This window comes from Electrona antarctica (assembly GCF_951216825.1).
Source record: "Electrona antarctica genome assembly, chromosome: 24".
In the NCBI taxonomy this organism is placed as follows: domain Eukaryota; kingdom Metazoa; phylum Chordata; class Actinopteri; order Myctophiformes; family Myctophidae; genus Electrona; species Electrona antarctica.
The window spans coordinates 19,548,279-19,617,781 of NC_136803.1; the positions used below are offsets into that span (position 1 = coordinate 19,548,279).

Below are 69,503 nucleotides of genomic sequence, written 5' to 3' on the forward strand. Positions count from 1 at the left end.
TCGCGTCACCAGACTCTCCAAGACGCAGTACCCCGTGGTCTAGGTTTACTGGCGCCCTCCACCCTATTTTCACACAGTGTCAAGTACCGTGCGGAATTCAAATGGATGCTACTTTGCATAACAACAGCTTTAACTGTTTATACCTAGAGCGCACATAGCCTATACGATAAGCAAGCATGCACACTTACAGCAGTATATGGCTCCAGTAGGCTGTACTGCTGCTGTGTGGTGTTCTGACCACAGGAAGAATGCCTCCTCCTCCATCAAAGAACAGATTCATTCGTCCAAAGCAAACTTTTTAGTTTCGCTATAGTGTGCAGTAAAGATGTCAGGAGCCAGGAGGGGAAAGAAGCGTACCACCTATATAGAGTAGACGTGCTGCGGCGCGACAGCTTGGCTGACAACACTAGAGAGCTCAAGAACCTGATAGTTGGATAGGAAATTGTGGAGGGCAGTGATCCAGGAATCCCGAGTTGGTGTTGTCTAGACCTCACTCTCGCAGCAACTAACTAACTAACTGTGTTTGTGTGTCTAAAACTCTCATAGGCCTACAGTATTGAACAATAGGCTTAGGCTATGCAGCTGTTCTGTGTGCATGCATGCCGCGATGCGCACATGCACACACATGCACGTGACGTTCCGTGGTACCGGAAAGAAAACCACCATGACATCACTGCTACTACTACTACTATTACTACAAAGAATGACTGGTGTCTGATGGCTTCCTGGATGACAAATACACTACTTAAATGTAATATACTACTGTAACTACTACTACTACTACTACTACTACTATACTAAGAATGACTGATGTCTGATGATATAGTGTAGAATACAGGCAGCAGGTCCCTGTAGGGGTGTAATTTGTACCTCTATAGTGTATAATACAGGCAGTAGGGTGTAATTAGGGTGTAATCTGTACCTCTATAGTGTAGAACAGGCAGTAGGTTCCTGTAGGGTGTAATTTGTACCTCTATAGTGTAGAACACAGGCAGTAGGGTGTAATTAGGGTGTAATTTGTACCTCTATAGTGTAGAACACAGGCAGTAGGGTGTAATTAGGGTGTAATTTGTACCTCTATAGTGTAGAACACAGGCAGTAGGGTGTAATTAGGGTGTAATTTGTACCTCTATAGTGTAGAACACAGGCAGTAGGGTGTAATTAGGGTGTAATTTGTACCTCTATAGTGTAGAACACAGGCAGTAGGTCGCTGTAGGTCACACGGACGCTCTGCGCTGCTCTGCGAGCCTGTTCTCTGCTCTCCGCCACCACTGCTCCAATGATCTGACCCACGCACACCACCTGGTGGACACACATCACATTACACATCAATACACCACCTGGCGTGCGTGTGTGCGTGCGGCGCCGTGCGCGTGTGGGTGCGTGCGTGCGTGCGTGCCTCCTCCTCAGCGAACAGCTCCTCGGTGTCGCTGAACCAGAGTCTCCGGTTGGATCCTGGAACGTCTGCGGCCGACAGGAAGTCCACCACGCCAGGCATCAGCAGAGCTTCCGATTGGTCAATGGCGCTGAAACATGCAATGTTCCAATTGGTCAATGAAACTGTTGCCAATTTAGCGGATTTGTCTCTATTTTTAGCTACTTTCCAGATCCCCCTAGCGACGTAATTAGTGAAAAGAAGCACTGACACTGAATCGAGAGTTGACCTGATATCAAATAAAACACCGACATGTTGAGTTTAACACTCACCTGATCTTGGCGTGGGCCCTGGTGCTGGTCACCATGACGACAAACAGTTCACCTTTGACCTGTGGCAGGTCGTCATAGTAACAGGCCTCACCCGTGGCCTGCTGGAGGGCAGCCTGATGCATGCTGGGACGGCCCACCGGGTCACTGGAGGACTGGGAGTCTGGGACCACCTGACAAATTTTCAGATGGGGGTCGGCGGCCAATTACATATTTTTTTGGAGGTCCTTGACATGAAAACGTTTGAGAACGACACAGAAACATGGGTAAACTGTCAGGATTTAAAAGGCATTTGTAGAATCGCCCTCATGCAGTTACTAACCTGGTAAGTGTGGTGACCGTGTGGAACTTCATTCTTAAAGGGTGTCAGAGCGCTGAGGAACTCTGGAGGAACTCTGTTCACTGACACATTCTGTTGGAACAGACCACCCCCCCCCACACAACCCACATCATAAACCATGTCTCTGCTGTCGGGAGGAAACCTCATAACTCCAAAAAGTTCATTTTTCAGGAAATGAAAAATATACATTTTTCAGGAAATAAAAAATATACATTTTTCAGGAAATGAAAAATATACATTTTTCAGGAAATGAAAAATATACATTTTTCAGGAAATTAAGAAAACCTTATATTTTTAAAACAAAGCAATACTGCCTCATCAAAGTTGGTGTTGTAACTTTATATATTGTCAATTACTTCCATGAGAGGGGGAGAGGTGGTGGAGTTAGTTGCTTTAGCAGACATTTTGAGGGTCCAATGGAGTTAAGAGGTTTTGTCCAAAGCACTTATTACTACTTTCCATTGGTTCAATATTTTTTAAACAACACACAGATGTAAAGGGTGTTCAATTGCACTGATTTATGCGATTATCTAAACGATTATATAAACTGTGTTATATCCAGGAGCCCAGGAGTTCAACACGTTTAATGCCTACACGAGTGGATCGGATTTGGAAGTTCAAAACAAAAAAAAATGGCACCAAAATAATATCTTTAACACCCGAAATCCAAATGTGATCCAGTCATACGTTGGAATTATAAAGTGTTGTACTCTTTGGGCCCAGCTAGGTGGTTTGAACTAAGTGCACTTAGCTAGTCCAGAATATAGCCTATTATATGACACAAGCTAGACCGTTTTAATCCCGGATATAGTCATTCAAACTATTTCTCAAAATGGTACTCAAAAGCATAAAGTAACAAACAGATGTGTGTGCGTGTGCGTGGGCTTCAAGATACAGACAGAATCACAAGGACAGTAAGCATTGCCTCCTCCATATATGGCGACTGCCAATGAATGCCACAGACGAAAAACAGTCTAAGGCGCGATTCATACTCCTATTTTAGAGCCGAATAAAAGTCGGTTCGGCTCTGTAGAGCCTACAATGTGACGTCATTTGAGGTTCGGGGGGGGCGGCTACCGTCCTAAAGTCGGCTCTTCGGTGCTACTGAAAATTTCTGACGAGCCGAAATCATTTCGGCACTATAGCGCCGAAACAGCGGTAAAATAGGAGTATGAATCGGCCCTTAGTCCACACTATTTATCCATAATGTATAAATGATAGATAAGGGGTCAGGACAATGAGGCCTTTTCGTGGAGGGGTCCGAATGAAATTTGGACTTGTTTTTCGTCTGTTTTTCGTCTGTGGTACTTTATTATCGCAGATACTGAACAGAGTTTTTCCAATGCATTACTACTAGCTCTTGGCTTGGGCATTCCTGCAATCCGCAGGCCTCTCACAACTGATTTATGGACATTACAGAGGCTTCCAAATATGAACACAAGCAGTTTAAATTTGTAACCAAGCTGTACAATAGCATCCTTAAGACGTTGGTACTTAAGTGCCTCGTTACGGAATGCCTCTTCCAGACTATGTGGTCGAATGTACATGCCACTTCTAAAATGGTCACACACACTATATAGCCTGGAAACCAGACAAATGGAAAATAAATTCCCTGCGCAGTGGTATTAGTCTGTGTGTAGCCATGCCATGCCAGGCCACACACACACACACACACACACACACACACACACACACACACACACACACACACACACACACACACACACACACACACACACACACACACACACACACACACACACACACACACACACACACACACACACACACACACACACACACCCTGTCTGTGAGCTGCAGCAGCACGTGGAGGTAGAGCTTGTAGAAGAAGCAGAGGACCAGGGTCTGACGGTACTCCGCTCTGCCTCCGTGCACCGCGGGAGAAACACGCACATCCAGCTGGAGGAGGCCACACCCCTCAGCCAGGAGCTCCTCCCCCCAGCGCCTGCAGAATGAGCCACGTGTGCATGTTAGGTACTGGATAGTCTCGCGCAGAGCCATAGAAGTATATAGACAGAGTTAACTTGCGACATTGAGGGGGCAGAAAACAGCTTGGTCACGTGGTTCATGTACTCGCGCGAGCCCATATAGACTCCAATGCATTCCGTAAACTTCCGGTGTCACTATTCGCCGTTAGAAGTCAATGTAGAAGTGCCGCCATTGGACTGGCCCCATGAAGTGAACAGAGTTTTGTTGCTCCCGGTCCGATTCCGGTCATTTAGAAACGACGTGATCACTCACGATTTCCGATCACGTGGTCGGATCGGGACAACCCTAAGTTCCTAGACCAGTGGTTCCCAAAGTGGGGTCCGGGGACCCAACAGCTAAATGATAGTTAGAAATAGAAACCAAAGTGTGGTCCGGGGACCCAGCTAAATGATAGTTAGAAATAGAAACCAAAGTGGGGTCCGGGGACCCAACAGCTAAATGATAGTTAGAAATAGAAACCAAAGTGGGGTCCTGGGACCCAGCTAAATGATAGTTAGAAATAGAAACCAAAGTGTGGTCCGGGGACCCAGCTAAATGATAGTTAGAAATAGAAACCAAAGTGGGGTCCGGAGACCCAGCTAAATGATAGTTAGAAATAGAAACCAAAGTGGGGTCCGGGGACCCAACAGCTAAATGATAGTTAGAAATAGAAACCAAAGTGTGGTCCGGGGACCCAGCTAAATGATAGTTAGAAATAGAAACCAAAGTGGGGTCCGGGGACCCAGCTAAATGATAGTTAGAAATAGAAACCAAAGTGGGGTCCGGGGAGTGGGGACCCAGCTAAATGATAGTTAGAAATAGAAACCAAAGTGGGGTCCGGGGACCCAGCTAAATGATAGTTAGAAATAGAAACCAAAGTGGGGTCCGGGGACCCAGCTAAATGATAGTTAGAAATAGAAACCAAAGTGGGGTCCGGGGACCCAGCTAAATGATAGTTAGAAATAGAAACCAAAGTGGGGTCCGGGGACCCAGCTAAATGATAGTTAGAAATAGAAACCAAAGTGGGGTCCTGGGACCCAGCTAAATGATAGTTAGAAATAGAAACCAAAGTGGGGTCCGGGGACCCAGCTAAATGATAGTTAGAAATAGAAACCAAAGTGGGGTCCGGGGACCCAGCTAAATGATAGTTAGAAATAGAAACCAAAGTGGGGTCCGGAGACCCAGCTAAATGATAGTTAGAAATAGAAACCAAAGTGGGGTCCGGGGACCCAGCTAAATGATAGTTAGAAATAGAAACCAAAGTGGGGTCCGGGGACCCAGCTAAATGATAGTTAGAAATAGAAACCAAAGTGGGGTCCGGGGACCCAGCTAAATGATAGTTAGAAATAGAAACCAAAGTGGGGTCCGGGGAGTGGGGACCCAGCTAAATGATAGTTAGAAATAGAAACCAAAGTGGGGTCCGGGGACCCAGCTAAATGATAGTTAGAAATAGAAACCAAAGTGGGGTCCGGGGACCCAGCTAAATGATAGTTAGAAATAGAAACCAAAGTGGGGTCCGGGGACCCAGCTAAATGATAGTTAGAAATAGAAACCAAAGTGGGGTCCGGGGACCCAGCTAAATGATAGTTAGAAATAGAAACCAAAGTGGGGTCCGGGGACCCAGCTAAATGATAGTTAGAAATAGAAACCAAAGTGGGGTCCGGGGACCCAGCTAAATGATAGTTAGAAATAGAAACCAAAGTGGGGTCCGGGGAGTGGGGACCCAGCTAAATGATAGTTAGAAATAGAAACCAAAGTGGGGTCCGGGGACCCAGCTAAATGATAGTTAGAAATAGAAACCAAAGTGGGGTCCGGGGACCCAGCTAAATGATAGTTAGAAATAGAAACCAAAGTGGGGTCCGGGGACCCAGACCCAGCTAAATGATAGTTAGAAATAGAAACCAAAGTGGGGTCCGGGGACCCAGCTAAATGATAGTTAGAAATAGAAACCAAAGTGGGGTCCGGGGACCCAGCTAAATGATAGTTAGAAATAGAAACCAAAGTGGGGTCCGGGGACCCAGCTAAATGATAGTTAGAAATAGAAACCAAAGTGGGGTCCGGGGACCCAGCTAAATGATAGTTAGAAATAGAAACCAAAGTGGGGTCCGGGGACCCAGCTAAATGATAGTTAGAAATAGAAACCAAAGTGGGGTCCGGGGACCCAGCTAAATGATAGTTAGAAATAGAAACCAAAGTGGGGTCCGGGGACCCAGCTAAATGATAGTTAGAAATAGAAACCAAAGTGGGGTCCGGGGAGTGGGGACCCAGCTAAATGATAGTTAGAAATAGAAACCAAAGTGGGGTCCGGGGACCCAGCTAAATGATAGTTAGAAATAGAAACCAAAGTGGGGTCCGGGGAGTGGGGACCCAGCTAAATGATAGTTAGAAATAGAAACCAAAGTGGGGTCCGGGGACCCAGCTAAATGATAGTTAGAAATCGAAACCAAAGTGGGGTCCGGGGACCCAGCTAAATGATAGTTAGAAATAGAAACCAAAGTGGGGTCCGGGGACCCAGCTAAATGATAGTTAGAAATAGAAACCAAAGTGGGGTCCGGGCACCCAGCTAAATGATAGTTAGAAATAGAAACCAAAGTGGGGTCCGGGGACCCAGCTAAATGATAGTTAGAAATAGAAACCAAAGTGGGGTCCGGGGACCCAGCTAAATGATAGTTAGAAACCAAATGGTCTGTAACTCTGAGAGTGTACAAATGTACAAACATGTGTACACTCTCAGTTAAATAAACTTTGATTTTACAATATAAATTGGGGTCTCAGAGATAGAAATGGGTCCTTGAAATAAAAATGGTTGAAAATCACTGCTAGAACCTGACATGACAACGTTTGGGAACCATGCACCGTCCTAGACGTACCGTCCTTGCAGAGTGTGACACGTGCTGGTCGCTCTGAGCAGCGTGGCTCCCGTTCCTCCGTAGTAGATGTTCAGATGTTCCACCTCGTCAGTGTCTTCTCTGATCCTCACCACCATGCCTGAGTTCACGTAGGAGAAGGACAGCTCTCTCCTCTGAGCCTGACGGAACGACCACACAAACTCCCACTGTACGGAAGCACCCACGCACGCACACGTGCACACACACACACACGCACGCGCACACAACACGCACACACACACACACACACACACACACACGCAGGGATGGAGCTTGAAACCTGATAAAACCCGATAACAAGCTTATTGAGTACCCGTTATCAATAAGATTTGGGCTTATCAAGCCTATTATCGAGCATAGCGGCCCATGACGTCATGTTTAAACATTCAAGAGGCGATCAAGAAATAACATAGAACAATAGACACGTCGGTCTAAAAGTGTATTGATACCTGCCGACTGGCGCTGCCCAGATAAACAAAATTACTAAAGTGACGGTACTAACATTAACCAGTGAACAGTTTCTTCAATATTATTTTCCAAAAGTAAAACGGTCAATTGCCTTTCCTTTGTTAGAAAAGTACTGTATTTGAAGGCCCCTAGTAAAAGATACTGGTTCTGTTCAGAATGTATTGTCGTCTCCCGTCTTACCACAAATTAATAGAAAATGCTCAATAGTGGGCTTGCTAAGAACCCGGCTCGATAACGATAAGCCTGATCGATAAGGTGCTCATTATAAATAAATATTAACGAGCTCCATCCCTACACAGTACACACTCACACGCGCATTTTTTATTTATTTTTTCAGAAGCGAGAGGCATTCCCAACAAACCTCAGACATGAGCTTTTTATTTACATCCCGGGCAAACGCCTGGGAGGCATACTATGGTCCGACGGAGCATTGGTTCGACATGCGTCCGCACCTCGGACTAGCGCCTGCTCCCGTGCTTGCGGTTATGGTTAGGTTAGGGTTTGAGGTGGGTTGTCGTTTTTCAGACCAATGACTAGTCGGACCAAACACATGCACCCCAAACGCCTAATTATTCTTTTGCATCTCAAACTGTGTGACAGTATGACCCAACATTATCACTGTCTGTCTATGTTTGCTCAATATACATACCAATCAATAGTGCTCACTTGTTAGGTAGGGTATGGACAAACAAAAACGACAAACTATAAACTTTAAGGTTTTTAATTAGCAAACAAGTCAGGCTTCGTACACACATATCAGACGAACATGCTCTGTGCTGTCCATGCTTTATGGCCGCCTCAATGCTTTTCCAATGGAAGTCACGTGGTTTGACCAAACAGTTGTGTGTGATGGGGGGAGGGGGGGCAATCAAACACAAGTGTTTGGTCAAACCACGTGACTTCCATTGGAAAAGCATTGGGGCGGCCATGAAACACAGGCAGAGCACAGCACAGTTGTTCTTTATGTGTGTACGAAGCCTCAGAATCAGCTCTCACCAAATAGCACAGCTGAAAACGAATTGGGCCTATTGGGCCAAATCAACTCCTGTCTGTAGACAGGGAGGATTATAGGGGGGGTATAATAGCTGAGGGGAACGGCACTTTCAGTGATTATGCCGTATGCTGCTGGTCGAGGAGAAGCTGTCAGTCTCTGAGGAGATTGTTGGTCTTGTATTGCCACATTCTGCACTTTTTTTTCACTTGGGGAAAGTAAACCTTGTTAAAACTCTGCCCAACTGCGTTGCCTTGCCATCTTTGATGTGTATGTAAATGGTCACATACAGTGACCTGAGACAGGGGTGTGACAACCTGAAAAGTCTGGGAACCAATGGCGTATATGTGTACAATATCTGATCTGAGGTCTGCCGTACTCACAGCGGTAGTGTATGGGATGTGAACGGACATCAGGACCTCGTCTGATCTCATAACCGTTTTACCAAAGTCGACGTAGAACTCCTCGTTCAGCGGGAGGGTCCTCAGTCCGTCTGCACAGAATGATGTGGAGCGTTTGAAAGCATTTTGACAAAATATAATAGACTACTCTATAGAATGGAATGAAATGCCAGATATACATAGATAAAACTACCACATAGGATTAAATTAAATGCTTTTGGCCTTAATTGATAGATAAAAGTGAAGAATGACAGGAAATAGGGAGAGAGAGAATGGGAGAAACATGCAGCAAAGGTCGTCATGAATAGGACTCAAACACGCGACACGCTGTCAGGCCAAAGCCTATATATGTGGCATGCACTTGGACCACTTGGCCAGCGGGCGCCCCCTACTCTACAGAATGAAGTCAAGTGAAATGCCAGACGTTGGAATTAACCAATATATAATACCGGTAATTTCGTGTCAGTTTAAGTGTCAAGTATCTGAGGTGGTTCTTGTACCTGTAGAAGCTACGTTCAGTGTACAGCGCAGCGCTGCTAGAATACTGCTCAGGTCGTACTTGGGATTGGCACTGATGATGTTCCCTCCAACCGTCTGTGGATGGAAAAATACAGTTTACGGGCACAGCATGTATAGCTTTGCCCTGTGGCTCATCCGTTTACATTCTTTTCTTTGCATAGCTGTTTACACGCACCTCGACAGTGGGTGCAGGGCCAATCAAGGAAATCATGGAAGCATTCTTTAGGTAAAGCATTCTTTAGGTAAAGCATTCATTAGGTAAAGGAATACTTTATTGAAAGGAAGACAACATTTCGATCTTAATGGATCTTCCTCAGGTCAGTATATACACTACAGTATGTACATACTGACCTGATGAAGTAACTCCATCCTTACTGGCCTACCGGCACCGGCACCTACACTTAACCCATTTAGGCCTGACCTCGAACTTTATAAAAAATCTTCTAAATCCTCCAGTTTTCTGAAATAAATATTTTCACGATTTTTCAAAAATAGCAGACCTACAAGCTCGTAGCGTGCCACTCGGTGGCGCGCTATGAGCTTGTATATCTGCTATTTTTCAATAGCTAAATTATAACATAATTTTTAAAACACCAAAAGGGGTTCCCGCCCAGCCTCTCCAATTGATCCAAAATGCTGCAGCTCGCTTGGTCTTCAACCGGACAAAATTCTCACATGTATATACATGTATCTACAGGAAATGGGCCTTCTACCCTTACAATAAACAGACATACAGCCATGTTGCGTATCTGCGTTGAGGCCAGGGTGTTCAGGGTTACAATAAACAGACATACAGCCATGTTACGTATCTGCGTTGAGGCCAGGGTGTTCAGGGTTACAATAAACAGACATACAGCCATGTTACGTATCTGCGTTGAGGCCAGGGTGTTCAGGGTTACAATAAACAGACATACAGCCATGTTACGTATCTGCGTTGAGGCCAGGGTGTTCAGGGTGTTCAGCAGGGCTGTGAATCCTCTGGTTTTCTCCTCTGGTTCCTCCGTCACGACTCTTTCCATCTCCTCCTTCAGCTGACTCAACGTGCACGCCGCTCCCACGCTCACACCTGCACACGCACGCACACACACACACACACACGAGGGATGGTCGCAGTGATGTTGCATAATACAAAGATAACGATAAAGGTTAAAGAAAACTTTATCGTCTTTTTTGGGTGTTTAATAGAGGAATTAATTTAAATCTTGAGTGGTTAATAGATGACGGGCTAATTCATTTAGAGTGTATCTTGGAAGGCAACCGAAGAGTGCACTGTATGGTGTGATACATTATTTCACCACTAGAGGGTACTCTTTACTCAAGTATCAGAGCTGGAGTCAGCCTTCGTAGGCTAGTCAGCAGTGAGGCTCTGCGTAAAAGGTAGGGGGTGACTCAAAATAAATTGCAATAGTAATCGTTCAAGGTTTTTTTATGATCCTTAGGGTCATCCGGATAACATATAAAAAATGTATTAATATATAAATTGTGCATCATGGTAAATTCAGGGCAGGGGTTGAACGTTGGGGTACCATTGAAAACCTATAGGCCTATAAGGCAAATATTTCACATTTGAATGATGCTTTACGTAGTGTAGGACCTGATGAGAACATGTCAAACTAGGGGTTATTCATGATTCTGAATCCATTCCAAGCATTAGTTTTGCTGCACGAAAAACACTCTTTGGGCTAAACTAATGCTTGGAATGGATTCAGAATCATGAAAAAATAACATAGTTTGACACGTAACATGCTACTTGAAGCATAATGAAATGTAGAAAATTCTGCCTTATATAGGTCGTCTCGTCAATGGTGGCCATATCATATGGATTTAGCCGCTGTGGCGACCCCGAAGGTCGCCGGCTCGGGCGCCCCTAGCTAAATCATTAGAGCATGCCCTCATTGCTCTGGGCTACATCTGTGCAAAATGTGGCGCTTTTAGACAAATTAGCGTGAAATATCCCTTTATGCTCCTCAACTAAGACAGACAGACAGGAAACCAACCAGTGTTGGTCCAGGTCAGAGTGCGTAGCTCAGAGATTCTTCCAGCATAAATGATCACGTCGTGATGCTCTCCTTTTAACATCTGTGGACCTACAGACAGACAGACAGACAGACAGACAGACAGACAGACAGACAGACAGACAGACAGACAGACAGACAGACAGACAGACAGACAGACAGACAGACAGACAGACAGACTTTAAATGTTCTGATGACTTGAAAGTGGAGAACCCTGATGCAAACAAGTCTTAGTGCTTTTCCTGTACTTTCTTTTGAACTGTATCCATTCTACAAAGTGAATACAGAATCAATCAATCAATCAATCAATCAATCAATCAATCAATCAATCAATCAATCACCTGTAGTAGTGTTCCCCACCACCAGGGGTGCGTGCGGGTGTTGAGCTTTCAGCCGCAGCAGGTGAGGCATTTCAACTGGAGAGATGAGCCTCACTCGGTCTCCGTGGAACTCCATGAACAGCTTCTCCATCATCTACATGCATACATTAACTTCATCGACTGTATATATACAACATATAAACTACATTATATATTGAATCTGTTCTCATGTTTTGTATGGTTACCTGGTACGGTAATCTGACCCTGGCGAACAAGAACAGGCTTAGCAACCATGTCAAAGTGGCCAGTAAGATTTCTGGGAGAACCCAAGCCCAAATCATAAACCTTTACAAGAGGCAGATGTTCAAGAGAGCCTCCTCCCTCTTGGAGGTCTCGGAATACCCACTTCGGTCTGAGTTTGAACTGTTACCCTCAGGTCGTCGGCTGAGGGTGCCCACTACAAAGACTAATCGGTTCAAACTATCCTTTGTCCCGGCTGCTATTCAGCGGCTGAACAGAAGATAGCACTTTATTCTTGCCTCTTTGCACACTAATGCACTTTGCTGACTTTGCTACTATTGAATGTCATTAATTCTCTGTCTCTAGTGCCCTGTTCTTAGTTTTTAGTCTTAGTGTTTTGAATTACACGGCTTGGTTGAATGCTTGATTCTGATTGACTTTGTTGACTTTGTTTTGTAGTTACTTTTTTATCATTTACATTACAATGAGGTGGTCGTTAGCAGTTTGAACATGCATTAATTAATATTATTCAGTTAATGAAGTGAATTAAATGGTGACAGTGACACAGTACACCCAGGTATACGCGACAACTTAAGCGACGACTTTTTGTCGCGTCTTGTCACGTATATTTGGGTGTACTGAGAGTGATAGACTGACCATGAGATGAGGGGGGAAGATGAGATGCTGAGATGGATCCATCTGACACACACACACACACACACACACACACACACACACACACACACACACACACACACACACACACACACACACACACACACACACACACACACACACACACACACACACACACACACACATGTTAATAATGAATGTCATAATTAACCGGTATATTTTAATTCATATCACATTAAGTATAGATGTGTGTCTTACATATAGTTAATACATGTTATACTGTAGATGTGTGTGAGTTATATAGTGAATAGAGGGTATGCACATGACATCATCATCATCATATCCGGGAAGTTATGCGGGAACGCCTACTGAGTGGCAAAACCCTACGTTCTGGCCAACATTTTTTGGGGCAGCGGTGGCCTAAGGGTTAGAGGAGCGCCCTTGTTGCCGAAAGGTTGCCGGTTCGATTTCCCGGACGGGCAGGAAAAATCTGGGTGGGGAAGTGATTGTCATCACTCACCCAACACCGCTGTAGTGCCCTTGAGCAAGGCACTGAACCCCTAACTGCTCCCCCTGGAGCTGCTTAGTGGCCAACAGTATAAGACTGTGGTTGTACTGGTCAGCTCCCAGGTTTTAATGCCTTCAGCAAATGCCTTCAGCACTTCTAAATAAGAAAGCTGCGGAGAACTGTTGCTTTGTGTTCACTCTTTAATGTTTTCTGTTAGTAATCTAATCCCCCCTGGCTCTGATGTTGTATTGTTGTATTAATAACTTTGTTGTTTGTGTTTGTTTGTTTGTCTTGTTTTGTATTGTAATGTATTGTCATGACTGTTATAAAGATGTGTTAAAAAAAAAGAAAAGCCTTCAGCACTGCACTTCCGCCTTCATTGGGATACACGTCGCTCCAATGAACTACAACGGCCAGTGAGGCATCTATTTTTGAGTGGTGTAAACCACTCCTACAACTGGCTTTTTTGTGCAGAAAAAATGAGCATGGTTGCTATGTTCACCCTGTTGTAATGACGTAATGAAATCACACCCGGGTGAACAGGGTGAACATAGCAACCATGCTCATTTTTTCTGCACAAACAAAGCCAGGTAATGAAATCACACCCGGGTGTGATTTCATTACGTCAGACATGATTTCATTACGTCAGACAGACCTTACACCACTCAGTTCACACGGGTGTGATTTTTTATAATATCTATGGTATAGAGTCAGTGACGACGACTACGTGGGGGCTGCGGGGCTCGAGCCCCCTTGATGATTTTAGGGTATTTCTAGTTTTTCTACATTCCTAACACCTCCCCCCGCCCCTGGGCATGCTCGGCCGGTCTGGGGGCGGGGGGTTGCCGGTCCTCCCTCAGATCACGCTGTGTTTATTACCAAACTGTAAATAAATTACCCAGCGAAAACGGGACCTTGGGGGTGGGGGGCATGCGGGGGGGGGGGGGGGGGGGGGGTGCGTGGCGTGCCCCCACGACGATTATAAGAACATTTCGTCCCTGTATAGAGTCTTACATCAGCTTGTAGACTGCATTGTGCCATTCCATTCTCCACACAGCACCCTCCAGTGGCAGCTCCATTCTGACAGCACTGAGAGGACTATTGTTAAAAAACAATTTATTATCAATTTATCATTTATATAACATCTCATTCAAACCGTTGGTCGCAGTTTACTATGGAAACCTGGAAAAACATGTCAGTCTGTCAGTCACGCCTCGTGACATGGCCCATATAGAATTAATTCCATAAGTTTATCTGACCTGATCAAACCCTGTACACTCAAGACACTGCCAGCCTTAGATCTCCATATATGTAGCTGACCTGTTCTGACATTCCATATGTTGATCTGACCTCATCAAACCCTAGCTGTACACTCAAGACACGCTGCATATACATTACAGAATTCATTCCATATGTTGATCTGACCCCCCATGCCAAAGCGCCAGCGCTCGCCCAGCAGTCTACCGCCAATGAGGCGGATGCGTGCACGCGACCTTGTCCTCATGCGTCTTACTGGTTATTATTGATTTATTATATTATCATTTATGTAACATCTCATTAAAACATATTGATGACAGTTTTACAGTTGAATATAAAAACATACAGCAGATGTGTGATGTAGCCTACTGTATGATGACCAACCATGGACTGATGCTATTCTATTCTATATATTAAACACCTACAAACAGTTTTCTTAACTCCTACCTGGAACATAATGTTAAACACCCAACTGGTCAATAACGTTACCTGGTCGATACAGAAGGCTCTGAATCCATCGATGATGGGTCTGTAGCCTGTACAACGACACAGGTTCCCTAGGAGAGGAGGTCACAAGGTCAATGCAGTTAAAAGAGTAGCCTTCAGTGTTTGCTCAATGTCCAGCCACAGTGATTAGAAACCCTCCATACCAGTGTTTCCCAACCCTTTTCATATCAACGTCCATTATTATTTATTCTGCATTTGAGCCACGGACAAACCACCATTTCATGAGACTTCGCCTCACAGACGCAAAACTGTTATCCAACTGTTATCGTTGGATAAGATTTTGTCCACAAGTCCATGATTAGGAGAGATCATGGCAGGCAAACTCAAATAATTATTCTGCATTCTCTAATTGTGTGGACTTCTTGTGAATTAAGTAATTCTGATGTTTAACAATTTAACTCTTGAGAGCAGAAAATGAAAGAATATGGTTTCATTTTACACTCTCAAGAGTTAAAGATCTATAATGGTCAATGGTTACCAACTCCATCATTTAGATGGTGACTGTAAAGTTGGCCGATGGTCAAAGTCCAGGAATGCAGCGTTTCTTATGTTTATTTCCATCCACAAACACCTAATAAATAGCAGTGCAGCATATACACAGTGGGCCTAGGCAGACAATGACAATAACACGAATAAGGCTGGCCAAAAATAACTTCAAAATCTGAAATGAACACTTGAAAAGCTAAACTAAATAAACACAACAAACTCATAAGTTGAGAAACTGTTTAAACAGGCTAAACCTTACACACGAAGGCCCTGGCAGCTCTCCCTTAGGGTTGTACAACTAGTCAGCACCAAGTCAAAACTGAGAGTCCTCACCTGAAGCCTTCCTTTTATAGCGGGTGAGCCACACCCAGAACACAGAGCAATTTACTGTCAATGAACTAATCTCCATATATCTGATATCCTATAAAACCAGCAATACCATTATACCAAAACCTTGTACACCACATATACATCATATTTTAGACTTTAGATACCATATAATACACATAATATACCAAATACACTTAATAATATTGCAAACAGGCAGCTACACCCAAACAGACACTTCCAAGCCGGCCGGTATGATGATCATCAAATGGAAGCAGCTGTAAATTGTGTGCAGTGTCTCTACTGCTGGAACCCAGGGACGTGCACACATAGACATCAAAGGGGCTTCAACCCGTGCCCTTTTACCCGTCTGTAATACAACTGCCCTTTCCAGACCACGAATGCAGCATTTACTACATGGTGAAAGAAATGCAAATGCCGCTCCTTTCCATGCCATGCCGGAATAAGAAGTCCCCTGAACTTGAACGCAGCATTTTGCGTTGAAAAATGAATGTCATACACTGCATCTCCACTAGCTAAAGAGTGCTGGGTTACGCCCCGAAAATAGCTGATCTACAAACTCTCAACGCGTCGCAGAGCTTGTAGATCTGCTATTTCCGCTATTTTTGCCCAAAAGTGCCTTCTTACGGGATTTCAGCCCCTGCAATCTCTGCACGTCCCCTAAAGGACCACTTGAGAGCCATAGTGCTCTGTCTGTACCTCAGTTGCAAGAAGCAACACTTAGCTTGTTCTGCTCTTGTTTCCTTCTGCACCAAACGTTCTTTTGCCAGAAATAATCGGCTATTTCTGGCATTTCTGACATTTATAGTTCGACTTGGGTCCGCGAAACAGTGTGACAGTGACAGAGACAGTGGAATCTATCCATCCATCCATCATATTGTCATAGGTAGGTTAGGTATTTAATTCGTTATGTGCCACCTATCTGGATGAAACTCCCAGGAAACTGCAGGTCTACTGCTGCTCTTATTTGTTTTAATAAGAATAAATAACTAAAGACCTTTCTGTTTGCCGCTGCCTTTGATTGAGTTATTTTCTTTATTATATATATATTTTTTCTCTTTTCTTTTCTCTTCTGCATAGGCTGCATGTACCAACCTGTCAGAGCTTGACGTATGTCCTCCATGCTGGGTCGGGGTTTGTTCCTCAGCAGAGTGTAAACACTCATCACCATGCCAGGAGTACAGAACCCACACTGAGAGCCATGGGCCAGCGCTATGCGCTCCTAACACACACACACACACACACACACACACACACACACACACACACACACACACACACACACACACACACACACACACACACACACACACACACACACACACACACACACACACATGGTAGACAGGCTTCTGAACTGTCCACACAGTCCACCAATGAGACAGTAGACAGAAATGGTTCCATTCCATCTTATAATGATCATTATTGAGGACTAGTTATATGAAGATAAGATACAATGTAATGTTATAATGAGCATTATTGAGGACCAGTTATATGAAGATAAGATACAATGTAATGTTATAATGACCATTATTGAAGACCAGTTATATGAAGATAAGATACAATGTAATATTATAATGAGCATTATTGAGGACCAGTTATATGAAGATAAGATACAATGTAATGTTATAATGAGCATTATTGAGGACCAATTATATGAAGATAAGATACAATGTAATATTATAATGAGCATTATTGAGGACCAGTTATATGAAGATAAGATACAATGTAATATTATAATGAGCATTATTGAGGACCAGTTATATGAAGATAAGATACAATGTAATATTATAATGAGCATTAGTGAGGACCAGTTATATGAATGTGAGGTTGAGTAAATTGGTGGAGTGCTCCTTTAACCTGAACGGGATGCAGTTTGGTCTTGGTGCTGCCGATGCCTTCCACCGTTACCACGGCGACGCCATGCAGCGTGACGATTGGCTGGAGGCAGGCGTTGACGGCGTAATGACTGGGGTCAAAGGTCAGGGATATGGAACCACAATTTATGAGCAGTATTATTTGTGGTATGTGTTAATCTAGACAGTAGTATTAGTGGCAGGCCTACAATTCACCTTTAGCTAAGCCCCGCCCTCTCCCACTTAGACACTTTCCAGCCGGGCTCATTCATTGCAATGTAAATATCATGGATTTTACACATTAAATACGCGCTCAGGATACCATACTGTATCATACATATACACTATACAGTCTTAAAGGATACAGTATTGTGTTGTCCAGGGGCTCATATCTAGACAGCATGACGGTACAGGCTCCACACCCCCCACTGCCACAGCTGGACTTGGTACCGGTTAGACCCACTGTGAAAATGGAACACATGTCACCCACACATGTTATATATGTCAATCACACAGTGTTATATATGTCAATCACACAGTGTTATATATGTCAATCACACAGTGTTATATATGTCAATCACACAGTGGTATATGTCAAACACAGTGTTATATATGTCAATCACACAGTGTCATATATGTCAATCACACAGTGTTATATATGTCAAACACAGTGTTATATATGTCAAACACAGTGTTATATATGTCAAACAGTCAATCACACAGTGTTATATATGTCAAACACACAGTGCTATATATGTCAAACACAGTGTTATATATGTCAAACAGTCAATCACACAGTGTTATATATGTCAAACACAGTGTTATATATGTCAAACAGTCAATCACACAGTGTTATATATGTCAAACACACAGTGTTATATATTGACGAGGAATTTCCCATCATGCATTCCCAGATAACGCCAAGGCCTGTTCTAAAACAATGCCTTCCTGTCTCCTGTGACCATCTCTACTGACTTTGAAGCTCTGAAACCATGCTGTGAGAACACAGTGTGTCTGACACTTTGGCTCTGGTGACCTAGAACCCCCTTCTCACCTGTTTCCCCCCCCCCCACCCCCCTTCCTTCCTTTGTTTGTAAGCAAATGGTTCTTTCATCTCTGTGAGCTTGTTATCCTGTCTGAGACCCGTCTCTCGGGGTCCACCTTGTGGGCGGGACTAACGCTATATAAACTGTACCTCTATATTCTGACATTAAGCTGCTTGGGGCATACGTGCCTGGGTTGTTGGGGAACCAGCATCCATGTATTTCCTGTGTACGTTAAATAAACCATCATCAAGCTTGCCTCATGGTTCTTCATGCGTTTAGTGTGTACAAAACTGCCACATCAATTTGGTGTCTAGAAGTGGGATCCAGCGTCGTCTGAGCTCCGGAAGATCAATCACGACGACTGATTGTCCATCACGTCAACGAACGGCTCCAAAAAGGACAGAGATCAACAGAGTCGCGGCTGCGATCTACGGAGTTCAGCGCCTGGATTTAAAAAAACCCGTGGCTAGTTGGCTACACTGAAACGGTGAGAAATTTCCAAATTCCAAGTTCCTGACAATTGAAGTGCTACATTTTTAAAGGGTTTAATTAAGTCTGCTAAATTCTAAGACCATATTTTGCAAACCTATCTATTGTGTAGTCGAGTATGTTTGATTCGCAAAATACAGCAGGAAGTCTAGCCTAGTGGACAGAAAAAATACCTTGCATTAAGTCGAGTTGTAACAACACACCTTGTTGCGCTGTGGGAATAACATGAGATACATTGTTGCACAATTAGCAACATAAAGACATCTTGTTGTCCTCAGAGGAAAACATAAGATACCGTGTTACTTAAGACTAGACAGTCCACATTGCTGTGTACTGAGAGAAAAAGTGTGCCGGTCCCAGAGAACAGGGACAAGTGACAGATTAACATAGTGGGAAAATATGCTCTACTAGCAAAATAGTCTAGGAGCATTTACTGTCTCAGTGATTGTGAAAAGTATTAGAAAAGTGATAGACTCCCCCAAAAAGTACATAGCAGTAATTAAATATGGGTAATAAAAAAAGTACCGTCCCAGAGGACAGAGAAAGGTGGTCTTCTGTTATGCACGAGATGGTTGCAAAATATGGCCTAGGAGCGTTAGACTGTCTTGATGAGTGGAAACAAATGGGGTTTCCGGAGCAAGGCTCTTTAAGTGTGGGAAAATTGCTTGAATTAGATAAACTACTAAAAAAAGCTGAGAAGAAAATGAGACAGAAAAAGACAGTAAAAACATCCAAACTTGACAAATGTGAACTGAACAAAAAAGTATTTTCAATGTGGATAGAGGAAGCACAGTACAGACAACGGGAGAGTCATATGAAAGAACTGCCAGACATAGATCCTTTAAGGGAGAGCCAACCACAGGCTCCTCCTCAATATGTCGCTTCAGGGCCCAAATATTTGCAGAATTCTATTTTTTATCCTTCTCTGCAGGCGCCATCCCAAATCGGCCTCGACTGCCCTCCTATGCCAGCCAGTCAACCCCCGACGTCTACCAGCCGAAACGTCACTGCTCTCCTCACACCTTCTGATCTCACCACAAGCCCGCAACCCCCACAGAGCAGTCAACCCCCCTGTCTACAGACTGCTCTCCTCACACCCTCTCTGGGAAACCCACAGCCCCCCTCCGCTCCGACGCCATCCCTGGTGTCTGCTATGCTCACCCTATTGGAAGAAGTTCAACGCAGAGAAGGCAACGTGAACTCCACTCAAGCCAATGACACCAATAATAGCCAACGTCCATCCTACACTGACATTTCTAACCCAGAGCCATCAATTTGTGGAGTAAATCCTATTTCCTCTGAGTCTCTTCCATTTTTTGAGGAAAGAGGACACTCTGGCCACACTGGAATGATGCAGCCTGTGGCAGCAGATTTGACGAGGCACCTGGAACAGCACACCAGGAGTAAGACTGAGCCACTAACGGGTGGTGGAGCTGTGCAGGTTCTGCACTCATCCAGTGAAGACTCCGGCCTGAGCAGCCTTCATTCCAGTACTAGAACTTTGAATGGCTATGATCTACATACTCCGAGGGTCCTGGCGGAGGCGGAACAAAAGCTACGGACCATTGACCAGGCCTGCAAGAACAGCCAGCGCAGTGATGTTGGCGCCGGCCACGATAAGGATACAATCTACTCTGGGCCAGACCACAGCAACAACTCAGCACAGACTAAGGTGGACTTTCATGACAACAGTGACATGAGGACATCTAAGCAACGGCCAGATGACAGCGACACTCAACGCTCTGTTAAGAGGGAGCTGGAACGGGTACGTTGCCTGAAAGAGGACTTGACCAGTGAATTAAGGACACAGAAACAGTCTATGCGTGCTATAGAAACACGGTTGAGTGAAATTCTGATGAAAGAGGCACATCTGATCCTCGATTTGGGTGACCTTCAGGATGAGGCTGCGCACAGGAGGGCAGCCCGCCCTGGCGCGGACATGAACATTGACTCTGATTCTGACTCTCTTTCTGATGACATCCCATTATATCGGTCCACCCCTATTCACAACGGGGAGACAGCGGCTCGTCACAAGAATATCGCCATCACCCAGGACAACACACTGTCATATGGGCAGGGAAGAAGAAGGCCTGGGGCAGTAACACGTGCACAGGGGGCGCCACGGTTTTATCATCTGCCAGGCAACACGCCCACCTCAAATGAACTTTACATGCAATGTCCAATGGTAGAAGTAGCCAACCCGTACGGCGATGTAATGATGGTACAACGCTTATGGTCCCCAGACGACATATCCCAATATGCCGCTACACTAAAGAAGCCCAATGAAGTGGGAGGACGCCGCTGGACTCAACAACTGAAGGCTTTCTGTCGTACATACAGGCCTACAATGAAAGAGGTGCTTGACATCTGTGCCAAGAACATGGAACCCTCTAAAATGCAGGCAGTCCTGGAGGCCGCCCAAACATATCAAGATGAGAGGCCCGTCCATGTACAATTTGAGAACAATTACAGATACATCACTGCTGTGGATACAGTTTGTGAGAAGATTATGACACTCTTCCCAACAATATTAAATCTGGCTGAAGTACACGATTGTAAGCAGGGCAAAGATGAAACGGTCAGTCAGTTCCGTCACCGCCTGGAACAAGCCATACTCACCCACGGAGGAGGCACAGATCCGAACGACCCATTTGCCAAAGCATTCCTGGTTAGCCAGCTAATGTGCAACATGCGCAAAAAACTCTCCAAGCGTGTAAAACAATCTCTCATTGGCTACAAAACCGCTGATCCGGCCGACATCCTCAAACACGCAACTCACGCGGAAAAAATCGAGAACGATACTAAAGAAAAAGAAAAAAAACTAAAAAAAGACAAGACCGAAGCTCTCCAGCTTGCCATGATGGACGCTGTCACTAAACTGGCAACAGACAAAGAAGAAAACAAAAATAAGAATGACAACAGGAGACAGAAAAGGAACCCATTCAATGATGGATGTTGCTTCAATTGCAAAAGCCCAGATCATTGGAGATCAGACTGCCCACAGCCAAGAAGATACAAAGGAAGAGGTCGTGGGAATGGCCGCATGAGAGAGGAAAGGAGAGGCTATTATGACGAACATGAACAAGTCTACCGATCATCTGAGGGAGGCTACCATTCATCAGAGGGAGCCAGCAGAGACCGAAGGGACGAAGAGGATTATGGGCACCGGCTGGCAGGGACTGGTGGACAGGATAACTGGGGTCGATGAGGGACAGCGCTTCCAGACAAGAATACAATCGCCAGTCCAGGTTATGCACCCATTACACACACACACACACACACACACACACCCCCTGGAGGACTGTCCTACACACACACACACACACACACACACACACATACACCTCCCCCTATCAGACGGCCCAATTAAAAAAAAAAAAAAAAGAAGAAAAAAAAAAGTGGGGGGAATCACTTGACGGTGGACTCTTAAACGTGTTGGACAGTTTGCGTCATGGGAAAATCGTTTCTCACCTGGAAAGAAAATATTGTTTGAAATATATGATTTTGTTTTCTGTTTATCTGATATGTTATATTTTGCTGTGCTAATACAGGTCAAATGAATTCAACAGGGTACTGTATTAGTATCATTTTTAGGGTTTTTTGGTTTATTTGGTTATATGATTTTGTTTTCTGTTTTATCTGTTATGTTATATTTTGCTGTGCTAATACAGGTCAAATGAATTCAACAGGGTACTGTATTAGTATCATTTTTAGGGTTTTTGGGTTATTTGGTTATCTAACCACGATTGTTATTGCAGTATGCTCAATTATTAGCTACTAGTGCTTCTATTTTTTATGTATTTTCCTCAAATGTGATATTATGATGTATTATTTTGATATTGATGGAAAATTCACAATTATTGTTTAATTAAGTTGTTGTTTAATTAACAAAAGGAGGGATTTGACGAGGAATTTCCCATCATGCATTCCCAGATAACGCCAAGGCCTGTTCTAAAACAATGCCTTCCTGTCTCCTGTGACCATCTCTACTGACTTTGAAGCTCTGAAACCATGCTGTGAGAACACAGTGTGTCTGACACTTTGGCTCTGGTGACCTAGAACCCCCTTCTCACCTGTTTCCCCCCCCCCCCACCCCCCTTCCTTCCTTTGTTTGTAAGCAAATGGTTCTTTCATCTCTGTGAGCTTGTTATCCTGTCTGAGACCCGTCTCTCGGGGTCCACCTTGTGGGCGGGACTAACGCTATATAAACTGTACCTCTATATTCTGACATTAAGCTGCTTGGGGCATACGTGCCTGGGTTGTTGGGGAACCAGCATCCATGTATTTCCTGTGTACGTTAAATAAACCATCATCAAGCTTGCCTCATGGTTCTTCATGCGTTTAGTGTGTACAAAACTGCCACATCAATATGTCACCCATACAGTGTTATATATGTCAATCACACAGTGTTATATATGTCAATCACACAGTGTTATATATGTCAATCACACAGTGTTATATATGTCAAACAGTCAATCACACAGTGTTATATATGTCAATCACACAGTGTTATATATGTCAAACAGTCAATCACACAGTGTTATATATGTCAAACACACAGTGTTATATATGTCAAACAGTCAATCACACAGTGTTATATACAGTATGTCAATCACACAGTGTTATATATGTCAATCACACAATGGACCTGAACAGAACAGAACAGAACAGAACAGAACAGAACAGAACAGAACAGAACAGAACAGAACAGAACAGAACAGAACAGAACAGAACAGAACAGAACAGAACAGAACAGAACAGAACAGAACAGAACAGAATATAGAACCAACTTCTCCTCCTCAGGTAGCTAACGAGCATTTCTTCGGGATCTGCATTCTTCTCAACGACCTGTAAGAAAAACATAACAAAAAAAACAAGAAGACAAAGACATACACAAGAAACTATTAATCATCTCTGTCAGGATGATGGCAGAGATGCCACCCCTGTGCGACATTGTGCGTGCATGGCAGGCAAGGCATGCAAGGATACTTTTGGTGGAAAAACTACTCAAATGTTTTAAGTGAAAGTATAGCCTATCAATAGTGCAATGGAGAAATACTCTGTTATGTCGTCAATGTGTGTGTGAATGTAAAATGCTTTGGATAAAGGCAGCATTCATCATGCACAGCAGTGTGTGTGTGCGTGCGTGTGTGACATCAGGTGAGTGAGAGATGAACGTTGAGCGTCACGCTGCGTCGGTCACACTTTTGTTTTGCTAACATGTGTGACAGGTCTGTCTGATGACTGATGTCATGTGACCCCACCCCCAAACAGGACCAATTCAACCAGATCCAACATAATAGTCCGGCAGCTATATTTGGAATATAGTATTTTTTATTGTCCTAAAATATGGTCTATATACATATAGACCATATCTCCGTTCATTTTCCTCATAGACATTTCAGAAAGTATTTATTTAAAGACGTTTACGCCGCGGACAAAGCCAACTCGAGTCGTGACAAATCATGACAACAAACGAAGAAAAAAACGGCAGGTTACAACACTTTTTTTGTTGTTTTTCTTCTTTGTAATTATTTGTTTGGTCCAAAATATTGTTTGTGTTGTCATGAGTTGTCACGACTCGAGTTGGCTTTGTCCGCAGCGTAACCGTCTTTAAATAAATACTTTTTGAAATGTCTATGGGAAAAATGCATTGGGATTAATTTCCTGGGCCATGGTAGGGGGCGGGACTGCGACGCTCTATTGAGCAATTTGTTTTATAGTGGTTTATATGTGATCATACCATTAATTAACATCCTATATAAAAGGCAAAAATGTCAAAATGTCATTATGCTTTAAGTAGCATGTGACATGTCAAACTAGGGGGTTTTCATGATTCTGAATCCAATCCAAGCATTAGCTTACAAAATTGGGCTAAAAACGGCCATAGCCAATCATCACAAATATGATGAAATGTGATGAGGTCAGCACATTTTGGGCACTTTTGGGCAAGTGGCTAGACATCTGCATTACTTTATTTACAAGAAGTCTACACAGTTAGTCTACACATCAATACAGCATGGAATTGTAGACAAAATCTTATCCATGAACAACAAAATATTCTTTAGTTTTGGGTCTGAGAGGCTAAATCACATCAAATGGTGGTCCGTGGCTCAAATGCCAAATAAATAATGGGCCTTGAAATGAAAAGGGTTGAAAACCCCTGCTGTAGCTGAATGGTTAGAGAAGCCTGGCTTAAACCCAATCTCACAGCTTCAATTCCAGGATTCCATGTGACATACTGTATCTTAGGGGGGACAGATTTACATATTTGACATAAATGCATACGTAAAGTACGTGAATGTAATTCATGGGTTCTGTGGACGAAAAGGTTAAATTGCAGCTGGGGACCGGGTGCTCTGAGCCCAAACCTTTTGAGAACCTCTGCAGAATGCACATGTTAGGTTTCTAACTGTTTCTATATACACAGTAGTAAATCAGTGTGTTCATTCATCTATCTGCTACTCTGAAACAAATGGTTTCATTTCATTTTTTTTTTTAAATTTTCATTTTGACTTTACCTTTTAAATTTCAGTTTAGTTGCAATGGGTTTGCTAGTTAAACTTTCAAAGTTCAAAGTTAAAAGAGTGTACAAATGTAACCAAATTATTATGTGAGCGCGTACACATGGGACCAACTATGTATGTATTTGGTTACATTTGTTAAATTGGTTAAAGTATCTTTCTGAGGATTTTTACTTAATTCATTGAACTTCTGTTCTGTTGCAAGTTTTAAGCCAAGGAATCAACGAGATATGTTCCAGTTTTAAATCATCAAATAAATGAATCAAATAGATTGATTCAAACAAACAAACAAACAAACAAACAAACAAACAAGCAAACACATGAATAAGATATTCTGACCTTTTTCCCATTGACAAAGAAGACGAGCAGGTTGGAAGGAGACATGATACAGTATGTTTAGGCTACAGACAGACAGCTACGTGAGACTGAGAGAGCGACATGTAATTATGTTTAAACTAGAGGAAAAACCTTGAGGACTGTCTGTCTGTCTGTCTGTCTGCCTGCCTGTCTGTCTGAGACCAGCTTGTGTTGCATTTATCTCATCATTAATCTTACATCTAGCATGTACGCGCGCGCGCGCGCGCACACACACACACACACACACACACACACACACACACACACACATCACATCACATGGGTTCATGCATGGTCACACGTTACGACAGAATTATATAGCGACGGTTCCCAAAATCCCAAAATGTGGTCCCAGGACCCCCTGGTGTCCTTCGGCAGGTTCCAGAGGGTCCTCCACCTTTTATATACTCTATGGTCCTCCAGCATAGCCGATCTACAAGCTCACAACGCGTCGCGCTGCGAGTGTGTGTGTGTGTGTGTGTGTGGGGGGGGGGGGGGGGGGGGGGGATGCATGACCGTAAACCATATTTTTGATGCAAAAATCCACCTGTTGGGTGGCGATATAAATAATTAGAAAGAAGAAGAAAACGGCAGGTTACAACACTTTTTCTGTTGTTTTTCTTCTTTGTAATTATTTGTTTGGTCCAAAATATTGTGTTTGTTGTCATGATTGGTCACAACTCGAAAAAGGTCTTTAAATAAATACTTTTTGAAATGTCTATGGGAAAAATGCATTGGGAATTATTTCCTGGGCCTGGCGTCGTCATGAAAGACTTGTTGAATGTGATTTATCAACACTATTTAAGTAACTTCCAAAGCTCCCGTGGTTTATTCATGTTTTCGTCAACTTTATCACTTTTTATTATTATTATTATTTTTTTAGCAGATCATAGTCATGGCAAAAACACCTTGAAGACCCTAACAGGAGCCCTCGTACAAGGTTTCTTCGACTATGCAAAGTATGCATGCACCTCCTGGTACCACAGCACCTCTAAGGCCCTTACAACTAGGCTCCAGACTTCCCAAAACAAACTGGTCATACTTGGCCTCACTCCCCGAACCCACCTCACCCCTGCCCACTTTGACAGGCTGGAATGGCTTAGGGTTGACGACAGAGCATCTTGCAATGGGTCTGGTCCACAAGATTCGATACACCACCAAGATACCCATGTACCTGTCTAAATACTGCCTTATATGTCAACGAAGTCCACACCCACAACACCAGAGGGAGTTCAACAAACCATGTGCAACCCAGATTCGGCACAAACAAGGGACTAAATTAATTTTGCTCCTATGCCACAAAAATGTGGAACGCCCTACCAACAGTCATTAAGACATGCAAATCCCTTGACTCCTTCAAAACCACCCTCAAAGGGCACCTACGGACGGCTGCAATTAGAAACTGGCCCCCGTAAAATCTGAATCCCCCCCACCCCTTTTTCACCTCACTGTATGTTTATTTTCCCTTTTTACCTCCTCTAATGATGATTTCCTGTTTTGACTATATAGTTGTGTATATTCGTACGTCTCTAATTGTTTTGATGAATTGAAAATGGTGGGCCCTATTGTAAACAAGTGCTTTATGGTGTCGTCCACTCACAGTTAACAGTTGTTGTATTGTTGTACTTGAAATGTACTGTAATTCTGCAAACTGTTAATAAATCAATCAATCAATGAATCAATCAATCAATGGCAGTTATATTACTTGTTTTTTAAATTTAAACATTTTCATTCGACTTGCATGTGTTATCTGTTTCTATCCCTCTCTCTATATATAGCCTACCTCTCTCTCTCTCTCTCTCTCTTATCTATCCTTGTGCAGACCGTCTGACGTCGACTTATCGTCAAACAGGATACAGCTAGGGGGCGTGGCTTAGGAGTGCGGTCTCATTAACAGCTTCAGGATTTATGTTTAACCTTTTTCCCCTTTGTTGTAAAGTTGTTCCCCATTGGCTTCTATTTGTTGTTGGTTTTTAATTTGTTTTATATCTGGAGAAATCAGCAGAACAAATAACAGTAAAATAAGCTGTATACTTCGAAACTGGCCCCTGTAAAAAAAAAGGTCAAAGTCCACCCCTACCACCCCCTGTTTTTCCTTTCCACACTGTAGGCCTACATTTTTTTCCTCTTTTTTTTTACCTTTTCAACTATATGAATGTAGTGAAAATGGGGGACCCTTATGCTTATATGTCAATCTGAGAACCCGACGTCAAAAGAAAAAGGAAAAACAGCACCGCCGCCCTCTTGACGTTATAGTCACCAGTCTGTCTCGAGAAATACCCTTATGTAAACAAGTCTTTGTTTGAAGTAACAGTTTTTATATTGACCTGTACTTTCATCTGAAACGTAGCCATTCTACAAACTGTGAAATAAAAACAAATTCAAAATGTCAATCATACCTGACCAGCGCTTTGTTTCTCCCTCAACTTGGCAACCCAGTGTGCCGCTTGTTTTCCTCTCAACCTGGCAACCAGTCGGTCCAGTGTTGTGTTGTGTTTCGTTGAACCAACATGGCGGCGGCCTCGGAGCTGCAGCTCCACACTCTGCCTTCAGACCCTCTGCTGCTCGTCTTCTCCTTCCTGGACTTCGACGACCTGCTCAGGTTATCCAGAACACTTCGTTACACCGACAGCGACGACAATTAACACGACGTTATTTTATTGTATGAACTAAGCCTCGCGTTTTCGTTCGCGGTTCGTTCGTTCCGCGGCATCCATACATCTATCCCATCTGTCTTGTTTAGCTGTCCGACGCGCACATCCGGTCTAGAGCCCAGCCCCTTCGGTTGTATCCGCATCCGGTCCGTTTCCACGCACACATGCATGGGGAAACGCGTTTCCGTATCCGCTCGCTGCTCCACACCGGAAATGCGAACTTACAGAGTGAACTTGCTCCTGTTTACGTCTCGACACCAAACTGTCAACCAAGACAAACATTATTATTTGTATTATTATTATTATTATTATTATTATTATTATAATAATAATAAGAATTATTATTATTATTATTATTATTATTTTAATTATGACGTTTAAAAAAAATGCTTCCATAACAAACCAAACACTAAGCTAACACAATAGCATGTGTGAAGTTTTTATTTATTAAATCAAAGAGCGTTTGTTCAACACACTTTTTTGTGATCTACAAGCTCACAACAGGTCGCATATTGCGCCCCGCCGGTGTGAGCTTGTAGATCTGCTAATGCTAAATGCCAATAAAATATTTGCATAACCAAACGTTATGACATAAGAACTGCATATGTAATATTACACTATAGCCTACGCTGTGTTGTTAAAAGTACCAATACTGCAATGTAATGTAAAAAAAACAATGTACTTAAAGTATCAAATGTAGAAAGTACCAAATGTAGAAAGTACAATATTGTCAGCTTTTAAATTGGCTATTTTCAAATTGCTGAAATGTATGTATGTATGCAACTTACTTCTGCCCTTTTAAATCATATTATTGTAAATAATATTTGAATACAACATATTCCTAATAATCATAATGTCATTTTGTGTGTGTGTGTGTGTGTGTGTGTGTGTGTGTGTGTGTGTGTGTGTGTGTGTGTGTGTGTGTGTGTGTGTGTGTGTGTGTGTGTGTGTGTGTAGTTGCAGTTATGTCAGCAGGAGGTTTAATGAACTATCTGGACAGAACGCACTGTGGAAGAACCTGTGTGTCAGGCACTGGCTGCTGTCAGAGTGAGTGCACACACACGCATGCGCGCGCAAGCAAGCACACTACCATTGTAAATACAGGGTTGAGGGTTCCCAGTCGGACATATTTAAAAAAAAAATCCCACTTCTGGAAAAGGTTTGTTGTAGGTTTTTGTATTTTGGTCTTTTCACCGTTTTTTGAGGGGCACTAGCCCCTCCTATATTCAGCTGAATTTTGTCATGGCAAGGTTCTGTATCTTTGTCCAGATGGCATGAGGTTAAAAAAGTGATACAGAGGATGATCAGTGTCATTTGATATTGAAAGTGCTAGCCGTGTGATGGCGCTATTGTTCATGTCAGAAAGTGTGGGTGTAGGGAGTCCTATGATCTGGAAGCAATATGGGTAATACTGAAAAGATTGTTTCTGTTGGCATACGGCATGGGCAGTATGGTGTATAGAGTAGAAGAGATGGAAGGAGATAGGTTATGATTACATGCTGCTATCAGTAGCAGGCTATGAATCAACTTCACTCCATCGTGACCATTATAACTATGATCGTGACAGCTGTTTTTAATAAGTCCTCACGCTTGCACCCTTGTTGAATAAGCATACAGAAAGATGAATAATAAACATGCCATCACGGCAAGAGCTACTGTAGTGTCACCAAACTGTGGATATAATAATAGGCAGGAGGGAGTCCTGCTACTGTACAGGAGAACATGACGGCACGTCGCCACTCACCAATCTAACTTGTTGAACAAACTACAGTAATAAACTCACCAATCGTAAGTAAAGTATTTACACACTGTAGTTGTCCCCATTGAGCGTATGACACATGCTTTTTCCCAAGAAAATATTTCCTGAACCAAGCCACCGCCCACCGCACCTACATTGAGTGACGGTGACGGAAAAACCCACGTACAGTAGGCTTATGATATGAATACAATCAACCAGGAATGGATTAGTACTTAAGTTGGAGAACTACCAACAACAGAGCTTACAGCTACTGCTGTAATAAAAAATATAAAAAAAAATATTAGCGAGTTCTCAAATTTGATTTACAGTGTCGAATAGCAGTTTGATAGTCGAATATTCTATTATTCTATTAACACAATCAGTGCCGGAAGTCCTTCAAAATAGGAGCTCTGGGGTGCCGGAAAGACATGGCCGATTTTACTCAGAAACCCACGACCAGGAAACAATCCACTAAAAAAAGTTTACTTTACATAGCTAGCTTACATTGCGATCGTTTTAATTTATACGATATATGAAAAGCGTTCATATTTTGCGGGAGAGACGGATGAGGAGCAGAAATGAAGTGCCGGTATATCGATCCGTTCAACACCACGGAGAGCGCCCTGGATTAGGAGAGACAAGTCATTCTTTCCGCCGCGCTAACAGCTAAGTCAATGGTAAGCTAACAATTGCCTAGAGTGTAGCATACGGTAGCCGAAAGGCGAACTGACAAATAAAAAATCACACCCGTGTGAACTGAGTGGTGTAAGGTCTTATATAGCCTGATCAGCTGTGGTCTGACGTAATGTCTGAGGTAATGAAATCACACCCGGGTGAACTGGGTGACCGTAGCAACCATGCTCATTTTTTGAGCACAGACAGACAGACACGTATACTAACAAAGCCAGTCGTAGGAGTGGTTTACACCACTCAAAAAAAGGAAAAAATTCAAATTCAGAATATTCTTATCTCGCCCCGTGTCATTGAGGATGCGCTAGGACGTGTGAGGACGTCGGATGTACGCGTCGATTGGGACCCCTAGGATGTGTGGCGACATCCTATGGACGGAAACGGTTAATGCACTATTAGGAGATCAACAGTCACCGGCTTTCTTGATTGACCAAACCCAACTCATCGTCTTTGTGGATTGGTCAGACTCCGTGGGACATTTGTGCCACTGAACCAATAATAAACGATAGGTCACACATTAGGACTCTGTTCATACGGAGGAAGTTAAACGACTACGTGAGAAATGTTCTGCTGGACGCTGCATCTGAGTGGAGGAACAGAGAGGAACAGGCCAGCTGCAGTAGCAGTGGGGAACGAGGTGTACTGCTTTGGAGGATCCTGTGATGGCAACTGGGATCAGATTGGTGTTAATGTCTTCAACACTGTGTCTTTGCGCTGGACGAAGTTACCTCCAGTAACAACTGAAGGAGATGAACGTCGCCTTGATGTTCCCACCGAGCGGGCTGGCTACACAGCTGTACTGATAGAAGATACCATCTACATCTGGGGAGGCAACACCTACGATACAAGGGGCCAGATTAAACTTTTCACTTACCACAACGTGCTTTATGCATTCGATGTGGACACCCACAGATGGTTCAAACCCAAGGTGTCAGGGACTATTCCAGAGATGAGGAACCACTCGGCATGTGTCTTGGGGAAGGTCATGTTTATCTATGGACTATACACCCGCAGGATCCTCCATCAACCCACTGATTATCAGCAGGTCATGTACAAGTTGGACACCACCACAATGGGCTGGACTTTAATTAAGACCTGTGTAACTCCACATTATATTTCATTATATTCATTATATTCCAGTGAATCTGCCACAATGATCGGGACAAAGATCTTTGTATTGCGTTCTGCGCGCTCGAGTGTCCCCCCGGTCTACTTCAACCACGTCAGAGTGTTTGACACAGAGACCAACAACTGGGCGGACCCCCCTGCACCTATTTCTGAATATTTCTTCGGCCATTCCCCCTTTGCCTACAACGGAGAGCTGTACATATTTAAAAGTGAAAAGCTATGTATATGTAAGGATATGACCAGTTATCTGTGGAAATTCAATCCAGAGACCTCCTGGAAGAAGGTTGGACTCAAGGGGAAAGTGCCGAGTTCCATAAGGACGATGTGCTGTTGCATGGTGGGTGATCGTTTAATTCTATTTAATGATGACCTGTTGGTCTTAGACTTGAGCCCTAGTCTTAAGACGTTATGTAAGCTAGCAGTTACTCAGTATCGTCTTGACCAATCAGAACTCCCACACAACATCAGGTGGGAACTAAAAGATAGGGATGCACCCAAAGGGAAATTCTTGGCCGAAACCAAATACCAAATTTAGGAAACAGTTGGCCGATTACCGAATAGCCGAATAGGATTAATATTATATATATATATTTTCCTCCTCTTTGTTTAAACAGTTTTTGTTGGAAAGCTACCTGATTATGGCAAAACTGGTTCCATAAAACATTTATTCAGTACTTTTGAATGTATCCATTGCATACATTCATTCCAGACTGACTTCTGCGGCATGGAAATATTTCCAAATATCAGAGATATTGTTACAACGTTTCAGCAGACTGTGACATGTTGACGGAGAGCCAGCCGCGTATACATAGAACCTACAACATGGTTGATATGTTGATACGTGTTTTGCCAGCCAAGGCATGTGCGCCGTGGCCCGTGCTTGTAGCCGCATTTTGATCACGTCATCACAACAAATCAGCCAGCGGACAAAGCTCAGACTCTTCAGCTCAAACGTCAAGCCAGTACTATTGTACGGATCAGAGACGTGGAGGACAACAAAGACCACAACGATGAAGGTGCAAACTTTCATCAACAGCTGCCTGAGGAGAATTCTGAGCATCCGCTGGCCAGACACCATCGGCAATAATGACCTCTGGCAGAGAGCAAGTCTACCGCCAGTGGAAGAGGAGATTAAGAGAAGAAGGTGGGGATGGATCGGCCACAGAATTCGGAAGCCCAAGGCACAAGAAAGAGAGGGAGGTCGAAGAACACCTGGCGCCTTGAGACTGACATCAAGCAGTGTGGACTGACATGGAAACAGCTGTAAAAGAAGGCCCAGGATAGAGGAACGAGGGCGAACCCAGAGGGCGAACTCTAGTCAACGGCCTATGCTCCATGAAAAGGAGCAATAGGCATAACCACCCCCCCCCCCCCCCCCATCACAACAAAACACTGTTTTGACAGGATTTGTTTTTATGTCCAGATACCCCGTCCAGCACAGGCTTCAGACGTGCCTCCTCAGGAGACTTGGCTCACATCTGAACCCATTTGATTTGGCCTTAGGAACCCGTTGAATGGAGCAAGAAAAGGGGGGGGGGGTGTCCCTGGAACAACAACATATTTTCAGATGGGTCGTCGGGGACCAAATACAGATCATTCTGAGGGCTCGTTGACATGAAATTGTTTGTGCATCGCTGACATAAAAACAGGGTTTTTTTTCCAGAAAACTCATGATTTAGAAGACATTAAGTAGAATCTGGTGTGTGTGTGTGTGCGTCCGTGCACGTGTGTTTCAGGAGCGACAGAGCGGCGAGCGGTGTGTCGTGGAAGGCGTTATTTAAGCAGTACTATGTGGATCTGGGTCGCTACATCCACCACTACGCCACCCTGAAGACCGCCTGGGAGCAGCTCAAGAGCTTCCTGCAACACACCTGTCCCAGGATGCTGGCTTCACTGAAAGGTCTGTCTGTCTGTCTGTCTGTCTGTCTGTCTGTGTTCACATGTCTTGCTCCTGAACTTGAATACTACTTAAAAATATAATATTGCGTTGAACAAATTTGTTCAACGCAAATGGGTTGCGCCCCGAAAATAGCTGATCTACAAGCTCTCAACGCGTTGCAACGCGACGCGTTGTGAGCTTGTAGATCTGCTATTTTCGCTATCTGCTATTTTCTAACTTCGACACATTCACTAGTTAATTTCATTCACGCAAAAATAACTGGTTCGTTTGACCCTGTTTGTTCATGACCGACACAACGCTGGGAGTCTCTTGACTCTATTTTCATCACTGCCTTATGCCTTATGTCCCTTATGCCTTATGTCCCTTATGCCTAAACTTCTTTACCTTTTTTACTATTTTGAAAAACATTTTACATTTCAACTAGCCGATCTACATCGACACGTTGTGAGCTTGTAGATCGGCTATGTGAACTATTAAAAAAAAAAAACGTTTTACTCAAATTAGTAAAAAGAAAAAGACGTTTAGGCATAATGGGTAAGGCAGTGACGAAAATAGGGCCCTATGTCTGTCATAATGCAGCTGTGTGTGTGTTGTGATTGGTTGTTTGTTACAGAGGGTGCCATAGAGGAGGAGCTAGACGCCATCGAGGAGCAGATTGGCTGCAAGCTGCCCAATGACTACCGATGTTCCTATCGCATACACAACGGACAGAAACTGGTTGTTCCTGGGTTCGTACCCGTCTGTCGGTCTGTCTGTCTGTCTGAACTACCTGTCTGTCTGTCTGAACTACCTGTCTGTCTGTCTCTGTCTGTCTGTCTGTTCATTGTTTACCTTATTAGTTTAATGTACAGAATGTCATTTAGCCCAGTGGTTCCCAAACTTTTTCTTGTCATGGACCCCCAAGTTGACACTAACAATCCTGTGGACCCCATTTGAAAATATATGCCAAGGACCCCCATAAGAGAAGATTTTCAAGGCTCTAGCAGTGATCCTCAAACATTTTCATTTCAAAGACCCCCTGTTTTACCTGAAGGCTACGGTCCCCCATTTCTATCTCTGGGACCCCAATGTATATTGTACAATCAATCTTAATTTAACTCAGAGAGTGTACAAATGAAACCAAATGGACCCTAACCGAGTGGCACGCTTGCTTGTACGGCAGATCTGCTATTTTTGAAAAGTCGTGAAAATGTGTGCAGATCTTTCAATATATACAGTTTTCTTTCCCAGTGAACACTTTTAACTCAAATCTTTGCGTCTGGGGGGTCCCTGGAACAACATATTTTGAGATTGGGGTCCGGGGGTCGATTACATATAATTCTGGAGGTCCTTGACATGAAATAGTTTGGGAACCACTGATATAGAAACATTGGTTATTCTGAAAACTGTCATGATTTAGAAGACATTTCTAAATGGGTCTAAATGGGTTAAGTAAGTAAGTAAGTAAGCAAGCCTTGCCGAGCCATGATGTCATGAGGCCCGGTCGAGCCATGATGTCATGAGGCCCGGCCGAGCCATGATGTCATGAGGCCCGGTCGAGCCATGATGTCATGAGGCCCGGCCGAGCCATGATGTCATGAGGCCCGGCCGAGCCATGATGTCATGAGGCCCGGCCGAGCCATGATGTCATGAGGCCCGGCCGAGCCATGATGTCATGAGGCCCGGTCGAGCCATGAGGCCCATAGGGCAGGAGCCTATCTCCTGTTTCTGTAGCGTGAGGCAGCTTTGATGCACAAGTATAGTGTATTTGATTTGATTTTCTCCTGTACAGCACTTTGTAAACGCTGAGTTTTGAAACGTGCTATATAAATAAAGTGGATTGGATTGGATTGGATTGGAAGTACACCCCCTGGACATGACGCTAGTATGTCACAGGGACTTACCCCCAATCCAACCCTTGATGCTGAGCGCCAATGGGCTGGGTCCCATTTTTAAAGTCTTTGGTATGACCCGCCCGGGGATCGAACACCCAACCTCCCAGTCTCAGGGCGGACAGTCTAACCACAAGGCCACTGAGCTGGTAAATGGGTTAAGAGCGTCTGCTAAATGCCTAAATTGTAAATTGTGTGTGTGTGTGCGTGCGTGCGTGCAGGTTGATGGGCAGCATGGCTCTGTCCAACCACTACCGGTCAGAGGACCTTCTGGACGTGGAGACGGCAGCGGGAGGCTTCCAGACCAGGAAGGGCATGAGACACTGTCTGCCTCTCACCTTCTGCTTCCACACCGGCCTCAGCCAGTACATGGCGCTGGAATCCACCGAGGGACGGGCCGTGTCCGACATCTTCTACCACTGTCCGGTCAGTGTGCTCTCTCGACCAGTGGCCCGGGCTGGGGACCACCGGTGGTCCTTGGTCCTTGTGTGTGTGTGTGTGTGTGTGTGTGTGTGTGGGGGGGGGGGGGGGGGGGGGTTCCAGGTGAACCCTAGCCTCGACGACCTTAGAGGCATATGTAAAGGTTCAACTTATGTGACTTAGATAGCATTTCATGTAGACATAGGGATGCACCGAAAGGGAAATTCTTTGCTCGAAACCGAATATAGGAAACAGTTGGCCGAAAACCGAATATTAATATTATATATCTTTCTTCCTACCATTGCTGTCATGGCCGTACCTTAAAGCTACCTGATTTATGGCAAAATAAATGGTTATGGCAAAACTTAACTTAAATAATAATCACTATTATGGGTCCATAAAACATTTATTCAGCTCTTTTGAATGCATTAATTGCATACACTATTCGGTGATATCTTTTCTGCCTATTCGCTGAAAATGAATTTTTAGCCATTTTCCGCTGAACATTTTCTGCAGCCGAATATTCGGTGCATCACTAGACATAACACTCTCTAGTGCAGGGGTTCTCAACCCGTGGGTCGCGACCCCTCGGGGGGTCGCCAAATTATTTTAGGGGGTTCCCAAATTATTTTCCAAAAAAAAAAAAAAGAAGATTTTTTTTAAAATTTTATTTTCACGATTTTTCAAAAATAGCAGACCTACAAGCTCGTAGCGCGCCACTCGGTGGCGCGCTATGAGCTTGTAGATCTGCTATTTTTAAATAGCTAAATTATAACAATGCTTAAAACACCAAAAGGGGTTCCCGCCCAAAATGGTTTAAGGTTATTGTAGCAGTCAATTTATATTGGGGGTCGGGAGGGGGCGGGGCGGGGGTCCCGAGACATTGCCAAAGCATTTCCGGGGGTCCCCGGCCAAAAACGTTGAGAACCCCTGCTCTAGTGCATACTGATAATTTAATTATATTGATATCCCACTGTTAGGTTCTAGCTTTAATTATGATTCTTGATGACTATTTCTATGTATTTGATGTACCATCATGTGTTGTTCTTGCTTACTGTAAATCGCTCTGGATTAAGAGTGTCTGCTAAACGCCAAAATTGTAAATTGCAAATTGACCCCAGCTAAATGATGGAGATTACCTCAGTGTTTTACACCAAACACTGTTCTAACCTAGCGTGTTTCTGTGTGCGTGTGTGTGCACGTGAGTGTGTGTGTGTGTGTGTGTGTGTGTGTGTGTGTGTGTGTGTGTGTGTGTGTGTGTGTGCGCGTGTGCGTGTGTGTGTGTGTGTGCATGCGTGTGTGTGTGTGTGTGTGTGTGTGCATGTGTGTGCACGTGCGTGTAGGATCAGATGGCTCAGGACCCTTCAGCCATTGACATGTTTATCACTGGTGAGTTGACTGGCATGCGTGTGTCCGATCACGCATGCACGGGTTAAATGTCTCCGACTGGTTAAATCAGTCATGTGGATTCCATAGGAGCCATGCAATTATGGTTAGGGGGGGGGGTTATATTGTGATGTCACTAGGCCCATAGAACTGTAATTCCGATTGGGCCTTTTGACTCAAAGGCTTTCAGCTTTCAGGAAGAAATCAAATATACACACAGGGAAGACATATTTCAATATTCTAACCACACCTGGGGTCTATTTGAGTAATGTTAACTCCATAGACACATACAAAACACCTGGTCTATTTGAGTAATGTTAACTCCATAGACACATACAAAACACCTGGTCTATTTGAGTAATGTTAACTCCATAGACACATACAAAACACCTGGGGGTCTATTAGAGTAATGTCAACTCCATAGACACATACAAAACACCTGGGGGTCTATTAGAGTAATGTCAACTCCATAGACACATACAAAACACCTGGGGGTCTATTAGAGTAATGTCAACTCCATAGACACATACAAAACACCTGGGGGTCTATTAGAGTAATGTCAACTCCATAGACACATACAAAACACCTGGGGGTCTATTAGAGTAATGTCAACTCCATAGACACATACAAAACACCTGGGGGTCTATTAGAGTAATGTCAACTCCATAGACGCATACAAAACACCTGGGGGTCTATTAGAGTAATGTCAACTCCATAGATGCATACAAAACACCTGGGGGTCTATTAGAGTAATGTCAACTCCATAGCTGGATACAAAACACCTGGGGGTCTATTAGAGTAATGTCAACTCCATAGACACATACAAAACACCTGGGGGTCTATTAGAGTAATGTCAACTCCATAGATGCATACAAAACACCTGGGGGTCTATTAGAGTAATGTCAACTCCATAGACACATACAAAACACCTGGGGGTCTATTAGAGTAATGTCAACTCCATAGACACATACAAAACACCTGGGGGTCTATTAGAGTAATGTCAACTCCATAGACACATACAAAACACCTGGGGGTCTATTAGAGTAATGTCAACTCCATAGACACATACAAAACACCTGGGGGTCTATTAGAGTAATGTCAACTCCATAGACACATACAAAACACCTGGGGGTCTATTAGAGTAATGTCAACTCCATAGACACATACGAAACACCTGGGGGTCTATTAGAGTAATGTCAACTCCATAGACACATACAAAACACCTGGGGGTCTATTAGAGTAATGTCAACTCCATAGACACATACAAAACACCTGGGGGTCTATTAGAGTAATGTCAACTCCATAGACACATACAAAACACCTGGGGGTCTATTAGAGTAATGTCAACTCCATAGACACATACAAAACACCTGGGGGTCTATTAGAGTAATGTCAACTCCATAGATGCATACAAAACACCTGGGGGTCTATTAGAGTAATGTCAACTCCATAGACACATACAAAACACCTGGGGGTCTATTAGAGTAATGTCAACTCCATAGACACATACAAAACACCTGGGGGTCTATTAGAGTAATGTCAACTCCATAGACACATACAAAACACCTGGGGGTCTATTAGAGTAATGTCAACTCCATAGACACATACAAAACACCTGGGGGTCTATTAGAGTAATGTCAACTCCATAGATGCATACAAAACACCTGGGGGTCTATTAGAGTAATGTCAACTCCATAGACACATACAAAACACCTGGGGGTCTATTAGAGTAATGTCAACTCCATAGACACATACAAAACACCTGGGGGTCTATTAGAGTAATGTCAACTCCATAGACACATACAAAACACCTGGGGGTCTATTAGAGCAGGGGTTCTCAACCCGTGGGTCGCGACCCCTCGAGGGGTCGCCAAATTATTTTGGGGGGTCCCCAAATTATAAAACAAAAAAACAAAAAAAACATTTTATTTTTATTTATTTTTTGCAACTGAATGGCTGTAAAGTGGAAATGAAGAGTTTACATATAGTACACATAGTACATGCATACACCTTCCCTAATGATTATGGTTTCAGTATTTATTTATGGTGTATTGTCTCTATTATTAAGGTTATTGTAGCAGTCAATTTATATTGGGGGTCGGGAGGGGGCGGGGCGGGGGTCCCGAGACGTTGCCAAAGCATTTTCGGGGGTCCCCGGCCAAAAATGTTGAGAACCCCTGTATTAGAGTAATGTCAACTCCATAGATGCATACAAAACAGAAAAATCACGGCCTAGCAATTTGTTCAGAAACATCTTCCGTAAAACCCTCATGTTCTCTGTGTCTATGTGTGTAGGTTGTAGTTTCTCGGAGTGGTTCACGACGTACGTCAACAATGTTGTCACGGGAGAATATCCAATCATCAGAGACCAAATCTTCAGGTAATTTACGCACACACACGCACACACGCGTGAATCTTTTCTATGGTAATGCCCCGCCTGCCTCTGATTGGCCTACCGGCACGGCCGGCCGCACCACACTTTCCTCCGAGGTGGAGGATACTAGCCTGGCTAATAAGCCAGACTAATATCACACAACACTGTCGCGGTATATTAGTCTGGGCTGGCTCCACTTGGATTTCATTTCCCGGGGGGCGGGTTCAAACATTTTCTCTTTGACGCAATTGGTCAGAGCTACTGTCAGTCAAAGGTCTCAAGCATTGAACGTCACTGTACCAAAGCCCGCCCATATTGCATACCGTGTCCCGATTGGCCCGACCTGTTCTCGGTTGTAGGAAAGAGGCGTGCTACTGAGCCTCGCCAGACCCTAATCCGCTGGCAGGCAATTTTTTTTTTGCCAACGGCTGATTCGGTCTGGTTTATTAACCACGCTAGGAGGATACATGCTGGATAGTCTGCCGCGAGCGAGGTTACTCCGTGGTGGGAAATAATACAAGTTCAATAAAATACAAGAGAATGACAGCTTGGCACGCGCAACAGTAACTTTTATTGTTGTAGAAGAGTTGATTATTGTGTAATTTAATTGTATGTGTAAACTTGAAACAGTATTGTACTGTAGGGTCTCTTTTCCCTTAATTCTTTATATTTTTTAGTATAATAGTATTAGTTTACTATAATTAGATTAATCAACACTAACACTTATTTAGAACACACCCAAATCAAATCATAGTACAACGTACGTGTTCAATCAATTATTCAATCAAAATCAAAAATAAAAGTTACAAGGCTGCAGCCTGTCGCACATGCCAAGCTGTCATTCTCAGAGGACTGTCTGGTGAGACCATGGGGGCAAGACAGGCAGTGTCGGTAGGCCAATCGGAGGCAGGCAGGGCGTTATTTTCTTTTGATGAATTGAAGATGGTGGGCCCTATTGTAAACAAGTGTAATGCTTTATGGTGTCGTCCACTCACTGTTTTTGTATTGAGTTGTACTTGAAATGTACTGTAATTCTGCAAACTGTTAATCAATCAATCAATCAAAAACCATGTCTATGTTCGGACGTAGAATAGATTCACGCCGCGCACACACACATCTAGTAACCGAAATATGTGACAAACCATGTTGACCCAACAACAACAACAACAAACAAATGCTGTGTGGAGGGGCGGACGGCGGCCCATCGTATTTTCGTTCACCCGGAAAATACATTTTTGTAACTGTGATCATGGGTTCTGTAGTTAATATGGGCCGTGATTAGCAAAGCTGGTCTTGACCAAAAAACGCAATCTGGTTTTATCGGTCGCCTAGCAACCTAGAACCATTCATACGTTGGCGAAGAGCGCCATCTACCATAAACCACTGAAAAGACCATCGTCTTTGGCGTTGAAGCATTGGATTTGAATGGATGTAAATAGCAGTGTGTGTGTGTGTGTGTGTGTGTGCGCGCATGTGTGTGCGTGTGCGCATGTGTGTGCGTGCGTGTGTGTATGTGCGCGTGTGTAGGTATGTCCATGATAAGCGCTGCATTCAGAGGACTGATGACATCACAGTGTCGGTCTCCACCTCCTTCCTCCCAGAGCTGTCGTCTGTACATCCTCCTCACTTCTTCTTTACCTACCGCATCAGGTACCTGTCTGTCTGCCTGTCTGCCTGTCTGCCTGTCTGTCTGCCTGCCTGCCTGCCTGTCTGTCTGTCTGTCTGTCTGTCTGCCTGCCTGCCTGCCTGCCTGCCTGGGAGGAAGGGAAAAATGTTTAGGCCTGTCACAAAGATGAAAAATAATATTATACTATATATTTGATTGACATTTATACCACTTAAATGGTGAACATGATCGGTTTCTCCAGATAGGGTAAATTGCTGATCACCGGTCGGAGTGATCGGCAAATACAAGGTCCGGACTATATGGCCATATGTCTGAGGCAAATTAGAGATCTTGAGATCTGAGATCTTGCACTTTCTGTAGTTTTAGTTAGATTACAGTTTTAAGCACTTAGTTTTTACGTAGATTACCTGACACTAGACTGTAGCTGTTGTATGGGTTTTTAACGCACAAGTAATTTCACGTGCCTTTTACTCTGTAACTGGTATTGCTGACAATATAGCTGAACCTTGGAGTTAATATCGGCCGATACGGCCAATCACAGATCGGTGGCCTATTATCGGAGCATCTCTATATAGCATTAATTAAATGAATTAACCCAGTAATGAATAATTAACAGAATAGAGATGAGCAGCAGTGCATTAATTAAATTAATTAACATATTAATGAATAATTAACAGAATAGAGATGAGCAGCAGTGCATTAATTAAATTAATTAACATATTAATGAATAATTAACAGAATAGAGATGAGCAGCAGTGCATTCATTAAATTAATTAACATATTAATGAATAATTAACAGAATAGAGATGAGCAGCAGTGCATTAATTAAATGAATTAATTAACAGAATAGAGATGAGCAGCAGTGCATTAATTAAATGAATTAACATATTAATGAATAATTAACAGAATAGAGATGAGCAGCAGTGCATTAATTAAATGAATGAATTAACAGAATAGAGATGAGCAGCAGTGCATTAATTAAATGAATGAATTAACATAATAGAGATGAGCAGCAGTGCATTAATTAAATTAATTAATTAACATAATAGAGATGAGCAGCAGTGCATTAATTAAATTAATTAATTAACATAATAGAGATGAGCAGCAGTGCATTAATTAAACGAATTAACATATTAATGAATAATTAACAGAATAGAGATGAGCAGCAGTGCATTAATTAAACTAATTAACATATTAATGAATAATTAACAGAATAGAGATGAGCAGCAGTGCATTAATTAAACTAATTAACATATTAATGAATAATTAACAGAATAGAGATGAGCAGCAGTGCATTAATTAAACAAATTAACATATTAATGAATAATTAAGAGAATAGAGATGAGCAGCAGTGCATTAATTAAACGAATTAACATATTAATGAATAATTAACAGAATAGAGATGAGCAGCAGTGCATTAATTAAACGAATTAACATATTAATGAATAATTAACAGAATAGAGATGAGCAGCAGTGCGTTGCCAGAGGCAGCCTGTCAGCTGGACAGTCGCTACTGGAGAATCACCAACGCCAACGGAAAGGTAGAGGAAGTACGAGGACCGGGCGTCGTCGGTGAGTATACCGCAAGTAAATATAATCATTTAATTCACCCAGTGCTGCAGTGATTTTCCTTTTAAGTATTCACAGGATATTTCTATCCACTACGATTGATCCCCCGACCGTTGATAATTAGTAGGGATGTGCCGATGAGACATTTTGGCCGATATCGATATCCGATATAATTAATTGCTGTTATGGCCGATAACCGATATTACCGATGACGTCGATATGATCTAATTCTGTATTAACCCATTTTGGGCGGGAACCCCTTTTGGTGTTAGCATTATGTTATGCTTTAGCTATTGAAAAATAGCAGATCTACAAGCTCATAGCGCGCCACCGAGTGGCGCGCTACGAGAACCACTGACAGAAACATAGCTTTTTCAGAAAACTGTCAGGATGCAGAAGACATTTTTAGAATCTGATCTCAGGTCAAAATGGGTTAAAAAAGTATACTAATTGTGTCCATTCTGAATGTCCATATCTGCACTGCAGGCTTTAATAGGCGAGTCAGATTTAACTGTAATATCTTACATTTAATATTGTGAGCTTGTAGATCTGTTCAAGCTGTTACTTATCTGTAAAGATAAGCCATCGATCGAACCGATGCCGATTAATCAAAACTAGAATCGGCCGATTCCGATGTGTTTGCCGATTTATCTCCCATCACTAATACTTGCAGTTCCTTTCACTGGGTGTCCGCGAAAACAAGTGAGTCAAACGGCCGTGTCTGTCAATCCATTGTTATTCCTCATTGAACATCCCATAATGGTGGAGCAGGAAGTGGGGCTGTCCAGAAGAGCATGTGAAAGAACGCTCCAGAATGGGAGCAGACAACAGCCTTTTTTTGAGCCGTCACATAAGTCCCTGTTTCCATGTAATGGCTGATGGTTAAACAGTGACTCTAATCCTGGTCTCTATACTGCCTCCCCCTGGCCAGCCGGGGCGCCTGATGGAGGGGAAAGGAACTGGTCGGAATAACGTGTTCCTTCCACGCGCTACGTCCGGCTGGGGAAACTCCCCCCTGTCAGGTGAAAAGAAGCATGCTCCTCATGTATAGAAGGAAGCATGAGGTCCGTCCGCTGCCTCCCCAGGTTGGCAGTGGAAGTGTATCGCCCAGGATTACATTAGATCAGGGGTTCTCAACGTTTTTGGCCGGGGACCCCCGGAAATGCTTTGGCAATGTCTCGGGACCCCCGCCCCGCCCCCTCCCGACCCCCAATATAAATTGACTGCTACAATAACCTTAATAATAGAGACAATACACCATAAATAAATACTGAAACCAGATATAATCATTAGGGAAGGTGTATGCATGTACTATGTGTACTATATGTAAACTCTTCATTTCCACTTTCCAGCCATTCAGTTGCAAAAAGAATGGCGCGACCCCTCGGGGGGGTCGCAACCCACGGGTTGAGAACCCCTGCATTAGATAATTGACACTGGGTGAAAAAATGGGTTACAAAATCGTGGGATAAAAAAAAAAAAAAACAGTGACTCATATGTTAGCCAACAGCGACATCAAGTGTAAAACCCACGAAATCAAAAAATGAAGAGAATCTCGTCTTTGGCAATGTGGACAATGTGGTGATTAATGAGGAGAAATCTGAAAGGATGCTGTGCCAGAATCTAAGATTTGTGTTGGAAAAACATCTAAAGAATTCTACATGTTTGGATGATTGTGGCTCTGATGTGGGACAAGCATGCAAATGTGTGTTTCTGTCATTGTGTGTGTGTGTGTGTGTGCGTGTGCGCGTGCGTGTGTAGGTGAGTTTCCAGTCATGACTCCAGGGAAGGTTCATGAGTACAGCAGCTGCACCACTTTCTCCACTACGTCAGAATATATGGAGGGACATTATACCTTCCATAGACTAGGTAAATTATGTTAATATATGTAAATATATGCATTATACATTCCTTATAGACTAGGTACATTTATGTAAATATTAGGGCTGTCCCCGACTAAGGTTTTGTATAGTCACTATGATTAGCCACATTTTGTCTATAGTCGACTGGTAGTCGACTATTGGGCAACTACAGGGGAGATAGATGTGCTTTAGTGATTATTCTTTGTGTTGTTTCAGCCAATAAGGAGGAGGTATTATTGTTATTTGTGTTGTTTCAGCCAATAAGGAGGAGGTATTCCACGTGGCCATTCCACGTTTCCACATGGTCTGTCCTCCATTTAGAGAATCGCTGGTTAGAACGGTAAGAACACTTTACTACTAATGAATTATTATTATTGTTGTTTTTCATTATTATAATTATTACTTCTAGTCATGGTCTCTGGAATGAAACTTAATTTGGTTTTAGTGACATTTTAGTCACCTGGAATGTGTTAGTCTTAGTCTAGTTTTAGTCGACTAAATATTATAAGATTTTAATTTCTTTAATTGTCTCCACCAGGCCGAAGGCATGGTGAGAGAGTATGTTTTGCACTCCGTCCGTGTGTGTGTCCGTCCGTGTGTCCTTCCGTCCGTCCGTTACCAGCTAAACTCCGGCACCGTTAACCCGGTCGATGCCAAACTTTGCACACACACTCCCTAGATGCCAACGATGAACCTCTGCCCCGCATTTTCCAGAACGGCCTGTTATAGCGCCACCATGAGGCAGCTTTTCACATTTGTTACCTAAAACTGCACCGATCTGCGTGAAACGTTGCATGCACACTCCCTAGAGGCCAAGGACAAACCTTTGACCTGCATTTTCCGCATCTGCCTTTTATAGCGCCACCAGGAGGCCGACTTTTGTAAAACACATTTTTGGATATTACTCCTCCAGATTCTGTCCAAAAATCTCACAAATCGTTACACAGTATCTCTATGGTCATGTGCTCAAGTCGGATCTGTCCGATATTTCATATTCCACCCTAATTGGCTATAATTGCCTTTCACAGTTTGCAAGATTGCCCCGTTTTGAACAAAAGCCTCAAATCATGAACACAGCATGCAATTTACGTGAAATCTTTCACACATTTTCTTACTAGGCTGAGGAATATATCCCACCCTTTTCACATTGGCCTGTTATAGCGCCACCAACAGGTTGATTTTTGCAAAACAGGTTGATTGGAACAAAATGCCTCAAATCATCCAATTGCCATACAAGGCAAACATTTATATTACTACTAAACATTTTGCCAAACATCTCACACAGTCCTATCCTCCTGGTGGAGACCTGTGCCCAGAAGGGCACTTTTTCTAGTTATATTTATTTTTATTTTTATTATTTATTTTTATGTTTTTTTTTGTGGCTTTCGCCTTTATTTTATATTTTTTTATGGGGGGACAGACAGTAGGCTGACAGGAAATGGGGAGAGAGATGGGGGGAAGACATGCAGTAAAGGCCGTCGGGATCGGGAGTCGGGATTACCAGCCAAGGTGCCTGGACCACTGAGCCATGGCCCAGGCAATATTATAAGATTTTAATCTACAGTTGATTTAGTCGAACAAAATGTATTTTGGCGGGCTTTGATGCCGTCGTAATGATTGTTTTTACACTTGCTGAAAAAGCCGATCTACAAGGTCACAAAATTGTCAATATATTTAGTCTTAGTTTTAGTCATCATAGCTTAGTTTTCATTTAGTTTTCGTCAGTGGAAAACGGTAGTCGACGGAAATCAACACCGATTTGCACAATCCCCCACACTGAGAACCACTGTTCTAATGTAGTCGCAAACAAAAATAAAAACTGATTCTAGACAAAAAATAGCCTTTTAGTCCATTTTCTTCAGACATTTTCACTGACCCTTATTATTTCATGTCGTTTTTTTGCCCCCTCCCACAGCAGGGATCAGCCAATGACGTGTCTCAGATTAACGCCGCCGCCGACGACTCTGATGACTCGGGAGACGAGGGCGGAGAGCTGAGAGGGATCAACATGGACGCCATGCCGGGCGGCGGGGGGGGCTGCCCCGGGTTCAACCCTGACCTTTGACCCTACGACCTCACGAGCCCCCCCCCCCCCGCCCGCGCGACAGGAAGTGGTGTGTCGGTTAGATGTCAGCTTTAAGTCTCTGCAGCCAGATGGACTCTTATGCCGCATTCACACTGCCAGCTACATGCTACCGTTCATTCTCAATGGAAGCCAGAAGCTACGCGCTACCGTTCATTCTCTATGGAGGCCAGAAGCTACGCGCTACCGTTCATTCTCTATGGAGGCCAGAAGCTACACGCTACCGTTCATTCTCTATGGAGGCCAGAAGCTACGCGCTACCGTTCATTCTCTATGGAGGCCAGAAGCTACACGCTACCGTTCATTCTCTATGGAGGCCAGAAGCTACGCGCTACCGTTCATTCTCTATGGAGGCCAGAAGCTACGCGCTACCGTTCATTCTCTATGGAGGCCAGAAGCTACACGCTACCGTTCATTCTCTATGGAGGCCAGAAGCTACACGCTACCGTTCATTCTCAATGGAAGCCAGAAGCTACACGCTACCGTTCATTCTCTATGGAGGCCAGAAGCTACACGCTACCGTTCATTCTCAATGGAAGCCAGAAGCTACGCGCTACCGTTCATTCTCTATGGCGGCCAGAAGCTACGCGCTACCGTTCATTCTCTATGGAGGCCAGAAGCTACACGCTACCGTTCAATTCTCAATGGAAGCCAGAAGCTACGCGCTACCGTTCAATTCTCAATGGAAGCCAGAAGCTACACGTTACCGTTAATTCTCAATGGAAGCCAGAAGCTACACGCTACCGTTAATTCTCAATGGAAGCCAGAAGCTACACGCTACCGTTCATTCTCTATGGAGGCCAGAAGCTACGCGCTACCGTTCATTCTCTATGGAGGCCAGAAGCTACGCGCTACCGTTCATTCTCATTGGAAGCCAGAAGCTACGCGCTACCGTTCATTCTCTATGGAGGCCAGAAGCTACGCGCTACCGTTCATTCTCTATGGAAGCCAGAAGCTATGCGCTACCATTCATTCTCTATGGAGGCCAGAAGCTACACGCTACCGTTCATTCTCTATGGAAGCCAGAAGCTATGCGCTACCATTCATTCTCTATGGAGGCCAGAAGCTACACGCTACCGTTCATTCTCTATGGAAGCCAGAAGCTACACGCTACCGTTCATTCTGAATCATTGGAAGCCAGAAGCTACACGCTACCATTCAATTCTCAATGGAAGCCAGAAGCTACACACTACCATTCATTCTCAATGGAAGCCAGAAGCTACGCGCTACCGTTAATTCTCAATGGAAGCCAGAAGCTACACATGCTACCGTTCATTTTCATGAAGCACCTTCTGACTTTTGAGCGTTCATACTGGCAGCGACATCCCATAATGGCAGCCTCGCCACAAAACGTAAATATGGAAGTGGACGTGGTCTTATGCGCAAACAAGCTAGCTAGCCCGTGGTAACAGAACTTAGCCTCGTCTTCCCAACCAATCGGAGCGGCGTGGCATTTTACGAAGCGACTGCGATATTTTTTTTCCAGAGGTACGCCACAGCGACGGCGGATGTCCGACCGCAACACTTTTTATTTTGTCGCTTTGACGTTGTGCGACGCGCGTCGTCTCCGAGCACAACTCTTACACGATTCCCAACCTGTGTTTGGCAAAACACTTAAAATATTATCGACATTATAATGTTAATATCGAAAACATAATATGTAAAAAAAGTATATATTTTTTTTAACCAATCATGATACTGATCAATGGGAGCTTGTATACTACGTTAGTTCCATTGATACAAGCGGGAAGATTATTGATTGATTGATCGTTAAAATAATTTCGGGGCAGAAATTGAGAACTCTACCCAGAACAGATTTGGGAACTGTTATCGTAACAAAACCCGCCGCTTCAGAGAGTCCTTGACTCCGCCTCTTCAAGGTAACGAACGCAAAGCCGTCATTTGATTTGTCAAAAAAAATGTTTAATTAAAATAGACTTTTTGGAATTTCCAGTTATGCTAAGAACCTCGATACGGTATGCTTTGACTAATTTGTTTCGCAGTAGGACTAATTTACGTGATTTAAAAGAAAAAAAATGTTTTTTGGGGGGGCCTCATATCCGCTGTCATTTTGTCGCATTTCGGTGGTTCGCCAGAAATATTTGAAAATTGTGTGAGTCGGCAATTTGTCTCGAGAGGCTAGTTGTCACCAGACCACGAAATGATATACAGTATATATATTTGTATTTTTATTGTATTTTTGTTTCAAACAACTATTTATCATCGTTCATGTTCCTCCCAGTTCAGTTACTTGCCAATCCCTCGTCTCACGTTGTCCTGCGCCAAAAATAGCAGATCTACAAACTCGACATGATGCACACCCATATATAATTTAATATAAATAATACGAGTGATGATTTTCACACACACACACACACACACAGTCCCTTCCGGTTTTGGTTTTATTTAATTTTTCAGAAATGTTCATGGCCAATTGTTTCCGAAAAGCTTCCGAAAAGAAATGCAGGAATAGAAGTGGGTTTGATTTGAAAACAGACAAGACCGCACAGCCACTCGCCACATTTGTGGCGTTTGCAAGAGGACGTATACGTCGACACATGTTTGTTTTACAGTCTTTGCCATCCGCTTGTTTGGTTTATTTTGTGTGGGGAAAAAAATAGGAGGTTTATTCTGGAGGCACCGCCCCCAAAATATTATATCAACTCTGTCGGGAGGAAACCTCCAAAACTATTACTTTTCAGGATATAAAAAAAAATCTAAGAAGACAAGCTCACAATTTTTGCGGCTTTTGTGTGACATCGGGATATGATCAGAGCCATAGAGTAAGACTAGGGATGGAGCTTGATAACCGATACCCGAAGAAATCCAGTAACAAGCTTATTGAGTACCCGTTATCAATAAGATTTGGGATTATCAAGACAGTTACGACAACTCTGTTCACTTCATGTTCTACATAGACTTCTATTGAAAAGGGGACAACAGGAAGTTTACGGAATGCATTGGAGTCTATGGGCTCGCACGAGTACATGAACCAGGTGACCGCGGGCTGTTTTCTGCCCCCTCAATGTCGTAACTCTGTCTATACTCTATGGCTCTGGGTATGATGAAGTAGGGCGCTGATTTACCGAACAAACAATAGAATAAAGTGGAGATACAAGGTTTCATGTACAATCTGACTCACTGATACAGACCTGATTAACCCATTAAGACCCGAGGACAGAGACAGACAGACAGTGTCATCTCTATACAAATTCCAATACCCCAAATCTCGGTCACTCCAGCATGGTGGTGTTGCCGTGAAATTGGTGACGAAATATGACGTCGTAATAATAATAAAAAAAAGTTTTAAATCCTGACAGTTTTATGAAATACATATGTTTCTCAATATTTCATGTCAAGGACCCCAAAATGATATGTATTTGGCCGCCGACCCCCATCTGAAAATATGTTGTTCCAGGGATCCCCCCCCCCCAGAAGCAAAGATTTGAGTTAAAAACGTCCGCTCTGAAATAATATAAAAAATGTTATTGTGCCACATTTTCACGATATTTCAAAAATAGCAGATATACAGTGCCGCGCTACGAGCTTGTAGATTTGCTATTTTTCAATAGCTAAAGCATAACGCAATGCTTTGGAATTTGGCTCACAAGACAGACAGACAGTTTAAGTCTATGTTTATAAATGAATAATTTACATTTTGGAGATGGCCTGTTTTTTTTGTTTGTTTTTTTCGTTAGATTTTTAAGAAGGCCTCTTTAATGAACCGCCTGATCACTTGCCGTTTCCTGTCTTTAAAATGAACCAATCGGGACATCACTTCCTCTTTCCACGCTTTGTTCTGATTGGTCGATCTTTATACACGGAGTGTTTGTGTTCATATCTGATTGTGTGATTGGTTGGATTTGTTTTGGGCAAAAAAATAAACCAGAACTCTTCACTGGGCCTCTGTCTCCGTGCCTTTGTCCGCAGTGGTTTTCAACCGGTGGTCCGGGGACCACCAGTGGTCCCTGAGGGGGTTCCAAGTGGTCCCCAGCTATGTGATGGAGAGTTGGTAACCAAATGGACCCTTGCAGATCTTTAAAACACATTCAGTGTTTTGAGAAAGAATTCTAAAAATAAAAGTAAAGAAATAAATAAAAATAATAAAACCTAATATTACGTCCTGGCACAGGAGGGTTGTGCTGCTAAAAACAGATTAAAACGTTTTGGCACAATATGTTAATTGTCCCACACATACACACACACAATGTGATTGAACGATTTTATTGTGTTTTTGGCATTGAACATTAACATGTTTGGCTTTTAAACAAAACATTGTGCCGTCGGGCAGATATGACAAATGATGCAAAGAAACGACTGACATAATGTAATGTTGTACTTTAAAAAATGTTGTAAAATAGCAGAAATGGAACTAGACTAAAACGAAAACTTTTCCAGATGACCAAATAAACTAAACAACATTTTATATTCAAAAGACTATGACTAAAACTAAAAATGTAATTTGCTGTCAAAATCAACTGCGACAGACAGACAGACAGACAGACATACAGGTCTTTGTTGGTTGTGTGTGGAGCAGTGGTGGAAATTACATTTACTTGAGTAATGTTGAGGTGTTTGTACTTTACTCAAGTATTTCCAATTTCCATTAAACTCCACTACATCTCGGATCCAAATATTGTACTTTTACTCCACTATACGTCTATTTGAAAACTTTAGTTACTATAAGTGTATATAGATTTTGATTATTATTACAAAAAATACATTAACCACTTAAGCCCTGTATACATTTCGGCTAAAAAAAAAAACAGCCGATCTACAATGCGTCGCATTGTGAGCTTGTAGATCAGCTGTTTTCAAAAGATTTGTATACTTTTTTTTGTACATTTGAAAACTTGTGAAATGGGACATTCTGCATAAACGCTCTACTTTTGGTACTTACTGTAAAAACAAGTACTTTTGATACCAATACTTTTGTAGTTTCACTCAAAGTAAATTTAGAATTCTGAACTTTTAATTGTAACAGAGTATAGTTCTACATTTTTGCAGTATTGATACTTTTACATAAGTTAAAAAAAAATGTGAGTACTTTTTCCAACACTAGTGTGGGGTTGCACAGGGACACCCAGGCATTGACTGTGTGTGTGTGTGTGTGTGTGTGTGTGTGTGTGTGTGTGTGTGTGTGTGTGTGTGTGTGTGTGTGTGTGTGTGTGTGTGTGTGTGTGTGTGTGTGTGTGTGTTTGACGTGGGGGGAGACAAGTGGTTTTGTGCTGTGATCGTTGATCTCTTTGTTGACGGGGGACAGAAGCTCTTTGTGTCGTGCTGTCCTCTCATCTGAGGAGTGACCGGGTCCGCGTGGGGTCAGCCGCGGTCCCCGGCAGCACCACACGATGACGTGACCGTCCCCGTGTTCAACCCCAGTGGTGGAAGCCACCGCCACATGTTCTGAGGTAAAGTATTTTAAAGGCTTTTTTATGTACTTAGTAGAGGTGTAACGATACATTTTAACAGCGATATGATATACGTACAGTATCACGAATGCACGGTTGACGATACGATACATGGGCGATATTGGTTCATTATGGCGATACAATACGATTCACTGATTTAAATTCGATGCAGTTTAGCAAAGAAATCTAATCTGAGTCCAACTAGTGCTAGTGGTTCTCAAACGTTTTTTTTGCAAGGCCCCCACATTACTCTGAGAGTACAAATGGACCATTTGGTTCCATTTGTACACTATCAGTGTTACCGACCTGTGAGGTTCCATTTGTACACTCTCAGAGTTACAGACCTGTTATGGTGATCCAGGGCTACTGTATCTCTATGTGTTTGGTAATATTATTGTCCACTCATTTTCTATGTCTGTGGCAAAAATTGACTTTTGACCAAAAATGTCCACCACAAGCCAGCATGGCGATGGGCCATGCTTACAGAGTCTGGGATAACCCTCCTCTCTGTCCTCGTCTCTTCTGGTGTGCTGGGTGACACCAGTCAGGGTCTGACACGCTCCTCATATCATCACCAAAACGCCTGCTGGCTCTGATATTCAACACAGTGGCGTCAAACTGTGGGGCTGCTTGGTAGCTGGAGCACCCGCCGAGAAAATAGGAACACAAAATAGCACCCACTGAGCTCCCCTCCGCCATGACTATAGGGTTTGGTCACGTAGGCACCCGACTCACACCTTTATGGGGGGTGGTGGGGGCTGGGGCCACTGGGGGGGTGGTAGGGGCTGGGGCCACTGGGGGGGTGGTCGTTGCCTGTTCACAGAACAGGTATTCAAATGCTAATGTGCTTTTGTTTCAAGAGTATTGAGAGTATTGATCATGCTGAAATGTTGAAAGAAGATGCTCAAACAATGTAATGTGTTTGTTGTGAACTGAAATCGTACCACTGTGTTTATTAGCAAACTGTAAATAAAGTAGTAAACGAGAAAAAAGATGTTGTGACTTCTGTCACAACATCTACTATGATCCATACCATAGTCACATCAAATCAATCTATATTTCAGTTTCAAATAAAATAAACAAAAAAATATATAAAAATGAAATAAAAAAAGTAAGGGAAAAATCACAGTCCCCCCCCCCCCCCGTGCCCCCACGCATGTAGAATGTATTTTTTATATTGTTTTTAATGTTTATTTTATTTGAAAGTGAAATATCCCTTTGATTGATTGATTGATTGATTGATTGATACCTTTTATTTATTCTCGAAAAGAGCATTGATGTTCACCCCTCATTTGCAATGCTGTCGAGATCACACAAAAATCTAAAAATCAACACATAATACAGATATAAAACACAGAAACAGAAAATGAATACGTTAAAAACGATGACCTAGTGCAGGTAAGGAGGTTTAAGAGCAGGTTAGCAGGGTTGTTGAGGGCATTAATGTAAGCAAAATCACCTTTAACTGTCTGTTAATTAACTTCCTTCAGCTCTTGAGAAAACTTAAATCCTATAACAAGCTGACCGCAGAATCACTTATGCTCTCAAAGACATCTCTGTGTCACACACACACACACACACACACACACACACACACACACACACACACACACACACACGCACACACACACACACAGTGTGTGTGTGTCAGGGTCAGGGGCTGGCCGCTCAGCAGTGCCCATACACTAGTCTCACATACAGCGGTAGAGTTCACATCAGCGCTGGTCTCTCTCTCCACTGGGTGAGTACAACGCTCTCTGTCTGTTTCTTCGTCTCATTCGTCAGAAACATTATCATTAAGACATTTTTCCTATGTTTCTATGTCAGTGGTTCTCAACCTTTTACATGTCACGGACTCCCAGAATTATCTGTATTTGGCCGCGGACCCCTATCTGAAAATATGTTGTTTCAGAGACCCCCCCAGAAGCAAAGATTTGAGTTATAAACGTTCGCTGTGAAAGAATATATATATTCAAAGATTTGAGCCACATTTTCAGGATTAAAAAGAAAATAGCAGATCAACAAGCTCGTAGCGTGGCACTCCGTGCCGCGCTACGAGCTTATATATCTGTAGTAATAACATAATGCTAAAAACACCAAAAGGGGTTCCCGTCCTGAATTGGTTAACAAACCTATAATTCTGTGATCATTGGTTCTCAAACTATGTATTCGGATGAAGACGCACCCATCTTAAAATATTTTGTTCCAGGGACCCCCAGATGCAAAAAAAGAAATTGCTTTAAAATATATATTCAAAGATTTGCACAAATTGTCATTGTTTTTCTAAAGAAATTACAGATCTACAAGCTACGAGCTTGCTATTTTTGAACAGCCAAAGTATAAAAATGACACGGGTGTGTTCCCGGTCTCAATGGGTCAAAGGGATACTTCATTTTCCAAGATGTTTTGGGTCATTAACTACTTAGGCTTTTTTTGTGTTTCACCCCAGACTGTTTTTACGTTGCTGCAGACTGTTTTTTTACGTTATTTAGTTATCTTTATCCGACATATAATTGTCAAACCCATTGTAACTCCAAACTCCAGTGACTGATATTGTCCTTGTAGGGGGCTTTTTTCAATTACTTTTTTCATTCATTTTTATATTTTTTGCGGGGGGGAATGAAAAACACAGCCAGATGAGGACAATATCAGACACCAGAACCAATGACGGGTGTTTTCAATGAATCTAACATGATTTGAATCACGCTGGGCAAGACCAGGTAGACGCTATCATATATTTTGGGCGGAAGTACCGCTCAAGGAAATGACGTTGATGCTTTACAAATCAGTTTACATTCTCCGTGAACGAAACAAGTGATTGGTCAGAAAAATATCCTATCCGGGGGAAATACATTTGACGGATGTTCTGGACCGACACTTCCGCCGATAGCGCCTTAGGTTGTGACCAGGCTTTTCTCTTCACAGATGAGTAAGGCTGGGAAGACCAAGGCTAATTTGAATGGAGTTTGAATAGGAGGGGGGCCATGTCTGATAACATTAATATCTAAATATGAATCGAGCAAGGTAAACTGTCCTGGGAGAAACACAAAAGCCTGAGTAGACGATGAAATGAATGACCCCAAACATGTTTGAAAGTGAAATAACGCCTTTAACCATTTAAACCTGTGTTCTTAATAAAACCCCACCTCAATTACAGCTGGATTTGGGTCGCTTTTTTCCTGTTTACACCAAATATCTTTACACAGAATGTTGCCAAAGTAGGCTACGAACTTGTAGATCAGACTTTATTTGTGGATAACGTTTGCCCCAGAATATGGATGCTATAGAGTTCAAGTGGTTAAAAAGATTATGGACGATTTATTGATTTGATGATGCAATGTTTATTAGTTTGGGAAATCTGTCTGTCTCTGTATCATGTGTATATGGTCTACTCTACAGTGTGTGTTCCTGTACCGTGCTGAGGTGAAAATGAAGTGCTCCCTGGGATTCTGCTTGCTGCTGTTCTGTGCTCTGATGGGACTGGGTACGTTTGTTTTATGAATACACATTTATTTGTCACATATGTGTGTCAACACATACAAACAACTTACTAAATAAATAGGCCTATTGCTCTGTTTCGGCTGTTATTGGCAGTTTGTTATCCTTATCTTTAGGTGCCCATGAACTGTCAACCCTGTTATATTTGTTTCCCTGTAAAATTATAATAATTGTGATTTGCTGATTCAAATAAAGAACTAAAATGTGTGCATGTGTGCATTTTACATACACACACATGTGTATGTGTGTGTGTGTGTGTGTGTGTGTGCGTGTGCGTGTGCGTGTGCGTGTGCGTGTGCGTGTGCGTGTGTGTGTGTGTGTGTGTGTTTGTGCTTGTGTGTGTACAGGGTCAGCTATAAGGTGCGTAAGCTGTAAGGATTACACGGGCAGCTGTACCAAACAAAAAGAGTGTAGCTATGACGATGCCTGTCTCACTCTCTACCAGAGAGGTAAGACGCCTGCCTGTCTGTCTATCTGTCTGTCTCTGTATCATAGTCATTTTATTCATTTAAAGGTGGTATAACAGCTATAGGGTAAGTGAGTTTCCTTTGTTAAAATAAGGATTAAATAATTGCTACAGTGTTTGTTCAGTAACACGAGTCTCAAATGTCTCTCCAGCTCTTTAGTAAATACAAAATGCATTTTCAGGTTCAGATTCAGGATGACAAGAAACGAGCAGATAGAATTGCAACCATAACATGTATACATTTTAAGATGATGAATGGGTACACTCTCCTCATTCTGAATCGTGGCCGGCCACTCTTTCAGTGGTGGAAAGTAACTAGCTATACATTTAACTCAAGTATACTGTACTTAAGTACAATTTTGAGGTATTTCCGTATTTTATTTTCAATGCTTTTACTTCTATTCCACTTCATCTCAGAGGCAACATATTGCACTTTTACTCCACTAAATTTTTTTGAAAACTTTAGTTGCTATAGTTACCAAAATATAAACCTGTTTTCTTCTTGGTCATCTGTTGGAAGGCAAACCATTAGTCTGCTTCGGTGTGCCCGGTTAAAAATATAATCACACCTGTGTGAAGTGAGGGGCGCTTTATCATCATACATCATCATACTGTATCTCATTCCGGCCAATCACAATTTGCGTCCTCACTTTTCCGTCCTGTTTTATGAGATAATAAATATGGACATATTTGCTTATTTTTTGTTTGATTTCATTGATTTCATGATTTCATTTTTCAGGTGGTCAGACATTCCGTCAGTGTCTGAAATATTCAGACTGCGAGTACAGTCGACTCTCTCAGATGTTTCCTCACGTAAGTCTAAACGTTCTGTCCTAGCTGCGTTTCTCAAAGTGTGCTGCCATGGCACCCTTGAGAACCCCCCGGGGGGGTTGCTAAATTATTTTGGGGGGTCCGGGGTCCCAAAGGGGTCCTTGAGGGAGTTCCAGGGGGTCCAGCTTTACAATATAAATTGGGGGTTCTTAGACTAATGCATGTCAAACTGGGGGTTGAGAATCTCTACTAGAGCCGTAAAAATCTTCTCTTATGGGGGTCCCTGGCATATCTCTTCAAATGGGGGTCCGCGGTCTAATTAGTGTCAATTTGGGGGTCCTTGACGTGAAAACGTTTGGGAACCACTGCTCTAGGCAACAAGCAACATTGTTCCCATATCCCAAAGGGATGTGGCAACATTGTTCCCATATCCCAAAGGGATGTGGCCAGCATGTGTATAATGCTGTAATACATGAATAGCTAAAGTGTCATTTTTGTATAATATTTAATCGTTTCTTTTAATGGTTTCAGGTCTCCAGTTTTACCTTCAAGTGCTGCAACTCTGACCTGTGTAACTCCGCCCCCTCCTCAGCCACCAGCTCTCTGATTGGTCTACTGGCCTCCGTGGGCATAGTCTATTGGTGGACACAGTGAAGACACACACACACACACACACATGCACTAAATACACATATACACACACGCACTAAATACAAATAACATTCACACTAAACCCGTTATGACAACCAAAAGGAAACAATAGAAACATTAGTACACACTGTAAGAAACAACAGAAACAACGCACCAGTGTTTCCCAAACTGTGGGTCGGGACCTATTTTGGGGTCGTGGACCCATTTTTATGGGTTATATAAGTTTTTATTTTATTCCAACATTTTGTGCAATAATTATTCTGAAAGATTTTCAAAAATAAAATATAAAATATATAAACACATCACATGTCTCTTAATACATTGACTGCCAAAGACGTCGACTCTTTAGCAGGAAATCATGTGAAACAGCCACCGTCCACTATTGGAATTGGAGAAATGGCTTTTTCTTGGCTTTCGTGTTCTCTCTTCTGCATTTTTGGCGATACATGCTCTATTCAACTGCCAATAATTAGGGAATGGAGGGTCGCGATGACAAATTTTTATTTTTTGCTGGAACTACACCTCTGTTTTCCAATGCTCAGGGGCTCCATCGTACTGAAAGCTTATATTCTGACTAGTTGAAAGGCATAAGGATTAATCAATTAATTTACTCTGGCAGAGTGGTGGTCAGTCAATGTGTTCAGGGTTCTGGAGGTAACAGGTTTGGGAGCCACTGGTTGTACTGCACCCTTTTATCCAGCAGAGGGTGCAGTCGTGCCATATACACTAACGACTCTAACTGTATCTAAAACACAAATGCACTAAATAGAAACACTAAGGCATAAACTATACAGTCTGGAGCAGTGGTTCTCAACCTGTGGGTCGGGACCCCACATGATTTGATAAACCTTACATTTCTTTGATAAATGTAAGGTTCTAAAAGTGTCGGGCCGGAACATCCGCCAGGTGTATTTCCACCCGGATATGATGTAATTCGACCAATCACAACACTTGTTTAATTCACGGAAAATGTAAACAGACTTGTGAAGCGTCAACGTCATGTCCTTGAGCGGTACTTCCGTATTAGCCTGGTGGAACCACTCCCCCTGCAGGACAACATTTGCATTCTGCCAGAAGGGAGTCTGGTCTCTCTCGGGCAGAGACGATGTACTCCGAACCAATTCTGGTCGGAGCGTTATGCGGCTGTATGCGGCCGCTAGAGGTGGGATCAACGCGAGACTGATGACATATTGAAGCTGTGCCACAGCACAAATGTAAACACAACCAAACAAGACTACAACTCGAAATTATTATGGAGATATCAGATTTTTGTCCCACTGCTTCCTGGTTCATCGTTTCTGCTTGAGAGAGCCCAGATGCAGGCAGGAGGAGGGAACTTGTGAACTCAATACTGCCGCAATCTGGTGGAGTCAGGTTACTTCTGTATAGAGTATCAATGTAATCCAGGTGGTGCCTTAATTGGATGACTAAAACGAACAGTTTGAGAATCACTGGCCTTTAAGGTGCCTGGCTGAAAGTTTCCCCCCCGTTTCCACGTTTAATGCATCAGTAATTCAAAACATTCCAAATCTGCATTAAATATATCAATAAATGTAAATAAATAAACGTGTTTTTGGCTTCTGTCCTTTGTGAGGATGTGTTTCCTTATTGTGGATGTGCGGGTGGACAGTGGTGGGAAGTAGCTTAGCACATTTACTTAAGTACTGTACTTTTCAGGTATTTGTACTTTACTTGAGTATTTCCAATTTCCAATACTTTTACTTCTACTCCACTACATCTCAGAGTTACTACTTTGTAGATTTTGATTAGTATTACAAAAAACACATCAGCCCTATATATTTTTCGTCCATTTGAAAATTGTCGATCTACAAGCTCGCAGTGTGTCGCATTGTGAGCTTGTAGATTTTGATTTTATTTTCGACTTTTGATGTAAAATATATTGTAGTCATGCAGGTAAAGTAGTACCTGGAAGGGAAAGTGGATCCTGAAGCCAAAACAAGATTGAGAATGCTTATTTGTGTATGCGGTATAATCAAACCACTAAATAAATCAGTGTCAAATTACTTTTGCACGCTTCCAGCAGGCTATGGAAATCATTCCATCAATATTTTACTAATCCGTCAACAACTTTCCACTAGCCGCACCCTCTCCATCAAGGATATGACCAGTTCAGAGCTGTTGTGTGAGATGTCATGGTGATTTGACCTCAAGATTTACATTGGATGGAAACTTCTATATTAAAACCTCTTAAAGGAGCATTCAGTGATTTGGGTGATTTGGAAAACCACCCAGTCCGCCCCGGTAACAAAATGTGCACATGCACGCTCTACAGTGGGGGGAAGTGCAACAGGCCAACAGCATGTGCACCAAGGCCCGCCCCCACTTGATCATGATTGGAGGAAGGCCCCTCTCATCCTGATTGGATGAAGGCTTTGCCACCCGCCACCAAAACTGAAACTAGGGTTTTTTGACCCCAGGGGCTCACTGGGGACAGGGAGGTACTCCTTATATGGTCAGCACACTCTATAGTAGGGAGGATTATCCAGAAAAAAAGACAAAATAAGTGATATTTGAATTAAGTCAAATCACTGAATATACCTTTAAACCCCAGGGGGGTCCAGGAGGGAAAATCAAAAATATCGGAGTTGGAACCTAAGACCTTGACCAGCCCCATTTACCCGCTGAGAGCTGTTCATGAGGTGGACAGCCTCTGCCCCCGCCGGCGGGGGATTGGGGCTCAAGAGGTTTTAAGACGTTTTGACTTTTGACTATATGGCTTATTGGTGTGTGTTCTACCTCAGTGGTTCCCAAAGTGGGGTCCGGGGACCCCCAGGGGTCCTTGAAGGAGTTCCAGGGGGTCCCCAGCTAAATGATAGTTTGGAACCAAATGGACCCTTGTGGGTCTGTAACTCTGAGAGTGTACACTCTCTCAGAGTTAAATTAATATTGATTTTACAATAAGGGTCCCAGTGATAGAAATGCCATTAAACGGGGGTCCGTATACTAATGCATGTCAAATGCATGTCCTTGAAATTAAACAGGTTGAGAATCACTGCTAGATCCATAAACATCTTCTCTCAGGGGGCACGGTGGCACAGTCGGTAGTGCTGTCGCCTCACAGCTAGAAGGTCCTGGGTTCGATTCCCACTGGGGACGCTGTGGGCGTGTTCCCTCCTCCGCATCATCAGTGCCCATACCCGAGGTGGGGTTGGCGAAAGGGCTTTTCTGTGTGGAGTTTGCATGTTCTCCCCATGTCCCCTAGGGTAGGTAGTAGGTATACCCTCACAAAAACATGCAGTAAACTACCCCCCCCTGGCCAGCCGGGGCGCCTGATGGAGGGGAAAGGAACTGATCGCGAAATTCCCCCCTGTCAGGTGAAAAGAAGCAGCTTGGACTCCTCATGCATAGAAGGAGGCATGAGGTCCGTCCGCTGCCCCCCCCAGGTTGGCAGAGGAAGTGTAGCGCCCAGGATTACATTAGATAATTGGCACTGGGTGAAAAAACTGGGTTGCAACATCGTGGGAGAAAAATTATAGAAATAAATAAATAAATAAACATCTTCTCTCATGGGGGTCCCTGGCATATCTCCGTGGGCTAATTAGTGTCCATTTGGGGGTCCTTGACATGAAAAAGTTTGGGAATCACTGCTCTACCTCTTTAATGTTAGAGGTGACAGTCACAATATGAAGTCTTGCTTCAGTACAAGCATGTTGATGGCAGGAACACCGTTTTGCATTGAAAAGCCGTGTTGGTGAATGGATGGTGTTTAATTCTGCATCATGGAGCACCACGAAAGTCATTCATTTGAATGTCACACAGAGGCCTCATTTTACCGGAGGATGGCAGAAAAAACAAAGCGAGGCAAGTTTATTTTTATAACTAGCACATTTCAACAAGGCCATTCAAAGTGTTTTACATACAACGTTAAGCATTAACACATCAACGCAGAGCAAAATAAAATAAACGTTATTAATAATGTATATATTTTTAAGATATACTGTATATATATATTTGTTTTGCCTTTATTGATAGGAGACGGGAGGTAGACAGGAAAGGGGTAGAGAGATTGGTGGAAGACATACAGTAAAGGTTGTCAGGATCGGGACTCGAACCTGTGACACACTGGTGCCTGGACCGCTGAGCCACACCCCAGGCCCATTATATATACACTTCCTATCTGTTTTTAAGTCTGTGAGACATTTATTCAATGGTCTGTTGTATTGGTTGTATTTCTATATAATCGCAGTCCCGCCCCCTTTCATGACGACGCCAGGCCCAGGAAATGAATCCCAATGCATTTTTCCCATAGACATTTCAAAAAGTATTTATTTAAAGACCTTTTAAGCGTCGTACGAAGCCAACTCGAGTCATGACAAATCATGACAACAAACACAATATTTTGGACCAAACAAATAATTACAAAGAAGAAAAACAACAAAAAAAGTGTTGTAACCTGCCGTTTTTTTCTACTTTCTAATTCTTTGTTTGGCCCAAAACATTGTGTTTATTGTCATGATTTGTCACGACAAGAGTTGGCTTTGTCCGCGGCGTAAACGTCTTTAAATAAATACTTTCTGAAAAGTCTATGAGGAAAATGAACGGGGATTTCTTTTCCGGGTCTCTCGAGGGGGCGGGACTGCGACGCTCTATAGTCGCAGTCTGTTCTGTCAGTCCATAACCACTTAAACCCTCTATATACCTACATGGGTCTTTGAGATTCGAAATGTGGCGATAGATGTACAAGCTTGCAGCGTGGCACAAAGTGACACGATGTGAGCTTGTAGATCTGCTATTTTTGAGAACCAATGTTCTAAATCCTAATAGTTTTCTGAAAAACGTATGTTGCTATATTAGCTGAAATCTAAAAATGACACAGATGCTTTCCTGGTTTAAAGAAACAATTAATGATGTCCTGCATGGGACCACATCAGTGGCCGACTACACACAGGAATGTAGTGCAGGTTATAGTCTGTCAGTTATTCCCAAACTTTTTCATGTCAAGGACCACCAAAATGATACTCATTAGCCCGCGGACCCCCATAACCCCCATGAAAATGCATGCCAAGGACCCCCATAAGAGAGGTTTTTACCGCTCATAGGGGCCCCCCAGTTTGACAGGAATTAGGCTACCGTCCCCCATTTAATGGCACTTCTATCTCTGGGATCCTAATGTAAAATCAAACTTAATTTAACTCTGAGAGTGTACAAATGGAACCAAATGGACCCGTTAAGAGTCCATTCGGTTCCATTTGTACACTCTCAGAGTTACAGACCCATAAGGGCCCATTTGGTTCCAAACTATCATTTGGCTGGGGACCCCCCTGGAACTGCCTCCCGGATCCCTGGGGGTCCCCGGACCCCACTTTGGGAACCACTGGTCTATGTGACATTGAGTGAACAGGGACAGGTGTGTTGTACGTGTTGTATTCCTAGTCAGTGGCAAGTGGGTGTTTACATGGGTGGCATACACAAATTATCTGTACAACAACAAGTGGATACAGAAGCAGGGAAGGGAATTGTTAGAGGTGGCAACGTGTAGAGTACATCATTTGAAGGATATGCTGTCGGGAAGACAGTGACTGTCTGAAGAAGAGACTTCATTCACTTCACCACGAGTCAACTGACTCAACACCCAACTCAGAGATCTGAGACACACTGCTGGCATCCAAAACGTGAGATCACTTTGACCTTGTGTTCATTGCTCATTAGAATAGTTGTTGTTTTCAGAAGAACATTGAGAAAAAGTTGTTTAAAAAGTTTTGTTTTGTCTAGGGATGTGCAGCCGATGAGACATTTTGGCCGATATCGATATCTGATATAAGTAATTGCTGTTATGGCCGATAACTGATATTAGCCTACTGATGTCGATGATCTCATTCTGTATTGAAAAATTATAATAATTTTGTCCATTCTGACAAATACATGTAACAGGGTGTCTGCACTGCAGGCTTAGGCAAGTCAGATTGAACTTTAATACCTTTATTTAATATTGTGAGCTTGTAGATCTGTTCAAGCTGTTACTTTGAGCTTGTTTATCTGTAAAGACAGACCGATTAATCGGACCGATTAATTAATCGGTCTGATTGATTAATCGAACCGATGCCGATTAATCTAAAAACAACTCAAATCGGCCGATACCGATGTGTTTGCCGATTGTTATATTTAGACAACTGCACACTAATCCAACCATTATGTCTTTCTCTTCTGAACCAACTTCAGGGCACACAACACATACAGTAGAGCCTTAAGATGAACGACACCTTGGGAAATGACACCAACTCCTCCATCCCCTCACCATGGTATATCACCGATCTGGCTATCAGCGTCACCCTGGTTCTCCCCAGCAACATCTACGTTCTGTGGCTGATACTGAGTGGAGCTGGTGGGACGATAGCCTCCGAGTTCTTTTATCTCAACCTGACTGCATCTGTGATCATTTCTACCCTGGCCTCTGTCTTCCTTTTTGTACAGAACATTATTTGGGAACAGGTTACAACATTTACTAATGTTGTGTTTTTATGGTTCTCTGTCCCATCGTTCCAGTGTTGTATCTGTGTGGAGCGTTACATAGCAGTGGTTCACCCTGTGGTGTTTCTCATGTACAAAGCTCTCCGGTACAGGGTGGCCTGTTGCTGCGTTGCCTGGCCGATGGTGCTTGCACTCAGCTCGTTCTTTTTTATGTCAGACACGGTGGTGGCTTGTGTCTTCCTGGGCTTTTGCATTGTGTGCATGTCTGTGCTGTCTTTCTGCTGCCTCTCTGTCCTCAGAGCTCTGAAGCAGCCTGGACCAGGAGAAGGACAGAGGGACAGTGGCAAAGACATGAAGAGAAGGGCTTTTAGGATTATTCTCATCAGCTTGGTAGTAATGGTAGTGACTATAATGAGCTATCTTCCCTTGCTTCTGTGTTTAGTCGTACCGAACCAACACAACACAGTTGCAATTCAAATCACATATATATTAGTCAGGCTGTCAGGATTTGTTCATCCTTTGCTCTACATCCACAAAGCTGGGAAACTGCCATGCTTCAAGTGGCTCTGAAAACAGAACAGGCCTGTGTGTAATATGTTATAAATCAAATCAAACATATTACACTGTGTCAGAAAAAACACATTTAAATTAGGGATGTTAATAGTTAATTGATGAATCGCCGTTAAGACATTATTCAATTAAACTTAACAGTTAATAACTAATCAAATTAATAAAAACATCTCTGCTTTTGCATGTTTTCTCATACAAAGATGCCATTGCCTGGCCCTGTATCGCAAATGGTCAAATAACTATTTGATTTTGGAATGCCTTTTGTATTCTTTCTGTATATCAGCATTGCAGCAAAGTGTAGATTTTTATGTTAGACATTGAGGGAAATTCAGATTCTCAGCTAAATGTTTTTAAACGCTTCTTATCAATAACAGGTTTATCGATCGATAAGCTTATCAAAACGTATCAACTATCAATTAATGCATTAATCGATAATTCCCATCCCTAATTTTTTTTTTTATTGAATACTCATGGTAGAGAAAACTGTAATTATAACATTATTATGTCATACATTGTTTGTTTTCCATTCATAAAAAAAGGCACTATTAATTACTGTAAAAGTGTGCAAAAGCTGAAATGATCGCTCCTCAAGTGTACTCTTACTACATGTGATTTGGAGGATGTGACTGGCATCCAAAATATGAGATGGCTTAAACTTTGTGTTCGTTGGAATAGTTGTGATGTTTGTAGAATGTTATGATAAAGTTACCTTAAATGATTGGTAGGCTATTTAATATTTACTGCAATAAGGCAAAACACCCACACCTGTATGCAAAGATGTATTGTTTATGTTATCCCAACTTAAAACCTGTTATCATCAGTGGACCTATGGTAAATAAATATGCATAATAACATGTCTGCTTGAGTCTGGCGAATTGGTTGAAAAAAAGAGTGTCCATTTGGTTCCATTTGTACACTCAACTAACAGTGATTTTACTATATAAATGGGGTCCCAGAGATAGAAATGCCATTAAATGGGGGTCCGTAGCCTAATGCATGTCAAACTGTGGGTCCTTGAAATTAAACGGGTTGAGAATCACTGCTAGAGCTGTAAGGATCATCTCTTATGGGTGGAATATCTTTTCAAATGGGGGTCCGCAGGCTAATTAGTGTCAATTTGGGGGTCGTTGGCACGAAAACGTTTGGGAACCACTGCCCTACATCACATTGGAATATTTTCCATCAGTCCTGACTATTTTAGAGCTCTCCAGTTTAGTCAGTTTGGTTGTAGTGTCCAGGCTTTTCCACTGGGTGTCACCAAATGTATGTGAAAGTTCCCTTATACTTTTGATTGATTGATTGATTGAAAAATGTATTAACAGTTTGCAGAATTACAGTACATTTCAAGCACAAACTCAATACAAAGGCTGTTAACTGTGAGTGGACGACCCAATTAAGCATTACACTTGATAGACACTTCTATATAGACAAAGGACAGAACAGGAATTCATCATAAAGGAGGTAAAAAGGGAAAAGAAACATATACAGTGAGGGAAAAAAGGGGTGGGCGGTGGGGGGGATTCACGTTCAGCTCCGTTCATTTGTTTGTTTTCCTTGGAGGAGCTGCGTTGGGTCCCCAAGTCGGCTCCGTGGCCGTACCTTGAGTTGGCTGGGTGGCCGTCCTGAATTTATGGAATTTATGTTGGACAACAGTAATAATAAAATAAAATAAAGCATAGAAATGATCAGACTCATCATCATTGCCCCAGATCTTCCAATATGAATATGTCTACTTTGAATCAAATTCAAGGTATTGCTTCTAAAATAATGTACATGCTCTGCGTTAAATTAATTCAGACAAACATATTGTTCTCAGAAATAAACAAATAGATTGGCGTAAAACAAAAATACACTTTGGTATGGTTTAAGTCACCTTCCCATTATGTAACTCCAAATAGGCCTATTATTGGCGAGAGATATCTTTTTTCAAGTTACTCCATTGACATTCGAAAAGTGATCCAAATTCCAATGTTCTTTTTTTACATTTTACCTTCCCCATTTTCAACTTTCCTTATATTTTGACACTTGCTTTGGCAATGTAAACGTATGATTTCTTGAATTGTGTGTTTTGAGGCTTGTTTTCCTTTGTCCGGGTCAGAGAACCTGGCAACACTGGCAGCAGTAGTAGTACTTCCGGGTCGGCAACTAGTAAACATTGCAGCAGCAGCAGAGGAGCTAACAGGCTAACAGCTAGCTTGGATTCTGTTGTTAGTTTATTACATTCTTATTGCTCATTGTTGTTTCATCAACACGTGTACCAAACAAACAGGCAGCCCAGCCGCCATCTGAGCCAACATGGGTGATTGTTGCAATCATTATTATCATTGTTATAGTAGTGTTATTCATTTTATTTAATTTGGTATATTATACCTGCATAGCTAGCATGCAAGCAGTGCAGTTGCATAGATGAACACGTTAGATTAGATAGATAAACCTGTAAGAATCATCAGTACTACTATATATATATACTACCACTTAGGTACCAAATGGACCCTTTTGTTGTGTGTGTGTGTGTGTGTGTGTGTGTGTGTGTGTGTGTGTGTGTGTGTGTGGGGGGGTCTGTAACACTGAAGTTATTAAGTTCCCTGGTTACACACACACACACACACAGCTCCTTCTAAATAATTCAAAAAGTGAAACTTTCATATATTCATTTTGCATTAAGTGAAGTATTTGAAACTTTTTTGTTGGTTAATCTTGATGATTATGGCCTACAGCTCATGAAAATCAAAACATCATATCTCAAAATATATATGTATATGAATGTATGCAGTCAATACTTGGTCTGGGCTACTTTTGAACACGCTATTTTGTCAATGGACCGTGTGGCATGGAGGTGATCTGCCTGTGCTGGCACTGTTGAGGTGTTATGGAAGCCCAGGTTTGCTTTGATAAGTCAAAGTCATAATTAACAGCCATAAGTTAATTTGTATTGAGTCTTATGCCTCACACCTTCCTCTTGACAACAACCTAGATTATCTATGGGGTTCAGGTCAGACCAGTTGGCTGGTCAGTTAGCACAGTAATATCATGGTCAATGCACCAATTACTAGTAGTGTTGGCACAGTGGGCAGGTGCCAAAATCCAGCAGGAAAGGAAAATCTGCATCTCCATAAAGGTTGTCAAGATACTGAAGCACAAAGTGCTCTAAAATATAGAGATGCTCCCGATAATCTGCAATTTACCCTATCTGTGATCGGCAATTTACCCTATCTGAAGAAACCGATCTTTTACACCATTTAAGTGGTATAAATGTCATATATAGTAGCATATAATATCATTTTTCAACTTTGTGACAGGCCTAAATATTCTCACCTTCTTCCCCACACAGAGGGACAGTTTTGACATGATAATGTTGGAAATATTCAAACCGGTATCGATTGAGAAAAACAATCGGTGATCGGGATCGGTCCCAAAAAACCTGATCGGAGCATCCCTACTAAAATATCCTGGTAGATGGCTGTGTTCCAATCTCTCTTTTGGGTCACGGGATACACCGTTTGGTATAACCACTGCTCTAAAGAGTGTCCTCTCCTCTCCTGTCCTCAGAGTGTCTTGGTCTTCTGCCGCTGTCCTCTATGCGTCTCCTGGTTCCTCCCTCGTTCTAAAGAGTGTCCTCTCCTCTCCTGTCCTCAGAGTGTCTCGGTCCTCTGCCGCTGTCCTCTCTGCGTCTCCTGGTTCCTCCCCTGGTTAACCACTGCTCTAAAGAGTGTCCTCTCCTCTCCCGTCCTCAGAGTGTCTTGGTCCTCTGCCGCTGTCCTCTCTGCGTCTCCTGGTTCCTCCGCTGCGCCTCATGTCCGCCGCCATGTGGCAGGTTGCCCGGCAACGGAGCCCCGACAGCAGGAGGCATTATGGGATGCTGGAGGACTTTGTGTCCGCGGTGACCGAGAGCATCCCAGACCTGCTGACGGACAGGCAGAGAATCCTGCTGCTGCTCAGCCTCCGAGCCAAGGTTTCTGTCTGTCTGTCTGTCTGTCTGTCTGTCTGTCTGTCTGTCTGTCTGTCTGTCTGTCTGTCTGTCTGTCTGTCTGTAACTGTCTTGTCTGTCTGTCTGCCTGCCTGTGACTGTCTTGTCTGTCTGTCTGCCTGCCTGCCTGTGACTGTCTTGTCTGTCTGTCTGTCTGTCTGCCTGCCTGCCTGTGACTGTCTTGTCTGTCTGCCTGCCTGCCTGAACAAATATGTTCAGGTTAAATAGAACATTTGTCCCAATGTTTACTGCCGACCGACACATTTAAAACCATTTATCACAATTATCTGTCTAAGAATCAATGGTAAAATCATCTAAAAATGGCACAATGGTGACAGGCCTTATATGGGACGTGATTCAAGATACCGGTAGGGTTGCGCAAAGACCCGCCCTCCGCCTGCCTCTGATTGGCCTAACGAACGTCCCCTTCTGTCACGCACGCGGAACTGCTTCGCCTCTAGGTTTTGTCTCACATTCGCATAGGAAATGGCGCCAGTGTCAGAGTACCAGAAAATGGTGACGCCCCCCTCGCAACTTTCTCTACTTGCGGGA

The 69,503-nt window shown here is 43.0% G+C and overlaps 4 protein-coding genes across 10 annotated transcripts in view; 3 read left to right on the forward strand and 1 right to left on the reverse strand.

Annotated features, from left to right (window-relative positions):
* The window catches only part of aox5 (aldehyde oxidase 5), a 40,666-nt gene extending 14,717 nt beyond the window's left edge, over positions 1–25,949 (reverse strand). The window contains exons 1-19 of the mRNA XM_079495844.1: positions 25,872–25,949; positions 23,799–23,856; positions 17,839–17,935; positions 17,478–17,586; positions 16,713–16,839; positions 14,766–14,833; positions 14,034–14,117; positions 12,533–12,574; positions 11,881–11,899; positions 11,298–11,387; positions 10,215–10,366; positions 9,282–9,375; positions 8,764–8,873; positions 6,904–7,088; positions 3,848–4,010; positions 2,027–2,116; positions 1,708–1,877; positions 1,400–1,526; positions 1,180–1,302 (exon numbers count right to left, since the gene is read on the reverse strand). Of these exons, the coding sequence (XP_079351970.1) occupies positions 1,180–1,302; positions 1,400–1,526; positions 1,708–1,877; positions 2,027–2,116; positions 3,848–4,010; positions 6,904–7,088; positions 8,764–8,873; positions 9,282–9,375; positions 10,215–10,366; positions 11,298–11,387; positions 11,881–11,899; positions 12,533–12,574; positions 14,034–14,117; positions 14,766–14,833; positions 16,713–16,839; positions 17,478–17,586; positions 17,839–17,935; positions 23,799–23,856; positions 25,872–25,916 (1,953 nt within the window). The 5' untranslated portion in view covers positions 25,917–25,949. The remainder of the gene's footprint in view (positions 1–1,179; positions 1,303–1,399; positions 1,527–1,707; positions 1,878–2,026; positions 2,117–3,847; positions 4,011–6,903; positions 7,089–8,763; positions 8,874–9,281; positions 9,376–10,214; positions 10,367–11,297; positions 11,388–11,880; positions 11,900–12,532; positions 12,575–14,033; positions 14,118–14,765; positions 14,834–16,712; positions 16,840–17,477; positions 17,587–17,838; positions 17,936–23,798; positions 23,857–25,871) is intronic.
* Positions 25,950–28,297: 2,348 nt separating this feature from the next.
* Positions 28,298–51,094, forward strand: fbxo3 (F-box protein 3). Of its 5 annotated transcripts, none has more exons than XM_079495598.1 (12): positions 28,298–28,491; positions 29,501–29,590; positions 33,836–33,999; positions 34,613–34,727; positions 36,092–36,296; positions 37,634–37,679; positions 39,972–40,056; positions 41,578–41,700; positions 43,134–43,264; positions 45,008–45,115; positions 45,366–45,448; positions 47,024–51,094. In XM_079495598.1, exons 1-12 carry the CDS (start codon positions 28,400–28,402, stop codon positions 47,171–47,173), a joined length of 1,392 nt encoding a protein of 463 aa, XP_079351724.1. In that variant the 5' UTR covers positions 28,298–28,399; the 3' UTR covers positions 47,174–51,094. The 5 variants fall into 5 exon arrangements, with proteins under 5 accessions (XP_079351724.1, XP_079351725.1, XP_079351727.1 ...); XM_079495599.1 differs by having other exon boundaries at positions 47,027–51,094; XM_079495601.1 differs by having other exon boundaries at positions 43,134–43,249.
* Positions 51,095–54,303: 3,209 nt separating this feature from the next.
* cd59a (CD59 molecule (CD59 blood group) a) lies at positions 54,304–58,454 on the forward strand. The gene is made up of 5 exons (XM_079495612.1): positions 54,304–54,340; positions 55,999–56,083; positions 56,445–56,546; positions 57,303–57,376; positions 57,866–58,454. The coding sequence occupies exons 2-5, from the start codon at positions 56,029–56,031 to the stop codon at positions 57,986–57,988; spliced, it is 354 nt and encodes a 117-aa protein (XP_079351738.1). The 5' UTR covers positions 54,304–54,340; positions 55,999–56,028; the 3' UTR covers positions 57,989–58,454.
* Positions 58,455–67,102: 8,648 nt separating this feature from the next.
* Positions 67,103–69,503, forward strand: part of LOC306917378 (uncharacterized protein) — a 13,777-nt gene continuing 11,376 nt past the window's right edge. For 2 of the 3 annotated variants that reach the window (XM_079495587.1, XM_079495588.1), the window contains exons 1-2: positions 67,103–67,283; positions 68,719–68,936. In XM_079495587.1, the coding sequence (XP_079351713.1) occupies positions 67,280–67,283; positions 68,719–68,936 (222 nt within the window). In that variant the 5' untranslated portion in view covers positions 67,103–67,279. The remainder of the gene's footprint in view (positions 67,284–68,718; positions 68,937–69,503) is intronic. The other variant, XM_079495589.1, reaches the window with a different exon arrangement.

Coding starts and splice junctions, on each gene's coding strand:
- fbxo3 (XM_079495598.1), top strand. CDS start 28,400: ATGGCGGCGGCCTCGGAGCTGCAGCTCCACACTCTGCCTTCAGACCCT. Junction 36,297..37,633: donor ACATCTTCTACCACTGTCCG/GTCAGTGTGCTC, acceptor ACGTGCGTGTAG/GATCAGATGGCTCAGGACCC. Junction 40,057..41,577: donor ATCAGAGACCAAATCTTCAG/GTAATTTACGCA, acceptor GCGCGTGTGTAG/GTATGTCCATGATAAGCGCT.
- cd59a (XM_079495612.1), top strand. CDS start 56,029: ATGAAGTGCTCCCTGGGATTCTGCTTGCTGCTGTTCTGTGCTCTGATG. Junction 56,084..56,444: donor CTGTGCTCTGATGGGACTGG/GTACGTTTGTTT, acceptor GTGTGTGTACAG/GGTCAGCTATAAGGTGCGTA. Junction 56,547..57,302: donor TCTCACTCTCTACCAGAGAG/GTAAGACGCCTG, acceptor TTCATTTTTCAG/GTGGTCAGACATTCCGTCAG.